Here is a 60,948-nt window from a genome sequence, read left to right on the forward strand (position 1 = left end):
TAAAGAGAACACTGAACTCTATTGCTTGAATGGAGAGAGTTATTATTAAACATGAGAAAATGGCCTTTATACTCATAAGCCTTTTTCCACTAGGCCACTCACGAGTAAGTGACTCGAGGCACCCATGACTAAATATAAGGTTTTTACAAGTGGCCTTTCACATGTTATGAGCTTAATGTACAAGGCATGAGAGCATCTTAAAAGCGTTAACAATGTCAAATGAAGGGATTTATAACATCAAATGACCAAGGATTTCACTAACGTGATTACATAAAAGTTAACATGTTATTGTTTATTATTAACCTTCTCCAAACCCGTTGTTAGGATTAATTCATGTTAATATTAATATTATTGATTTTTCACCAGTTTAAATCTTGCACTAGGCTCACCCATCATGCTTTGGTTCTTACTATTGGATCATATGCACTCCCATCAAGGTGCTTGTTGACATTGAATTTGTGATATTAGACAATGTGCTATAAGAAAAAATGTTTACTACGTTAATATAGCATGTTCACATTGTGGTTACGTTAACATGTTATTAACATTTGTTAATAACATAAAATTTTGTGTGATCACATACAAATATTAAATCCCATCAAATGACAAGAATCGTAATATAAGCAAAAAAATGCTTTATTGTGCAAACATACTAGAGAATTTAATTGTAATTTTTTTCCTTGAAAAATAGAGAAGAAGGACTACCTTCATGAACACCATGAGAAATCAGTAACATCTCAAAGAGATTCTATATAAATGAAATAAAACTTTACTATAAGATAGACATACTAGAGAGGATGTTTATTGTATTTTTTTCTAAAAAAACAAAGCAAGGAAGCATGAAATATGATGAGATTGAATTTCACTAAGGAAAAAAGAAGGGGAAGTGAAAAAGGAGAGAAAATCAAAGCATGAAAAGAGAAACAGGAAAAGAAATTTATGATTGAGAATGAATATTCACTATTCTAACACTATAATATTTTATTGTGAGGACCACATGTACATATGACATTTCTCAAGTTCCTTAATATTTGTTTCCAACATAATATTCCACTGGCTTGACCTTGTAAGATTTGGTTCAAAAGATCCATGTTACATGGATCTCAAAGCTTGGCTCTCTCATGATCTAGCCTATTCTTTTTTTAGTATTTCCTGAGAGGAACCCTTTTTGAGTCCACATTTATCCTAATGATGGGATTTACAAAACGACAAATGATGGGAATCATAGTATAAGTAAGAAACACTTTGTGCAAGCATTTTCTATGAAGAACCATGTTAACCAAAAGTGGTAAATACCTACTTCTTGGCATGGTGTCCAGTCTTCAAAAGTCGTCTCTTAACCATCTTTTCATATATAGTTAATATCTATTGTCTAAATTAGAAACTATAGAGTGCTCAATTGCTCGATATAATGGCTATTTCTTATATAGTGATCCTTACAAAATAAAGCAACCCGTCACTTACACATTGATGATGAGGATGGAGCATTGATTTCTACCAACACCTCACTTCACTTTTTGGACTATATCTTTGGTCCAATTGATGAAGATGTTTCTCTATATAAGATCTCTCCCAAGAACCTTAGAGGGGTGTTGTTTAAACAATACACCAAAATACCATGTGACATTGGGGATACGGGCATCCGGTCATTAGGTTTATAGCCAACTTGGTGTGAACACTCTAGGTGTGAATAACCTTTTATTTAGAGTCAAAAGATAGGGTTTGATGCCTATAAAAGGGTATAATACTTGGTGGTTCATTCATCTCATCTCATTCATTCATAGTACAATCACCTTGTGTTGTTCCCAACTTGCTCTCTCTTTTCACTCTTCTTCTTTCTCCTCAACCATGGAGAGATTTCATCCTCCATAGCTCATGGTTGAACCTGTGATTGCCAACATGGTATGAGAGCCATGCGTCTTAGTGATTCATGTTTAATCTCTTCTCAATCATCAACCATTGCTCAAGCTACAACCTCATGCCTCTCCTTAGCTCTTAGGTGCACCCTCCAACCATGTCAATCGAGCACAATCGACAAGAGAATACGATGTAAAAAAACACAATTTTTGGGCAAAAATGTTGCAGTGCTTTAACGCAGCACAATTGGAGAGATTCCCAACTCACCCGGGAGTTTTTGAGGGTGGGGATTCTGCCTACAGCAGCATTAGAATCACGAATTAATGCCTGTAGTAGCAGCCTCAAATCTATGTGCTTCAACAGAAGACAGTTTGGCAAAGTTGACATTAATGCATGATTAAAAGTGTTAAACTCGTGTTTATAGACTTAAAACTCAAGTAGACATATTGCTATGAGTGCCCCTTGAAGCTTTTTTGAAGAAGATTTGTGAAAGGACTTCAATTGAAAGCTCCAAGTTGCCCCTTCTTTTGTACTACAAAGAGTCATTTACCTCTACTAATCAGTTCATTAATCGACATTAATCCTTGTGTTATTAGACCATAGAGGGTTTACTCATACCATTGGGTACTTGCTATTACTTGCCAAAGCTTCATATTGAGAAAGTCTTTTGATTTTTCCCTCTTCGACAATGCTCTCCAAATCAATGTATCTTCTGCTGAGTTAATAAAAAATTATATTCACTAATATCTTGATTAGTGCTAATCATCTAAGGTTTTTAGGGCTACTAATGGTTCATATCTCACATTCAAATGTTGTTAAACCTCTATAAATCATCAAAACAAGTTTTTCGCTTGATTTGAGCGGTCAATTTGTTAATCCAAAATCAGGGTATAAATCTATATTAGCATTGTTTGGGACAATGGGATTTCTGAGCTTATATGCTTCATGTACCTCTTCTTTCATGCTCATAAATCAATTGTACAAGTGCAAGACACTAGCCATTGATAAGGCTAAGACCCCCTTAAGTAGATTCAATGCATTATCTTCTAGAAGGATATGCATCATCACCATGCCAAGCTTCATGAACACATTGAGAATATGATCCGTCTTTGCCTACATGAATTTCATTACACATGAAATCAAGAATAAAGAAGACCAAGGGCTATATAAACATCAAGATCTACATTGATACAAAGAATATCAAGAGCGACATCGATATTACAAGCTATATCAAGAATTTCTTCATCAGTATATTGGTTGTCCAAGAAGGGAGACTCTCCCTTTATTTCTAATTCCTTTTTTTTCTATTTTATGTTGAGTCAAGGGTTCTCTTCCCCATTCGTCCCCCAAAATATAAATCCTTTGGACTTTTTGGGTTTGTTATATAGCCTTGATGTTATAAAAGGCATAGGTGGCTTCCTAAACCAGCCAATGCACCTAGGTCACCCCTCTATCCTAAGTGTATTTTAATCATAACTAGACGTCTAGCACCTGTCATCATATTGGCATTGTAAACCTAATTGGAGTAAGACTTATGGACACCAACATGGTCATCATAACCAACATTGTAAACAGTAACTAGAGATAGCATAGGCATCATAGTAGCCATGGATATTTTGTTAAGGGAGGGTGTTGAAATAATACACCAAAATAGCATATGACATTGGGGATACGGTCATTAGGTTTAAAGCCAACTTGGTGTGAACACTCTAGGTGTGAACAACCTCTTAGTAGTTAAGAGTCAGAAGATAGGATTTGATGCCTATAAAAAGAGTATTGTACTTGGTGGTTCATTTATCTCATCTCATCTCATTCATTCATAATACAATCACCTTGTGATATGCCCAACGTTTCTCTCTTCTTCCTCCTCCTCAATCACGGAGAGATTTCATCCTCCACAGCTCCATGGTTGAACCTATGATTGCCAACATGCACTAAAGAAAACAATCGAGTTATAATGTGTCTAGACTAGATTTTCGTGTTATTGCCTCTTATCTGCTAGCTTCGTCGAAGGCAAGACATGTGCCACAAAGAGAGATTACAAAATGGAACAACTTTAGCTCTATTTCCACGTCACACAATGGACAAAGCTTACTTCCAGCAAGCTGCAGAGCTTGGCTGCTCTGCCATCTAGCAACCAGTTTAGTGAGGATGCGATTTTCCACTATAATACATCAGGAACATAGCAACATTTTTAAGTTGCATTTCAGCAATGTTTTTGGAAGAGAAATGTCAGGGCATTTAATGCTCTGCTGACCCAACGATAAAACGTTGCTTAGTATTTTTCGCCAAACGCTGCTAAGCAGTGAAAAAACACTACTGGGCAGCAGCAGTGCTTTTTCGTTGCTCAGAAACGTTTTTAAACGAAAAACCGCTACTATACTGAAAAAAAAACATTGCTCAAAAGCATGGCTAAAAAAAGTACTCCCACTTCTTTTGTTGCTACCACACCGATTTTATCGTTTGAATATCCTAAACTTGATACCTTAGGTTTTTTTACATGTTTATGGCTATCACTTCTACCTCTCCTACCCTATCATCCTCAAGCTCAAGCAAGGTATGTCTTCTCTTTTCCTTCATCTCCTATGCAAACAAGCTTTCCATGAAAGCTTTCTTGTGAGTTTCCCTTCTCGTTCCTCTCTTTTAAGTTTTTCTTAGAGAGCTTTGATGGAGAGCTTCCCATCAAAGCTCTCTATTAGGGTTCCTATTTAGAAGCTAGGCTTAGGATTAAGCTTCAATAAGAAGGAAAAAAAAGATTCAATAAGTTTTCTATGTTATGCAAAAACTTTCATTAAGATTAGAGTTTTGTATATACTTTCTATTAGGGTTACTAATATTTTTTTTCTTTATTTGGTTTGATTTTATAGATTATCCACACATACAAACCTCATAAGGTAAGATATGCATGAGACTAATGCAAAGCTTATGCATTAGCCATATGCATAAGGCTAGTGCATAAGCCTCATGCATCAGACTTATGCATTAGCCATGTGCATAAGTCTCATGCATGAGACTTATACATAAGGTTTATGCTTGAGGCTTCTCAATAAGCCACATGCATAAGACTTGTGCATAAAGCCTCATGTATAAAGCTTATGCATTAGGTATAAGCCTCTATGCATAGCTATAAAGATTATGCATTAGCCATATGAATAAGCCTCATGCATTAGATTAGTGCATAAGCATTAGGCCTCTACATTAGCCGTATACATAAGCTTCATGTATGTAGCTTATGCATGAGGATTATGCATAAAGTTTATGCATGAGACTTATGCATTAGCCATATGCAGAAGCCCCATATATAACGCCATATGCAGAAGTCTTATATATAAATCTATATGCATATGTTTCATGCATAAATCTTATACATAAGCCTCATGCATAAATCCATAAACATAAGCCTTATACATAAGCCACATACATGAGGCTTATGTATATGCTCATGCATAAACCTTATGCATAAGCCACATACATGAAGCTTATGTATTAGGCTTATGCATATGGCTAATACATAAGCCTCATGTATGTGGCGGCTTATGCATAAGATTTATGCATGAGGCTTATGCAACCTATGAATGCATAGCCTTGTGTGTAGCCCCATGCAAGCTATGAATGTTATACATAAGCCTTATGTATAGTAGTAAGACCACTCCATCTCTTCCATGATTTTCATACTTATGGCTCACCCTCTATGAACTAGCCTGCCAAGGAGTCCACGTTTAGTAAAATGGGGCTCTTCTGTCCGTCGTATGGCAATAGGGTTTTGCACAGGGATAGAAAGTCACATGGAATACATGCATATCAAAGGTCTAGTTCTTTCGAGTACAAATGCTATGTTTTCTAATTTCTCCAACTAACTAGTCATTTTTTGTAGTAAGCAATACACAATCATTCCCTTGCAACAATTTTCTTGTGAGCTCTTCTTCTTCCCTCTTCTTACCTTGTTTACATACTATTGAATTTTGCTTGCTTAATGGATATATGCTAGATAGGAAGCACAACCTCTTGAAATCCCCCCTAAAATGCTACCTATTTGTTACAACACAATTATTGCTGGCTAGTCAATACTTTTAAATCATATGGTAAGGATGACATGCAGTATTGTACAAAACTTCAATGCATTGTTGCAATATATAACATGCCCACCAGCTACGTATGTCTTGTGTAGAACCAAGCATGGTACACCTGATCAGAAGCATTACAAAAATGTAGGAGCCTCATCTATGGTGGAGAAGCACAAACAAGGAGCTGCTTAGGGAAAGAAATATGTTATCAAGGCCCACACACTAGCGCACTCCTCTGTTTAATGTCATGACCTACTTACTTTTGACCTTATGATTGGGATAACACACTTGGAGATTATGATGATGGCAGATTCAGTCCAGCATGAGGAAAGCAACATCTAGGAGTGAGCACTCGAATTAGAAGGTGAGGAATTAAAAGTATCCAAAATAGGCAAGATAAGTTATCAACAAAAAACAGCCAGCCCTTCACTGAAAATGACGTTAGTCCTAACATGAAAACTACTACAAACATCAGGTTACCCATGCAATTCTTCACAAATTCTGTTGAAGTCAATCAGCTATGATGAGGTCACATACTTGATTTTTCTGTAACACACCTATTACCGAAGTACAAGAGTAGCTTCGGAGTATCATCAAAGAACACAGATAGTAGCTTCTCCCTCACCCCAAGTGCTATAACACTCACAATTCTCAACCCGGGGATATGTTTTAAACACCATAATTGAGGCTTATCATCAAAAGCAGAATTGGTTGATTACGTCGCTTTAATAAATGTAAAACGACCAGTGCAGCAGCTTCAAAAGCTTCATTAGCATCCAGAGTCTTGACATCAAATGCAACACTACACTGTCAATAAATCATTATAAGATGGGAGCCTGTCGGCATACGACAAAAAAGTCATTGACTTTTAAGAATACAGATTTTATTTTACTTCAACAGCAGAAAGTTCTTCTTTGTTTAGGGAGTTTCAAGTTCCTTTGTAGACCTGCATGTTTGATTCAATTTCTATTGCATCAAACCACCCATTTCTGTGCACCAAACTTGCGTGCATGAAGTGATTGACAAAATGTCACATTCTAGATATGAAGATTTTGACCCCCAGAAGTATGCAGCAAAGCATTGTGATAATGGCAAGACCCTAACAAAGTAAATTTGTTGTCAGCAAAAACAACAGAAACAATCCCATACACAAGCCAACTTTGGTTGAGTTGATCTTACATATGAATCGTAAGTTTGAACATAAACATGACCCTGGATAGTAGGAAACCAGACACCCCCCCCCCCCCCCACACACCCCCCCCCCCCCCCCCCCCCCCCCCCCCCCTGGATGGGGCAGGCATGCATAGCTCCACCTAAAAAAGCACTTCATGAACAACAGCCACTTTTCTGTGAAATGGGTTGCCCCTGCATCTGGACAAGTTTTGGCTTGCCGCTATTCATTGTCGGTTGACTTGCCATTCTGAAAAGGGCAAACAAAAACCAGATACTTAGTGATGAAAAATGCACACAAGTGTGATTCAAAAGACAGAAATCATACATACCTGTTTTTAATCTCTGCAGCCATTGTCATGAAGGCTTGCTCCACATTGGCTGCATTTTTTGCACTTGTTTCCAAGAAAGGAATCCCAATTTCATCGGCAAATGCCTGTGCACCACAAGCATGGATGCAATATACATTATGCACTTTCATCATGAAGAGACCATAAAAGTTGCAAACAACACACACACACACACCCACCTTGGCAGTCTGATAGTCTACAACTTTCTTTGCCGTCAGGTCAGATTTATTCCCCACAAGAAGCTTGTTCACATTTTCGCTTGCATATCGATCAATTTCATTCAACCACTGCTTCACATTGTTGAAGCTCTCTTGATCTGTGACATCATACACAATCTGGCCAAAACCCAAGTATTACACTCAAAAATTCATCACAAAAACTCTGGACTGGACTGGACAACTACGACAATAGCATACGTACAATTATTCCATGAGCTCCTCGGTAGTAACTGCTTGTTATTGTTCTGAATCGCTCTTGTCCAGCAGTATCCCACTGTACAGTCCAAAACACAACAGATTCATTACCTTAGAAACAGGGGCCACTTTCCATGATGAGATTCCATGGACACATTGTATACCTTTTGTCTCATAGACCCATTGGGTCTTTTGCAAGACATTAATTTATCTTATTCGCCATACCCCCCTTGGCAATTGATGCCCTCGTCCAGACAGTGGCCTTCATATACCGCATCTACATCTTGGCCAGAGACAGCCTCCCTCGGCTTGCACTGGAGTCGTCTAGGCGACTAGCCAAGACGGGACAGGTTAGAGTATGGTATATCAGGGTTACACAGTGGTCTGCCCCCATTCCATGACAGTTTGGATGCACCGCTATTACCTCTCACCCGCCAGGACATTAACTGACTTATCCAAGCCAACCTCTTCAGACTGTAGACCCTTGTCACATGGCTGGATCCACTGCAGCTTCCTACAAAGATACATTTTTATCGGGACCACTTTATGACGCTTACAGAGGATGGCTTCATTTAAAATCCTAACTATCTTCAGAGACACATGTCACATTTCTTGAGGATTGCGATCAGCCAGATCAAAGTCTCATGACTTCACCTGACGGTGGAGACTAGGTGAGCAGCAGAAGGCAATGCCAGAGAGCATGCCAATTCTGTTCACTAGAGGTCGACAGAGCAGCACTATCGTACTATGAGAAACGAAGGAGGTTGCATTGCCTCTTCAGGGGAGGATTTGGGCCACTGTCTTCTCGGGTCATTGATTTCTGAGGCCAGCAATGCTTGGGCCTCTAGTTGTACAGGTCATAATACCTCAGTTAGCCACTACTTACTTGAATGCAGCTGATGATGGTGTTAGATTTAGGTTCTTTCTCATTTATGTTATTTACCACGATCATTGTAGCCCATTTATACTTTGTAAGATAATTTTTGGTCTCATAGACCCTAGTGGTCTTTCGAAGACGTTAATATAATTTTCTTTCTTTATTTATTTCCACAAAGATCAGCTATGCAGAGAGGCACAGAGGCAGACTCCAGATACCTCACAGTCTAGCATCAGGTTTCTTTCATCTGACCTAGTATGGAGGCCCTTGCGGATGACCATGAGATAGCCCTGACCCGGATGTGACGAACCAGGCAGCACACACTGACAACAACGCATGTGCCACAGGCGTCACCCTGCCTCCCGGGCATTTCCCTAGACAGGTGCAACGAGTTAGGCGCCTGAGACCCACTCGTCTAAGGAGATGCTCCACCCAACAGCTTCCGATCTTGAGAGATCCTCCAAAGACAAAGGAGTGCCCCTCCAAGCTTGGAAGATGGGGAGTTACCCTCTATACGGAAGGAACAGGAGGCACAGACACAGACACAGGCACAGGCACAGTTATGGGATCGTATTAATGCCCGCGTCCGTTCTTTCATCTTCCTAAATTGCACACCACAGGTGATCAATCATATAAAGCATATGACGATTGCTAGAGGGATTTGGCAGCATTTGGCTTCTCTGTACAATACGGTATCACCCATGAAGAGGATCTCCTTGTAAGTTCAGATGTGGGTGATGAATCCTGCAAAATCGTCGACGATGCGGGAGCACATCAACAAGTTGCAAGCTCTTCAGCAAGAGGCTCTCTAGGCCGGGAAAGAGATATCGTCAGAGGATATGGCCATCACGTTGTTGTCCCATTTGCCCTCTCAATACTCAACATTTTACTCCTCTTTGATCACCAATGGCAAGCTCAGCACCATCACATGGGGGGAGCTTGTGCTTAGACCAGGAAGAGCGATTTGCGAACCCTCCACAGAGCGGAGGTTCTGAGGCCTTGACTGGCCAGCAGTCCAAAGGCCGTAACAACAACAACGAGGGCAAAGGGAAGTCTTCATCGGAGAAGTCTTCTGAGAAGAAACTCGATTCAGACCATGAGAAACTGAAGGCCAAGAGGACCTGTAATGATTGTGGCGAGAAAGGCCACTATTGAAGGAAGTGTCCCAAGCGAATTCGGAAGAGTGTTGATTCTTTAGCTTCAGCTGCAAAGACTCCAGCCTTTGTGCACTTGGAGATGTTGGACACCGATGCTTCATCTTCTTCGAGCGAGGAGGCAGTTGGCTTCACCGCCAAGGATACTTGGGAATGGATTCTTGATAGTGGTGCTTCCAGGCACATGACTCCTTCCCGTGACTTCTTTCAGGATCTTAAACGGCAGTCAGGTCGCATTTTCATTGGCGACGATTCCACCATACCGATTCACAGTGAGGGCCGGATGGAGATCATTCTCGATGGCAGAGGGGGGAAGCATTCCTCTCGTCCCTGCACTTGGTTTTCATCTTTGTCAGTGCATGAGGTTTGCAAGACTGGCTTTCGGATGGAGTTTGAGAAGCATTTTGTTGCTCTATAGGACCGAGAGACTGGCCTGGTTGTTTGGGAAGGTAGAGTGGAGAATGGTATATACAAACTCTCAGCACTCTCCTCATTGATAGGCTCTTAGATTGGTGACTTGTGGCACTTTCGGTTTGGCCACTTGAATGTGGATGCGCTGCAGCGAGCTTTCTGGGACCAGATGGTGGTTGGCTTGCCAAATGTTGGCAGCAGGTAGGGACGCTGTAGTTCTTGCATTCGTGGTAAGCAGCACAAGGAATCTTTTCCGAAGCAGGCTTCCAAGCGGGCTTCAAAACCTTTGGAGTTGGTACACACTGACTTGTGTGGACCTATGCAGATGCCATCCTTGGGAGGTTCTTTGTATTTCATACTGCTTGTTGATGATTGTAGCAGATTCACTTGGGTTTATTTTCTTTCACAAAAGGACCAAGCTTTTGCTCGGTTCAAGGAGTGGCATGTGATGGTGGAGAAAGAGTCTGGCTTGCAGATAAAGACTCTTAGGATTAACAAAGGAGGAGAGTTTTCTTCCAATGCATTCGTGCGGTTTTGTGCAGAACATGGCATCAAGCGGGGGCTGGCCAATACAAGTTCGCCTTCAGAGAATGGAGTAGCTGAGCATAAGAACAGGACTGGTGGAGATGGCGAGGACGATGCTGGAGCATCGTGATCTTCCTCGTCCACTTTGGGGAGAGGCTGTGGCTACGGCTGTCCATATCCTCAACCGTTCTCCAATGACTTCAGTACCGAACATGACTCCCTTTGAGGCGTATTTTGGCAGGAAACCCGATGTCTCCCATTTCCGTGCATTTGGGAGTGATGCATATGTTCACATTCCAAAAAAGCAAACGAAGCTTGCCTCAAAGTCTTTCCAAGGGATACAGGTTGTATGATCTAGAGAGGAACGAGGTCATCGTCAACAGAGATGTGGTTTTTGATGAGCCGCCACTTCTTGGAGACCCAGATGATTCTGATGATGATTCCCAGTCGATTGTTCGAGCTAGACAGTCTCAATCAGTTGAGGAGGTTGAGCCCGCAGCTGAAGATGAGCCCCTGCACAACAACAGGAGGCTCCGCGTTCTGTTTGAGTACCCAGGTGGTTGGTAGACACCCTTCGGGAGTCAGGTGTTACGGAGCTTCCCTCCGAATGGACCACATAGGACAAACCTTGAAGATCGCATAGAGTTCGTGACAAAATTCATTCAACGGAGGTTTTATGGGTAAACTATGCTTTGATGTCTCGTATCATGTGTCACATGCACTCTGCACTGTAGTGACAAACTGGCTCATTATCATCAATGCAACATTGTAACAATATTAGTACCATTCAGGATGATATTTGTCGTACGCCGTCACCCCATTGTAATCCTCAGTCCAAGATAAGTCAGGCACGAGCTACGTAGGGCCTTGTCAACCATAGCAAGTTAGTCAATCATTCTAGCACATCATTCATACATAGCATCTAGACCATTGCAAGAACCCCAGATATCATCCAATATTTATCAGGATATTTACTAGGATTTTTTTGGTGTTTTTTCCATCATTTTCAGCATTTTGTACACATTTATGCATTTATTATTGGACATGAGCAGTCGACCAGCTCAGTAGCCAGCCGACTAGTTCCATGAGTCCATATAAATAGAATCCTTGTATCATCATTCATTCATTCAATCATATTCAGCATAAGAGCAATAAAGTGCTTGGCATCTTCAGCACAAGGAGCAAAGCGATTGCAGTTTCAGCCACCAGCCCTCAGCGTTTGTCTCCTACAGCCCTAGGCGCCTCAAACGCATGAGCATTCAGCACTTCTTCATCAGCAAAACGCATCAGCAGCATTTACCCAACAGTTCATCTAGCGTTTTCTGCATCCATACATTTTTCAGCATTCATCTACTCATCGTTTTGCTCCAACCACTTGGTGAAGGTAAAACGCAGCATTCATAAGCATTTACAACATTCATACTCAGTCTAGAACAGTCCCAAACAGCCCCTCTCTCAGCCTCAGCTTTGCATCCCCTTCTCATTCCATTGGGAAGAGTGCATAGGCTCGAGATTGGACATCTTTGGTGCTTCTACAGTAGTGTACAGTTCAGCCCAACACTTGGTCTTCAGAGGTCTTGCGTTTGGCTTATCGTCAGTCACACCGTCAGTCTCTTTAAAGATAATAAAGCAAAAATACTATCTTGGTAATGGGATAGGGGACCCTTCAGTGGGTAATTCGGGACCCCATACGGTGTACAGTTCTCATCTCTCTCTCTCATATCTCCTTAAAGTTTGAAGTCTTAGAGTGGATTGCTAAACTCGCAAAACTCAGGATACAAAAGACGGTGTGAGCATTTGTGTGACAGGATCCTCCAATATGAATACTTCCGCTGCATGTTACATTGGTATCAGATTCAGCTTGTCCACACACACCATATCCTAGCGTGAGGACATCCTTGGATGGTCAAATTGCGTTCCGACACAACCACCGACTTCAACATCATGTGTATAGAGGAGAGTACCCGTCAGCCGGAAGAAGTCTCCCCCAAAGGAGACCTTGCTCTTCCGACTACAGCACACACCATAGCTCTTCTTAGAGCTCAGAACCAGCTCCTCATGGAGCGTCTCCAGCTCTTGGAGGCAGCAACAGCACGTCCTCCTCTGCCTCTAGAGGCACCCGACTACATCTACCTCTTCTTTCAATTAGAACAACAAAGAAGAGAAGACATGGTCCCAAGGAGAGAAGAAAAAGCAAAAGCAGAGCAAGAAAACAACAAGAAAAAGCAGAAAGACGGGACTATCAAAAAGCCCAACGCAAGATCGACGAAGACTGGTGTCAGGCTAAACTCGCCACTCGGGAGCACCAACGAGAGCTCGATCGAGAACGTATGTTACTCGAGCACCAAGGGGAAAAGGAGGCCATTCATCTTAGATACCAACACCTCTCTTCAGCATCCCCCGCCTCAGGTGCCACCAGCCAGCAGTCCACAGCATTAGCTACTGTCATTCGTAGTCAACCAAATTTCAGTAAGTATGATGGTAAGTGTGACCATTTAGCAATTAATCAATTTATTCATCAATTTACTGCTCATTTTCCATTATCGAGGATCACAGATCCTCAGGATAGAGTCCACGTAGCGGCTCCCCATCTCACTGGTGAGGCAGTCACTTGGTGGCAGCATTGGTCTAATCTTTATATAGACCAAGCCACAGCTGTTTCACAGCTTTTAGCTGGGATACCTTTGTCCATGACCTGAAGACCAAATTCCTCCTGCCCCAGTACATGACCGGTCTGGCAGATGAGTTCTATGGACTCAGACATAACGGATCCCCAGTGCTTCAGTTTTCTGGCAAGGTTATTACTTTAGCACAGCAATTAGGGCTTTTAGCACATTTCTCAGAAGGCACAACAATTTGCCCTTGACGTTCAGAAGGCCTCATTCCAACGAGATTTCATTGTCTCGCCTTTGTTGGGGTGTGACATGATCTTAGGAATTCAATGGTTCCGTCAGTATGAGTCTATTCCCGATTGGGGACAGGACACTTTTACTATTTGTAAAGGTTTGCCTGAGCCTGTCATGATTCGTGGGGATAGAAGCATTCTTGGTATCCTATTGATTTCGCATCTCCAAGCCCGACGAGCTATCCGCAAGGGAGCAGAAGGAGCACTACTTAATGTTCGTACTCAAATAGCCTCTACCTCATCAGTAGCATCCATCTCATCTTCAGTCCCTCAGTTAGCAAACCTCATGTCCAGACATCAGGACATTATGCTCAGGGACGATCTCCCGCCCAGTATCCCACCCTCTCGCCCTGAGAACCATCATATTGAGTTGGTCCCTGCATCGGATCGTCCTAGCAGGTTTCCCTATCGTCTTTCCAAGACTTTAGAGAGCGAGTTAGAACAACAGTTATCTGAGCTCCTCCGAGCCGGATTCATTCGGCCTTCTTCCTCACCATTTGCTGCACCCATCCTATTTGTCCAAAAGAAGGACAAGTCTGCACGCCTTTGTGTAGACTACATGGCATTAAATAAACTCACCATTAAGAATAAGTTTCCTATGCCAAGGATAGAGTACATTTTGGAGCGTTTAGATGGTGCTAAATTTTTCACTAAGAACGACCTCAAGAGTGGTTACCATCAGGTCCGCATTTTTTAAGCTGACATTCCAAAGACAGCTTTCCGGACAAAGCGTGGTCACTACGAGTTCGTAGTCATGCCTTTTGGGCTTACAAATGCAACCGCAACCTTCAATAAGATGATGTCTAGACTTTTCGCAATCCACATTGGGAAGTGTGTTTTCATATTCCTTGATGACATACTAGTCTTCTCAGCCACTGCGGAGAAGCATGAGAAAGATGTGGAGAAAGTCTTGCAACTTTTGCGAGATAATGAGCTCTACATAAACGCCAAAAAGTCTGTCTTTGGTGTTAAGTTCAATATTTGGGCTATTCATCAGTTCCAATGGGATTAGACTGGATCCATCATGTTGGGGTAAAGGCATTATGCCCACCCTTATAGTGTGTACAAGCCCGTAAGTTTTATAGTACATAGTACACTTAGTACTTTTAATGTACTAAGTGCACTATGTGCACTAGAGCAAATATACATGTGTGATAGGGGAGTCACACACTCATACTTTGTGAGTTGACTTATCCCCACATGTCTCTCTCTCTCTCTCTCTCTCTCCCTTCTTCTGTGTGTGAGGTGTTTCATGTTTCATGTGGGAGACACACACAGAGAAGAAGGGAGAGAGAGAGAGAGAGAGAGAGAGAGAGAGAGAGAGACATGTGGGGATAAGTCAACTCACAAAGTATGAGTGTGTGACTCCCCTATCACACATGAATATTTGCTCGCGTGCACATAGTGCACTTAGTACATTAAAAGTACTAAGTGTACTATGTACTATAAAACTTACGGGCTTGTACACACTATAAGGGTGGGCATAATGCCTTTACCCCAACAACCTCCCACTTAAAGGCAATGTGCCCTTAAGTGAAGGGAAAGAAAAAAATCAGCATGTACATGATTATATACAAGGCCATATCAAGGCTGAAACTGGCCTCATCCAATGCCCATCAAGTGTCTGCAATGAGCTAACCGCTCTGGAGGCAAACTCTTTGTCAACAGATCAGCCGGGTTGTCATCCGTATGAATCTTGACAAGCTGAATCAGCTTGTTCTCTATCACCTCTCTGATGAAGTGATACTTCACATCCACATGCTTCGTCTTTGCATGAAAGACAGGGTTCTTTGCCAACTGGATGGCACTCTGACTGTCACAATGCAACAATGGAATATCCCCTGTATAACCCAAATCAACCACTAACCGAGATAGCCATAATGCCTCCTTGCAAGCCTCTGTGGCTGCAATATACTCGGCCTCTGTAGTAGATAAGGCTGTGCACTTCTGCATCCTGGTTATCCATGACACAGCACCTCCTGTTAATGTAAACACATAACCGGTAGTAGACTTCAGGTTATCTGGATGACCGGCATAATCCAAATCCGTGTAACCATGCACTAATGCATCCTGTTTGCCAAAGCAGATGCACATATCCTGTGTGCCTTTCAGGTATCTCATGACACCTTTCACTGCTTCCCAATGCTTCTTGCCAGGGTTGGCCATGTATCTAGTAACCACTCCCACTGCAAGTGCAATGTCCGGCCTGGTAGCAACCATGGCATACATGAGACTGCCACAAGCTGAAGCATACGGAATCTTGGCCATATCAGCCCTGTCACTATCCGACTATAGGCTGTCCATAGCACTCAGTTTCACATATGGAGGCAAAGGAGTACTAGTCTTCTTCCCCCCCTCCATATTGAACCTCTGCAAAACTTTGCCAATGTATTCCTTCTGAGACAAATACAACACATGCTGATTTTTGTCCCGAAGTATCCGCATACCCAAAATGTGATTTGCATCACCCAAATCCTTCATATCAAAGGTCTGATGCAGTCTCATCTTCAAGGCATTTATCTCTTTACGAGATTTCCCGGCAATCAACATATCATCAACATACAAGATGAGGATCAATAGACTGTCATCCAAAGCTTTCTTGGTGTATAAGCAGTGATCTATGTCACTCCTCCTGAAATCCTGGGATTTCATGAATGTATCAAATTTATGATACCATTCCCTTGGTGCCTGTTTGAGCCCATAAAGACTCTTTTTCAGCTTGCATACAAGCTTCTCCTTTCCATTCACTGCATAACCCTCTGGTTGTTGCATATATATCTCCTCATGGAGATCACCGTGAAGAAAAGCAGTCTTCACATCCACCTGAATCAAATCCAGATCATCATGAGCAACCAAAGCTAATACAGCTCTAAGTGTGGTCATTTTGACCACTGGAGAGAAGATCTCATCAAAGTCCACACCATATTCCTGCTTGAAGCCCTTAGCCACTAACTTGGCTTTGTATCTTGGCTTTGCATCAGGTGCAACTTTAAGCCTATAAACCTGTGTGGGAGAGAGAAGAATTAGGGTTAGGTTAGAGTATTCATGTGGGAGACATACACAGAGAGAACAAGGGAGAGAGAGAGAGAGAGAGTTGTGGGGATAAGTCAACTCATCAAGTAATGAGTGTGTGTGACTCCTCTATCACACATGTATATTGCACTAGTACACATAGTGCACTTGGTACATTAAAAGTACTAAGTGTACTATGTACTATAACTTATGGGCTTGTACACACTATAAGGGTGGGCATTATGCCTTTACCCCAACAACCTCCCACTTAAAGGCAAAGTGCCCTTAAATGAAAGAAAAAACAAATCAGCATGTACATGATAATATACAAGGCCATATCAAGGCTGAAACTAGCCTCATCCAATGCCCATCAAGTGTCTGCAATGAGCAAACCGCTCCGGAGGCAAACTCTTTGTCAACAGATCAGCCGGGTTGTCATCCGTGTGAATCTTAACAAGCTGAATTTGCTTGTTCTCTATCACCTCTCTGATGAAGTGATACTTCACATCCACATGCTTCGTCTTTGCATGAAAGACAGGGTTCTTTGCCAACTGGATGGCACTCTGACTGTCACAATGCAACAATGGAATATTCCCTGTATAACCCAAATCAACCACTAACCGAGATAGCCATAATGCCTCCTTGCAAGCCTCTGTGGCTGCAATATACTCGGCCTCTGTAGTAGATAAGGCTGTGCACTTCTGCATCCTGGATATCCATGACACAGCACCTCCTGTTAATGTAAACACATAACCGGTAGTAGACTTCCGGTTATCTGGATGACCGGCATAATCCAAATCCGTGTAACCATGCACTAATGCATCCTGTTTGCCAAAGCAAATGCACATATCCTGTGTGCCTTTCAGGTATCTCATGACACCTTTCACTGCTTCCCAATGCTTCTTGCCAGGGTTGGCCATGTATCTAGTAACCACTCCCACTGCAAGTGCAATGTCCGGCCTGGTAGCAACCATGGCATACATGAGACTGCCACAAGCTGAAGCATACGGAATCTTGGCCATATCAGCCCTGTCACTATCCGACTATGGGCTGTCCATAGCACTGAGTTTCACATATGGAGGCAAAGGAGTACTAGTCTTCTTCCCCCCCTCCATATTGAACCTCTGCAAAACTTTGCCAATGTATTCCTTCTGAGACAAATACAACACATGCTGATTTTTGTCCCGAAGTATCCGCATACCCAAAATGTGATTTGCATCACCCGAATCCTTCATATCAAAGGTCTGATGCAGTCTCATCTTCAAGGCATTTATCTCTTTACGAGATTTCCCGGCAATCAACATATCATCAACATACAAGATGAGGATCAATAGACTGTCATCCAAAGCTTTCTTGGTGTATAAGCAGTGATCTATGTCACTCCTCCTGAAATCCTGGGATTTCATGAATGTATCAAATTTATGATACCATTCCCTTGGTGCCTGTTTGAGCCCATAAAGACTCTTTTTCAGCTTGCATACAAGCTTCTCCTTTCCATTCACTGCATAACCCTCTGGCTATTGCATATATATCTCCTCATGGAGATCACCGTGAAGAAAAGCAGTCTTCACATCCACCTGAATCAAATCCAGATCATCATGAGCAACCAAAGCTAATACAGCTCTAAGTGTGGTCATTTTGACCACTGGAGAGAAGATCTCATCAAAGTCCACACCATATTCCTGCTTGAAGCCCTTAGCCACTAACTTGGCTTTGTATCTTGGCTTTGCATCAGGTGCAACTTTAAGCCTATAAACCTGTGTGGGAGAGAGAAGAATTAGGGTTAGGTTAGAGTATTCATGTGGGAGACATACACAGAGAGAACAAGGGAGAGAGAGAGAGAGAGAGTTGTGGGGATAAGTCAACTCATCAAGTAATGAGTGTGTGTGACTCCTCTATCACACATGTATATTGCACTAGTACACATAGTGCACTTGGTACATTAAAAGTACTAAGTGTACTATGTACTATAACTTATGGGCTTGTACACACTATAAGGGTGGGCATTATGCCTTTACCCCAACAACCTCCCACTTAAAGGCAAAGTGCCCTTAAATGAAAGAAAAAACAAATCAGCATGTACATGATAATATACAAGGCCATATCAAGACTGAAACTGGCCTCATCCAATGCCCATCAAGTGTCTGCAATGAGCAAACCGCTCCGGAGGCAAACTCTTTGTCAACGGATCAGCCGGGTTGTCATCCGTGTGAATCTTAACAAGCTGAATTTGCTTGTTCTCTATCACCTCTCTGATGAAGTGATACTTCACATCCACATGCTTCGTCTTTGCATGAAAGACAGGGTTCTTTGCCAACTGGATGGCACTCTGACTGTCACAATGCAACAATGGAATATTCCCTGTATAACCCAAATCAACCACTAACCGAGATAGCCATAATGCCTCCTTGCAAGCCTCTGTGGCTGCAATATACTCGGCCTCTGTAGTAGATAAGGCTGTGCACTTCTGCATCCTGGATATCCATGACACAGCACCTCCTGTTAATGTAAACACATAACCGGTAGTAGACTTCCGGTTATCTGGATGACCGGCATAATCCGAATCCGTGTAACCATGCACTAATGCATCCTGTTTGCCAAAGCAAATGCACATATCCTGTGTGCCTTTCAGGTATCTCATGACACCTTTCACTGCTTCCCAATGCTTCTTGCCAGGGTTGGCCATGTATCTAGAAACCACTCCCACTGCAAATGCAATGTCCGGCCTAGTAACAACCATGGCATACATGAGACTGCCACAAGCTGAAGCATACGGAACCTTGGCCATATCAGCCCTGTCTCTATCCGACTGTGGGCTGTCCATAGCACTGAGTTTCACATATGGAGGCAAAGGAGTACTAGTCTTCTTCCCCCCGTCCATATTGAACCTCTGCAAAACTTTGCCAATGTATTCCTTCTGAGACAAATACAACACATGCTGATTTCTGTCCCGAAGTATCCGCATACCCAAGATGTGATTTGCATCACCCAAATCCTTCATATCAAAGGTTTGATGCAGCCTCTGCTTCAAGGTATCCATCTCCTTACGAGATTTCCCGGCAATCAACATATCATCAACATACAAGATGAGGATGAATAGACTGCCATCCAAAGCTTTCTTGGTGTACAAGCAGTGATCTATGTCACTTCTCCTGAATTTCTGGGATTTCATGAATGTATCAAATTTATGATACCATTCCCTTGGTGCATGTTTGAGCCCATAAAGACTCTTTTTCAGCTTGCATACAAGCTTCTCCTTTCCACTTACTGCATAACCCTCTGGCTGTTGCATATATATCTCCTCATGGAGATCACCGTGAAGAAAAGCAGTCTTCACATCCATCTGAATCAAGTCCAGATCATCATGTGCAACCAAAGCTAACACAGCTCTAAGTGTGGTCATTTTGACCACTGAGAGAAGATCTCCTCAAAGTCCACACCATATTCCTGCTTGAAGCCCTTAGCCACTAACCTGGCTTTGTATCTTGGCTTTACATCAGGTGCAACTTTGAGCCTGTATACCCATTTGCATGGCAAAACCTTCTTGCTTGCAGGCAAATGCACCAACTTCCAAGTTCCATTTTTATGCAGAGAATCCATCTCTGACTTCATGGCACGCTCCCAAAGAGCCTTGTCTGCCCTCTGTAAAGCCTCCTTATAACATGAGGGCTCCCCACAGTCAGTAAGCATCAAATAGTCAACCCCTGGAACAAACCTGTCAGGGGCTCTGGAGGGTCTTGTGGACCTCCGTACCCAATGACCATCATTTGCGGGTTGCTGTCCAGCCTACATATCACCCATTGGTGGCTCCTGTTCCATGCCATAAGGCTGAAAAATCATGCCCGGTATCTCCTCCAACTGTGGCATATCCATAGGGATATCTTCTGCCATCTCTGGCTGTCCATTTGGACCATTTTCAGCACCATTTAAGGGCTGGTTTTCCTGCTGTAATGGCTGATTTACAACCCTTGGTTGTTGTCCATGATGTCCATCATCATCAAAGATGACTCTGCCAGGCTCCTGTTGCCTTGCAGGCTCCTTATACATGCATGTTTCATCAAAAATGACATCATTGCTGCGTATAATCTTTCTATTCACGGGATCCCAAAGTCTATACCCCATTTCACCTCTGTCACCATATCCTAGGAATATGCTTTTGTGAGACTTAGGATCAAGTTTGGTGCGCATTTCCCTGCGTATGTGCACATACGCAACGCAACCAAACACTCTCAAGTGCTTGTATGACGGAGGCTTCCCTGTCCATACTTCCTCTGGCACTTTCCCACCAAGCCTCGTGTTAGGTGACCTGTTTATAAGGTGAACGGCTGTCATAACAGCTTCAGCCCAAAAACCATGAGGTAACGCAGCATGTGACAACATAGAACGGACCTTCTCCTGAATGGTTCTGTTCATCCTCTCTACTGTCCCGTTTTGTGGAGGATCATAAGGAGTAGAGAGCTCCCTCTTGATGCCTTTAGCATCACAAAAGTCCTGAAACTGTTTGGACATGTACTCTCCACCATTGTCGGAACGCAAAGCTTTCAGTGTTTTGCCAGTTTGATTCTCAACAAGAGCAACAAACTTCTCAAACACTGAGAATGTATCACTCTTCAAACGAAGAGGATAAACCCACACCTTGCGTGTGGCATCATCTATAAAAGACACAAAGTATTTTGCCCCTCCCAAAGAAAGCTGAGGCATCTCACATACATCTATATGCACAAGCTCTAACTGAGCATCTTTCTGTCCAAGAGCTTTCTTGTGGGGGTATATACAATGCTCACAAAACTGAAAACTTGAAAACTTTAGAGAAGGCAAGTAACCCAAACGAGACAATTTCTCCATTCCTTTGACACTCATGTGTCCCAACCGGCTATGCCACATAGAGATTTCCGACAGCTCGGTTGCATTTACATTAGCATGGTGACAAACACCTGCATGCATGAAATAAAGAGTGTCCACCTTAGAGCCTCTGGCAACAACCAGTGAGCCCTTACTAATCTTCCACTTTCCACGACCAAATGTGGTAACATAATCAACATCATCAAGCTGTCCAGTAGAAAGCAGGTTCTTCTTGATCTCAGGCACATGCCTGACATCATGGAGCATAAGCTGTGAGCCATCTGAAAACACAAGCCTCACATCACCTCTGCCAAGAATCTTGCATGCATGGTTATCACCCAAATAAACCACTCCTTCATTGCCAGCAGTATACCTGACAAACAAGTCTGTATACCTGACAAACAAGTCTCTGCAACCTGTGACATGAAAGGAGGCACCTGAATCAATGATCCATGAGTGCATACCATGACCACCTGTAAGAAGTGAATGGGCATCAAGTGAAGACGTAAATAGGACCTCATCCTCACTGCCACCTGCATGTGACACATTGATTTCTTCAATCTTGACTCCACTTTTGCCCTTTGGCTTTACATCTTTGGCTTCATCTTTCTCTTTGTCTTTGCCTTTTCCCTTTTCCTTTTGATCATTTTTCCATTTGTAGCATTGCTTTTTAATGTGTCCCTTCTTGCCACAATAATGGCATTCCAAATCCTTTTTGGAGCGAGACTTGCTCCTTCCCCGTTCTTGGCTTTTTCCCCTTTGCTGGGATCTCCCACGTGCATTCATTGCATTGTACTTTCCAACAGAGTTGTTTTTCCTGTTCATCTCTTCTTGAAGAAGAGCACCCTCAACATCTGCATATGACAGCATAGCATGCGAATTGCTAGTGGCTGTCCTGAATGTGTCCCAACTCTCTGGCAAAGTGCATAAGAGAAAAGTGGCTTTGAACTCATCGTCCATTGCCAACTTTTGATTAATGCCCTGGCTGACAATACCATTAAACTCATTTAGATGGGCTGTCATAGACGCCCCTTCCTTCATCTGAAGACCTATGAGTTTCTTCAACCAATACACTTTGCTTGAGGCACTTTGTTGGGCATACAAGTCCTGCAATCTCTGCCACATTCCCCAAGCTGTCTTCTCTTCACGAATGCTGAAAAGTAATGAGTCTGACACAGACAACATGATAGTAGATCTTGCCAGCTCATCCATATCTTCCCACTCTTCAGCAGTAAGAGAAGCGGGCATTACACCCCTTTCTTTGATAGGCTTGTGCTGCTTTTTCTGGAGCAACACATTGTAGCACTGGGTTTGCCAAATATCATAATTATGCGAGCCTTCAAGCTTCTTGATATGAAGCAATGAAGAGCTCTCACCTGTGGTTGCCATAGCAATATGCAACCTGTCAATGCCTGACTCCCTGCAAAATGTGCAAACACTGCACCAAAAGCACACAAAGTGCTCACAGTTGTTCTCCCAAGCTTTATCTCCCACTGCGGAAGCACAAATGCAACTTTTCTCCCACTTTATGTGATGAAATCATCAAAATCTGGTTGCTGCAGATTTTGGACAGCACCTTAAATGTGCTCTATTGCCCTTCCAAAGTACTGTACAGCAGTACTAAGTGCTCACCTGTGATGTACCAAACCTGTACCGGCAAGTACAGCAGCTGAAATTGAACCTTTTCCTTACTCAAATCAGTGTACAGCCATGCCAAAACTTGCACAAAGCTGTGCCAAATCTGTACCAACAGGTACAGTAGCAATAAATGCTCTCCTGGCTGTCCAAATGAGTGAAAATCAGACTTTTACAGTCCCGAACACTGCATACAACAGTCCCGAACAGAAATTGGGCAAAAACCCCTTGACTGCAAGCTGATTTCTGAGGATTCAAGACATAAATGTCTTGCCTCCTGCTTTGCCGAGCTTAACAAGCAGAAAATCTTGAAAAGCCCCTTGATTTAAGATCAATTGCTGATCATACATGGTACATTGACGCACATGAAGGCATCCAGAGTCTTTGCGATGCTTCCCCCTGGCCACATATACATCAAATACATGAAAGCCCCTTGATTTACAGGCACATTGAGTGCTTGTAAGGCATCAACACGTTGCCCAAAGCATCAAACGCGATTGCCTGCATGCAAATCAATCCAATCGGCACAAAAGCCCCTTGATTTGCACTGCAATTTGCTGCAAATTTTGCCCAAATGTGCGATTTCTCACATCATACAGCATGTATGAGTGCTTAATTGCACAATTACATCAAAAGCCCCAAATTTCAACATCCAATTTCTTGCAAATTGATCCTGATTGTGACCAATGTCACCCAATTTTGCCAATTTTGCTCAAAAATTGAGCAATTCGACACCTGTATCTGCTCAATTGTTGATTGTACTTGCTCAATTGCAAATCCCCAAAAAAAAAATTGAGGAAAATACCTTGTAATTTTTGATTTTTCTTCAATTTGCAGGCTGAATTTTGTTGTTGCAGGAAAAGGGGGGTTGATGATTTTTGCTGTTGCAGAAGGGGGGTGATGAAGCTGCTGATGTACAGAGGATCAAGACAGCAACCTATGCTCTCAGCTCCGCACTGTGGTATGCTTACTGCTGGTGGCCACAAAGCACAGGAGTTGGGGACGCTTGAAGTGCATTTGGGCGATCCTGACGGAGATGTTGGGGGTATTCTCAGAGACCACGTGGTAGTTGGCGAGCACCAGGTCCTTGGCGCTGAGCTCCTCAGAGAAGCATTTGGTCTCGATTGCCTCCATGTCGAACCGCATAGCGTGGGTGACCAAAACGCAGGTGTGGAATAGCATCGACACCACAGACAGAGGCCTTTTGCTCACGGACAAGTCGATGAAGCCAACGAACCTGCATAGGCTGTAACTTGGTTGAACACAATGCTAATCAATACACTTAAATACACTAAGATTTGAAGGACACTTGCTCAAATACAAGAAGTAAATTGCTGAATTGACAAGAGACACACAATGAGCCGGAACGGCCGACCCCTCCCTTGAGTAAATTGTATTACTATTGGAGAAATTCAATACATAGCTTCACGGGCATCCATTGCCAAATCCTCCATGCCAATGCATATGAAATTCAGCATTTAGAAAACAATGGTATGTCGATGTAGATCACCAAGGAGCTGCCTTGATGCCCGGCCCGACTTCAGTGCCCATATTCTCTACCATTGGCTCTATGTTCTACCAAGCAAGGTAGCAACATCTTCAAGAGCACATAGGACAAGAGAAATACTACACAGGGCGGCTAAACAAGGAGTCCTGCCCTTCTACTGAGTAAGTAATGACAATACATTGTCCAATTAGCTTACCAGTCTTCATAGAAGTTGTTGCAAGCGGAAGCCTTCGCGTTGGAAGCTTTAGAAGTGTTGATATCTTCGATGTGCCGCAATCCTTCGCGACAAAAGTCTTCAAGAGGATGAAGGGAACCTTGGGAAAGCTTCCCCTATGGTTCAACTTGAGAAAGGAAGGCTGAAATTAGGGTTTTCAGCAAAAAGACCAGAAATTACAGCAAAAATGAGAGCTGTTTTGCTGAATTTCAGTCATTGGGAGTGAGTAGGAGAGTGATTAGCACTTGGAAACACTCTTGGAAGCTTGGAAAACACCCTAGCAAGTTGGGTATGGCTATGGAGAGCTTGGAAATGGAGAGAAATGGTGGAAAAACAGAGTTTTCAGCCTCCAAAAATCCTCATGAAGAGAAAACACGAATTTCTCTTAATAAGTAAGTGAATTGGGGTCCATTCAGGTGAAGGGACATGGGGAGATGCCCATTTATGAGTAAAAAGGGAGGATCAGGTCCTGGACATTGAGTCTTGTCCGCCTCGGGACTTCAGTGAGTGTGAACTTGGAAGCGGTCATAATTTATAAGTGACTTTTGGGCGCCCAACCTTTAATGAAATGGGAACGCACTCACTTATAAATATTGGTTAAGTCCTAAGGGCTATTTGAGCCTAGATTGGGTAATACTTACCACCTGTTCACATGCCACACAACCATGTCAGCAGACAGTTTCACACGCACGGTTCACGGGCGGGCGTCCCCTTACCCGGAACTACACATAGGTCATGCAGGCATGAAAACACCATGCAATTTCATTTGCAGGCAAGCACATAAAGATGCTATGCAATGCAGCATTGGCATGAGCAATTTCCGTTCACGAAACAATATAAGACCAGGCGTTTCCAGGCAAGTATACGCAATACCAGACCCAGTGGAAAGCCAATCCTCCAGGCGTTTCCGGGCATGTACACAAAGGCACAAGTCCCAGCGGAAAGCCAAGTCCTCCAGATATTCCGGGCATGATAACATCAAGTCCCAGCGGAATATCATATCCAACTATACAGCATGACACGTGTCAATCATCGGCATAGGCATATTCCATAAGCCATGGACACCAATCCAATATGTACATAGTGTGAAAGCAAGAGTGAACCATTTGGGTGGCCAAATGGTGACATAGGCTACCACCAGGTATGCGCCTGGTTCTGGTTCGCAGCCAGTTACGCCTGGTACGCCTGGTTCTGGTTCGCAGCCAGTTACGTGTCCACGCCTGCGTAGCCTTCGCTTCACGCCCAGCAGCCAGTCGACGCCAAAGACTAGTGATTACGCCTTGCCTCTATTCAGCTATGGTCATCGCTTCTACCATGCCGTGCGCTACTACTGTAGGCGCCTGGTTGCAGGTACAGTAGCGCTGGCCTCCTCGCTACCCCAGCTTCTTGATGCCACCGACTGGACCTCCTCCGGCCTCACTCACTCACTGCACGCCTCACAGAAATCTGATAGAGCCGTCCAGCAGTGAACTAATGGAGGGGGTGCCTAAAATGATGGCAAATCTACCGAGGCCGTTGTCCATCTCCGATTTGTCGCCGTCCCCAATGCATGGCTCTGATACCAGTTGTGTGGGAGAGAGAAGAATTAGGGTTAGGTTAGAGTATTCATGTGGGAGACATACACAGACAGAACAAGGGAAAGAGAGAGAGAGAGAGTTGTGGGGATAAGTCAACTCATCAAGTAATGAGTGTGTGTGACTCCCCTATCACACATGTATATTGCACTAGTACACATAGTGCACTTAGTACATTAAAAGTACTAAGTGTACTATGTACTATAACTTATGGGCTTGTACACACTATAAGGGTGGGCATTATGCCTTTACCCCAACAAAACCCACTTGCATGGCAAAACCTTCTTGCCAGTAGGCAAATGCACCAACTTCCATGTTCCATTTTTGTGCAGAGAATCCATCTCTGACTTCATAGCACGCTCCCAAAGAGCCTTGTCTGCCCTCTGTAAAGCCTCCTTATAACAAGAGGGCTCCCCACAGTCAGTGAGCATCAAGTAGTCAACCCCTGGAACAAACCTGTCAGGGGGTCTGGAGGGTCCTTGGTTGTTGTCCATGATGTCCATCATCATCAAAGATGACTCTGCCACGCTCCTGTTGCCTTGCAGGCTCCTTATACATGCATGTTTCATCAAAAAAGACATCATTGCTGCGTATAATCTTTCTATTCACTGGATCCCAAAGTCTATACCCCATTTCACCTCTGTCACCATATCCTAGGAATATGCATTTGTGAGACTTAGGATCAAGTTTGGTGCGTATTTCCCTACCTATGTGCACATACGCAACGCAACCAAACACTCTCAAGTGCTTGTAGGACGGAGGCTTCCCTGTCCATACTTCCTCTGGCACTTTCCCACCAAGCCTCGTGTTAGGTGACCTATTTATAAGATGAACGGCTGTCATAACAGCTTCAGCCCAAAAACCATGAGGTAACGCAGCATGTGACAACATAGAACGGACCTTCTCCTGAATGGTCCTGTTCATCCTCTCTGCTGTCCCGTTTTGTGGAGGATCATAAGGAGCAGAGAGCTCCCTCTTGATGCCTTTAGCATCACAAAAGTCCTGAAACTGTTTGGACATATACTCTCCACCATTGTCGGAACACAAAGCCTTCAGTGTTTTGCCAGTTTGATTCTCAACATGAGGAACAAACTTCTCAAACACTGAGAATGTATCACTCTTCAAACGAAGAGGATAAGCTTACACCTTGCGTGTGCCATCATCAATAAAAGACACAAAATATTTTGCCCCTCCCAAAGAAAGCTGAGGCATCTCACATACATCTGTATGCACAAGCTCTAACTGAGCATCTTTCTGTCCAAGAGCTTTCTTGTGGGGGCACTGGAGTTGCCTGCCATATATACAATGCTCACAAAACTGAAAACTTGAGAACTTTAGAGAAGGCAAGTAACCAAAACGAGACAATTGCTCCATTCCTTTGACACTCATGTGTCCCAACCGGCTATGCCACATAGAGATTTCCGGCAGCTCGGTTGCATTTACATTAGCATGGTGACAAACACCAGCATGCATGAAGTAAAGAGTGTCCACCTTAGAGCCTCTAGCAACAACCAGTGAGCCCTTACTAATCTTCCATTTCCACTACCAAATGTGGTAACATAACCAGCATCATCAAGCTGTCCAGTAGAAAATAGGTTCTTCTTGATCTCAGGCACATGCCTGACATCATGGAGCATAAGCTGTGAGCCATCTAAAAACACAAGCCTCACATCACCTCTGCCAAGAATATGGCATGCATGGTTGTCACCCAAATAAACTACTCCTTCATTGCCAACAGTATACCTGACAAACAAATCTCTGCAACCTGTGACATGAAAGGAGGCACCTGAATCAATGATCCATGAGTGCATACCATGACCATCTCCTGCATGGAGTGAATGGGCATCAAGTGAAGACATGAATAGGACTTCATCCTCACTGTCACCTGCATGTGACACATTGACTTCTTCAATCTTGACTCCACTTTTGCCCTTTGGCTTTGGATCTTTGGCTTCATCTTTGTCTTTGTCTTTTCCTTTGCCCTTTTCCTTTTGATCATTCTTCCATTTGTAGCATTGCTTTTTAAAATGTCCCTTCTTGCCACAATAATGGCATTCCAAGTCCTTTTTGGAGCGGGACTTGCTCCTTCCCCGTTCTTGGCTTTTACCCCTTTGCTGGGATCTCCCACTGCGGAAGCACGAATGCAATTCTCCTCCCACTGAATGTGATAAAATCACCAAAATCTGGTTGCTGCAGATTTATGACAGCACCTTAGATGTGCTCTGTTCCCCTTCCAAAATACTGTACAACAGTACTAAGTGCTCACCAATGATGTACCAAATCTGTACCGGCAAGTACAACAGCTGAAAATGAGCCTTTTCCTCACTCAAATCAATGTACAGTATGCCAAAACTTGTACAAAGTTGTACCAAATCTGTACCAACAAGTACAGTAGCAATAAATGCTCTCCTGGCTGTCCAAATGAGTGAAAATCAGACCTTGACAGTCCCCACCACTGTATACAACAGTCCCGGACAGAAATTGGGCAAAAGCCCCTTGACTGCAAGTGGATTTCTGAGGGTTCAAGGCATAAAAGTCTTCCCTGCTGCTTTGCCAAGCTCAACAAGCACAAAATCTTGAAAGGCCCCTTGATTCAAGATCAATTTCTGATCATGAATGGTACATTAATGCTCATGAAGGCATCCAGAGTTACATCCAATACATAAAAGCCCCTTGATTTACTAGCACATTGAGTGCTTGACAGGCATCAACACATTGCCCAAAGCATCAAATGCCAGTGCCTACATGCAAATCAAAAAAGCCCTTTGATTTGCACTCCAATTTCCTGCAATTTAGCCCCGAATGTGAGATTGCTCACATCATACAGCATGTATGAATGCCCAATGGCACAATTACATCAAAAGCCCCAAATGTTAACACCCAATTTCCTCTGAAATTTCTGATTTCTGTTGCAGAAAAGGGGGGGCGTCGTATTTGCTGACTCGTGATGCTGCTGCTGCTACTGCTGTGCAGGTACGGATGCTGCTCTTGTGCTGTACGGCTGTTGAAGGGAGCTGCTGCTGGACTTGCTCGCTTCTCAGCGTACAGTATATTCGTGCAGGTGGGCGGTAGCGGAGGAGCTCTACAGCGATCACGCCATGGCGGCCTCATCAGCGGCGTCAGGTTTCTTGCAGGGCTCATGCGTGCTCCAGGTGGAGCGCGGGTGGGCGCGGGTGACCTGCCGCAAGGAGGGCATCCACCCCAAGTTCTACGGGCAGGCGGAGGTTTTCTGTAACGGGGAGCTGGTGATGACAACGGGCGGGACGCAGCCCAAGTACGTGGTGGATGTGTGGTCGGGCAACCACCCCTTCTACCTGGGCAAGGAGACCGCCTTCCTTCAGGATGCCGATCGCGTGGACAGGTTCAACAAGCGCTACGGTGGTGATTCCTTTTTCTCCGTCGTCCCCATCCTCACCCAGGGCGAGATCATCTTCGAGAAGAAGAAGAAGCCCGGCAAAGGGCAAGGGCAAGCCCATAAGTTTTATAGTACATAGTACACTTAGTACTTTTAATGTACTAAGTGCACTATGTGCACTAGAGCAAATATACATGTGTGATAGGGGAGTCACACACTCATACTTTGTGAGTTGACTTATCCCCACATGTCTCTCTCTCTCTCTCTCTCTCTCTCTCTCTCTCTCTCTCTCTCCCTTCTTCTCTGTGTGTGTCTCCCACATGAAACCCTAACTGTTTCAGCTGAGCTTCTTTAGCTCCTTCATATCAAAGGTTCAATAAAATCTTAGACTGGGACATTCCTAAGACCGCCCAAGAAATCCGCTCATTCGTAGGTCTTTGTCAGGCCTATAGTAACCATGTCCATCAGGTTTCCAACCTTGCAACACCTCTTACCGACTTGCTCTCAAGGGGGTGAAGACTCGCAAGCAAAAAGTCTCAGTTACAAGCAAGGCACTTGATGCATTCCGTGCACTTTAGAAAGCCACCTCAGAAGCGCCTGTATTAAAGTTAGTATCTTGGGATGAACCTTTCAAGGTCATTACCGATGCAAGGTACAGCTCTCCAGCAGGACAATAGACCCATGGCATACTACAGTATAGAAAGTTGGATGTCTACGAAAAGAATTCTTCGGTATATGACAAAGAGCTTTTGGGTGTGATCACAACACTCAAACATTGGAAGCCTTTTCTTTATGGACAAGTTTTCACAATAAAAACAGACCACCAAGCACTTAAGTGGCTTCAAACTATGCCAAGTGCCTAGTGGAGTGATCAACAGGCCAAGTGGAGTCAACTCTTCCGACAGTTTGGAGGAATGATTGAATACATCCCTGGTAAGCATAACCCAGTAGCAGATGCTCTTAGTTGAAAGGCCAGCATCCAGGCAGTCCAAGAATCTACCATTCTCGAAATCACGGGGAAGGACTTCGATAGCATGCAAGACCAATATGTCGACTCCCCTGAGTTTGGTACTCAGTATAATTTGGCCCTCAATTCTAAGCCTTGCCATTATTCAGTCTAGAACGGTTGGTTGTTCTTCAAGAACCGCCTCTGTGTCATTCAGGAAAAGCATTCCGCTCTTCTCCATGATGTCCATGACTCCTTAGTTGGAGGACATAGGGGTATCAACAGTACCCTCAAGAAATTAGAACGGTCCTTTTATTGGCCAAAGATGAGGCGTGATGTATATTCACATGTTCAAGCCTAAAAGATTAGTCAAAAAGTAAAGGTTCCACATACAAAGAAGGCTGGTTTACTTCAATCTTTGCCTATCCCCGACGGACCTTTCATCGACATATCCATGGACTTTGTAGGGCTTCTACTAGCATCCAACAAATCCCATAACACTCGGTGTTTCACCATTGTGAATCGCTTCAGTAAATGCTGCATGCTCATCCCATGCAAGCATACGGCCACAGCCGAGGACGTAGCTTGTCTGTTTCTCAAGCATTGGGACCCAATTTGTGGTTTACTTAGCACCATTACATCAAATAGAGATTCCAAGTTTACCTCACATTTCTGGAGAGCATTATTTGAAAACTTCGAAACTAAGTTGCACTTGTCTAGTGCATTCCATCCGCAGACAGACGAACAAACAGAAATTTATAACCAGTTGGCCTTTGATGTTCTCAAGTCATATTGTCATGACCAGTAGTCCAAATGGGAACATTATCTTCCATTGGTCCAGACGACACTCATTCATCCAGTGTCAGACGAACTCCGTATGAAGCAACCTTTGGTCGTCGTTTCTCTTCTCTTTTGACGAGATTGGTGTCTCCATCTCTAGAGGCTAATAAAACTACAAAAGCATTTTCCAAGATCATTGAGTCAGTCAAGGACCGCTTGACCAAAGCACAGGAAGCATATAGCAGACAAGCGAATAAATCTAGACGAGATGTCCACTTCAAGGAAGGGAATTAGGTCTTTTTGCGTATCATGAAACAAAGATTGAAACAAGTGGGCAAACGTTGTTCCAAGCTTTCATTCCGTAGTTTTGGCCCTTTTCCAATAGTTAAGAAGTTAAGTGATGTCTCCATGAAGTTAAAGTTGCCTACCAGTTGGACAATGCATGATGTTTTCCATGTTTCTTGGCTAAAACCATATATTGGACGACCAGAAGTGTTTGATGTTTCATATGAACAGCAGCCAGACGTGGTAGACGAAGCAGAAGTCATCGAGCCTGAGCAGATCCTTCTTCATCGTTGGAAGCATGATTCCGGTCGACGGATACGTCAGTTCTATACGAAATTCTGAGATCGAGGTACCCACGAAGCCGTATGGCTAGACAAGGAATTCTTTCAAGAGTACCCCCAGTTGTTAGCGGACTACTTGGAAGCCATGAACCTGCCGCCAAGCTAAGCAGAAGGGAATGTCACATGCACTCTGCACTGTTGTCACGTGCATCCCGCACTTGGATGCCACGTAGACATATCTGTACAGAAGGTGCAGGACCTGGGATGGTGAACTGGTCCCATGTGAGCCCAGTCTGGGACGAGTCAGCCAGGGATCCATCTCACTTGTCCGAGGTCAGGTGTGCATTGTCCTGCACAAGAGTCTAAGGTCACGTGTGCACTGTCCTGCACATGAAATAGTGCCAGTCCGCGCTATGAGTCTCCCTCTAGAATGATGTCAGTGATTCTGTGTATCTGGTATGGTACCGGATGCCAGATCGCTAAGTAGTTAGTTAGGGTTTGCTTTTAGAACAAGGAGCCAGCCCATAGGGCTACCCCGGGTCTTTGTGTGGGCATGGGGATAGTGTGAAACCACCCCCATGAGGGCCACGAAGGCCCTGGCTGAACCCACCAGCCATGGAGGGGCTGTAGGACAGCCCTAGGGGCAGGCTAAAGACAGACATGCACGAGATGCAGCCTTTGTATGGCTGTAGGGCAGGTATGGGGCAGCCCATACAGGCTGCACAGCCCTCAAATTGTTTGCAAATGCATTGTCCAGCCCATCCAGAATCAGGCGCATGATGCCCAGCCATTTAGGGAAAAATGCGCAACAATTTATGTGATTTTTTCAGCATTAAATGCTGAAATACTCAGTCGTGGGACATTTAATAATGGCCGCCTGGAATTCAGCTGGCCGACTGCTTTTGCTGGAGTAGTATAAATAGGAGAGTCCATAATCCCATTAGTTCATCTCATTTCTCACCAAGAGCTCAAGCATAAAAGGGACTAGACAAGCCAAGAAGGTGCTCAGCAAAGGGGTGAAGGATTGCAAGTCAAGGGCAGGGATTTTCTCAGCCAAGAAAGGTCAAGATTTGAGTATTTTCTTTTCAGATTTACATCATTCTAATAAAGCAAATACACCATCCGTGGTGGGAGCCCCACAAAGGGTATTTGGGACCCAATATTGTGTCCTCTCTCTCTCTCTCTCTCTCTCTCTCTCTCTCTCTCTCTCTCCGAGCAACTATAGGACGGTTATGGTTGGCCACGTGCTGGCCAAACTCTATGGTGCAGTGCTGGAGCAAGAGCTTAGCTTATATGCTGAGCGAGCAGGTTTACGCTCATTAGGGCAGGCAGGCTTCAGGAGAGCTTTCTCTACCACTGACCATGTATTCACTTTGAGATGTATGATTGATCAGGCCAGAGTGAGGAAGAGAAAGCTCTATTGCTGCTTTGTGGATTTCCGCAAGGCATTTGACATAGTACCACGAGAGAGGCTCTTTCAGCGCCTGCAGTCTCTTGGCATACCAGCAAATATGACATGGGGCATCTATGCATTATATGAGCAGGTTTTTGGGCGAGTCAGATGTCCAGGAGGTATGTCCGAGACTATTGCTAGCACCATTGGTGTGAAGCAAGGATGCCCACTTTCCCCCACGCCATTTGGGTTATACATTGATGAGGTGGCTGACTTCATTACACGGGGAGGCGGAGATGGAGTTGATTTAGCAAGTACCTCAGTACATATTATGCTCTATGCTGATGATATTGTATTAGTGTCTGAGTCCCCAGGTGGTCTATAGCAGCATCTACATGCACTCGATGATTTCTGCACACAGAGGGGTCTTACTGTGAACCTTGGGAAAACCAAGGTTATGGTCTTTCATACATCGAGACAGGGCAGGAGTCAGCTGACATTCACTCTCGCAGGATGCCAGGTGGAGGTGGTGACATCATACGTGTACCTAGGGGTTACCTTCTCTGCAGCAGCCACACGCTTTACCATGGGTTCAACAGCCAGAGCTAGATTGACACGGGGATATGCAGCATTGGCTATGCTAGAGAGACAGTGCCACCAGGCGCATTTTCAGGAGCCCCGGACGAAGGGGTGGCTATTTGACACATTAGTCACACCGGCATTGATGTATGGAGCAGCAGTATGGGCGCCAGGCCTTGCTACCCATTGGTGGACACAGATAGAGAGACCACAGGCCCTCATGATGGCACGCATGATACGCAGCAAACCGTCAGTACCTCATGACATTATCCGAGCAGAGTTTGTTGCGCCTCCTATGATGGTAGAGGCCATATTTCAGACTATATGCCTGCTAGACAGATTCAGAGAGATGCCACAGGACAGATTATCATACAGAGCTTTTCAGGCATCTAGACAGTTGGCTGAGGCAGGAGACAGAGGATCATGGTATGCACAGGTCACACATTGGTTCTCACAGCATGGCCTAGACATGGATCATCTACCACCACTGTTTCTCTCTCTCATAGTGCGAGAAACAGAGTATTGAGACAAGATCTATGGCAGCTCTATACACGAGAGACATGGATATCGCCTACACAGCCTCTTCCACCGAAGATGCTATACTACAGAGATCACTTCATGAGTATCACTGATGATGGATTTATAGAGAGGCCTAGATACATGGAGGGCTTTTTACCACACGGCTCCCGAGTGGCTATTGGTCAGCTCAGAGTTTCATCACACCGATTGGAGATTGAGACTGGCAGAGCAGCACCCAGCCCCTACACGGCAGGGAATTACTCTCCAGAGAGCAGAGACACTTAGAGCCCGCAGGAGACAGAGGACACCTGGCTTTCGGACACCACGCCTATACCAGAGAGAGATGACAGAGATCAGAGCTCAGTTTCACAGAGAGGGTGCGGAGCGACTGGCTCGCTTCAGAGCACACCCAGGCATGTTCTTCAGGGAGCTGTGGACACCCCCTTCACTGATGTATACCATTTTATACCCCCAGTATGGTACAGGATGGAGCTAGCTAGGTTGCATATCATGATTGTATACTCCATGCATATAGCTTTGCATTCTCCTAGTAATAGAGCTCCATCCCCTGCACATCCAGATTCAGCTTTTTTATTTAGTACTTTTTCATTTTGTTGGGATGACAGAGGATACCCCATACAGGTACTCCGATTTGTCTCATAGGCCGAGTTCGGTCTTTTGGAAGACGTTAATAAAATCTCTCTCTCTCTCTCTCTCTCTCTCTCTCTCTCTCTCTCTCTCTCTCTCTCTCTCTCTCTCTCTCTCTCTCTCTCCATTTTCTGCACATCTTCATTCAGTTTGTGCGTTAATTCCGTCGCGAAAAGAGTGCTGATTTCTGATCATTGAAGTTACCGATTCTTCCCCGAAGCTTCCGCATGTTACAACTGTAGTGCATGGTGACAAACTGGCTCATCATCATCATCAGTGCAACATTGTAACAATATTAGTACCATTCAGGATGATATTTGTCGTACGCCATGACCCCATTGTAATCCTCAGTCCAGGATAAGTCAGGCACGAGCTACATAGGTCATTCTCAGCCATAGCAAGTCAATCAATCAATCTAAGTCGATTAACCCACTTAAAGAGACGCATTCATGCATATACAGTCAGTAGAAACCTTAGGGTTTGCATCAGAAAGCATCCTGCATATTGCACATCATTCATGCATAGCATCTAGACCATTGCATGTCACGTGCATCCCGCACTTGGATGCCACGTAGACATTTCTGTACAGAAGGTGCAGGACCTGGGATGGTGAACTAGTCCCATGTGAGCCCAGTCCGGGACGAGTCAGCCAGGGATCCATCTCAATCGTCCGAGGTCGGGTGTGCATTGTCCTGTACATGAGTCCAAGGTCAGGTGTGCACTGTCCTGCACATGAAACAGTGCCAATCCGCGCTGTGAGTCTCCCTCTGGAATGATGTCAGATGTTCTGTGTATCTAGTTTGCAACTGGATGCCAGACCTCTGTGGGCATGTAGGTTTGCATGTAGAGATGGGGCCAGCCCATAGGGCTACCCCAGTGCGAAGAGTTGCACCCTTAGTGTGGGCATGGGGGAGGTGTAGAACCACCCCCAAGGGGCCAGGAGGGCCCAAGCTGTGCCCACCAGCCATGGCATGGGCTGGAAGGGCTGTCGGCCAGCTTTAATGCTGCTGGACAGGCAGCCGACAGGGTTAGAAACCTACCTAGCAGGTCGGCCAGGTGTAGGGGGCAGTCCCACACCTATGCGCAGAGCGCCCAGCAGCCTGGTGCTGTCCCAGAAGGCATGCGCAGAATGGCCAGCATATAATATAGTGTGAAAACATTTTGGTGAAAAGGACCTAGTCGTGGAGCTTTATGAAGCTGGCCGACTGGATGAAAGGAGGAGTATAAATACTCCAGCCAAGAATCATTGAAACCATCTCATAATTCACCAAGTGCATCAAGCAAACAAGGGCCAGGACAGCCAAGAAGGTGCTAACGCAAAGAGGTGGAGGACTGAAGGTCAAGGGCAGGATTTTCCAGCCAAGAAAAGGTCAAGTTTCTGTATTTGTTTTCAGATTTACATCATTCTAATAAAGCAAATACACCATCCGTGGTGGGGGCCCTACAGAGGGTAATTGGGACCCAATATGTGTCCTCTCCATCTCCCCTTTCTCTCTCTATTTTCTGCACCTCTCCTTTCAATTTGTGCGTTAATTCCGTCGCGAAAAGAGTGCTGTTTTCTGAGTTTTGAAGTACCGATCCTTCTCCGAAGCTTCCGCATATTACAGTGGTATCAGAGCTCACTTCAAGGACAAAGATTCAGCAAAGAAAAGTAGAAAATTTTTTCGCTCGTGTGGTTGGTTTTTAGACGCCGGTGGACTACCCCTTTCGGAGTGACTCCTGTCCCTCGAAGGACGGTTGGTTTTTAGCCTCCGGAAGCCTCCGGAAGTCTCCCACACAGATAGTGGATGGTCAGATTGCCTTCCGGAAAGGAATTGTATTTTCCCACTATGGCGAGGTTTGGCGACGAGAGAGAACCAGAACCATGGGACCAGAGTGCACCAGGCAGCCCAGCAAGGGCACCCGGCTTGAGTGTCACAGACATGTTCCAACAGATGATGCGAGCAATCGCAGACCAGACAACCAAGTTGGATGAGCAGAAGGCGCGGATTTTGGCTCTGGAGGAGCGTTCTCGCTCTCCAGCGTCGCGTTTTCCATCTCCTCCTCCCTCTCCTTCCGTATCCCAGATACCAGATCCTCATCACAGGGACCCTCTCGCGGGGTCACAGCCGCAGCCAAGCTCCTTGCTTGAGATGCAAATGCGTGCATTGGAGATTCGAAAACGAGAAGACGACGCCATGCGACGAGTGGAACACGAGCGTTACCTCAGAGCTTTGGACGCCAGATTGACACCGGCGGCGCCCTCGAATCATTTTCCCGAGAAAATGAATTTCAGTAAGTATAATGGTAAACTCGATCCCACTACTCTTTATTCATGGTTACATCAATTTGAAGCTTACTTTGCCGCAGTTAGGAAAACAGATACTGACAAAGTGATGTTAGCTAGTTGGTACTTGGAAGGTGAGGCCATTCCTTGGTGGACTCAGTGGGCTCATGCCCACACCAGAGCAGGTATGGCAGCTTATGTGTGGGACGAGTTCGTCCGCGACCTTAAGCGGCGGTTTCTACCGCCCCACTACCTTGAGCGACTCGAAGACGAGTTCAGGGGAGCGCGTCAGAACGCGCAACCAGTCCTTCAGTTTGCCAATAAAATTTCGACCTTGTGTCTGCAATTAGGCTTATCTGATACGGACAAGAAAGGGCAGTTTTTGTATGGCCTGGACACGCAAATCCAATGGGAGATGCGTATGTTTAGGCCAGCCACCTTTGAGGACGCACTCTCGCTTGCGCAGAGTGCAGAAATGAAACACAATGGTGGCAAGCCCAAGACTTCCTAGCCGGCTTCTCTCAAGGCTAACGCCTCGGGGGACAAAAGCCAAAACCAGACGAGGTCTTCCCCAGGACAGAGCCCGGGAGCCTCTGGCTCCAAGAACTCGAACAATGCGTCTAAGCTTACTCCAGACCAGAAAGCAGAGGCAGGCAAGACAGGTGGCAGTGCTGAGGAGCTTTCTCAGTACAAGAAGGAGGGTAAATGTTTCTTTTGTCACACAAAAGGACATACTTCTCGGGATTGTCCGAAGAAGCCTCCAAAGGCCGCCGCCGCCTCCACAGCTTCCGTGGTGAGCACAGCTCCCACACAGACCCCAACGGCTACCCCTAGTTCTTCAACCCCCGGTGCTTCAGTTGGAGCAATTATTAGCCGGGAGCTCGAAGATAAGCAAAAGGGCGCCCATGACCAGGAGTATGAGCGCAACGAATTGCTCAAGTCCTTTGGCTACATAGGTGGCCAGAGAGTCGTTGTCTTGTTTGACAGCGGCAGCACGGAGGATGTGATCACGGAACAGGCCGCTAGGCGTGCCCGTTTCGAGCTGACTCCGGTGGACAAACAAGTTGAGGGTTTTAGCACAGGTATGACAACGAGCGTCAAGTATGAAGCTCTAGGTGCTAAGTTAGTGATTCAGGGCATAGAGTTTGTGCGTGACTTTATGGTTGCCCCTCTTGTAGGAGCAGACATAATTTTGGGTATCCAGTGGTTTCACAAGTTTCTTCCTGATGTCAAGTGGGACAAGCACACGTTCCAGATCGATCGGAATGTGTCAAACACCCCGGTGACCATTAAGTGTGAGCCAGGTATTCCAAACTTTCCACTCATAAGCCACTTGCAGGCTAAGCGAGCAGTCAGGAAAGGCGCACAATGTGCGATGATTTACATCCAGACAGCCCAGACGGTGGCCAGTGCTTCCGAGAAGTACTCGGTTCTCCATGAAAAGTTCCAGAAGATTTTTCTTCGGGACAGTCTCCCTCCCCAGCTTCCCCCGTCCAGACCGGAGGATCACAAGAATGACCTCCTCCCAGGCTCGGAACCCCCGAGCAAGTTTTCGTATCGCCTTTCTAAGGCAATGGAATCGGAGTTGGACCGCCAACTCCAAGAATTGTTGCAAGCTGGCTTCATCCGCCCCAGCGTGTCGCCATTTGCAGCACCGATCTTGTTTGTCAAGAAGAAAGATGGGTCTTCTCGGTTGTGTGTCGATTATCGTGCACTCAACAAGCTGACTATAAAGAGCAGATTCTCGATGCCTCGAATTGACTATATTCTCGAGAGGCTGAATGGAGCTAAGGTGTTCTCTAAATTGGATTTAAAGAGTGGGTACCACCAGGTACAGATTGTAGAGGGGGACATCCCCAAGACAGCCTTCCCTACAGAACGGGCCCACTATGAATTTGTGGTTATGCCATTTGGTTTGACGAACGCCCCGGCTACATTTAACCACATGATGATGCGTATTTTCCGGGAGTTGATTGGAGAGTGTGTGTTCATATTTCTGGACGACATACTCATATTTTCAGCTACAGTTGAGCAGCATGACATTGATGTGGAGAAAGTCCTTAAGTTGCTGGAAAGCAACGAGCTCTATGTCAATGAAAAGAAGTCAGAATTTTATCTGTTCCAAGTACATTACTTGGGATACATAATTAGTGCTGAAGGCATTCGACTTGATCCGGCTAAAGTGGCCGAGATTGTTCACTGGAAAGTACCTCAGACCGCTTATGACATTAGATCATTTGTGGGTATATGCCAGGCATATTCCACCCACATTGACAAGTTTTCTGATCTCTCGGTAGACCTCACCGATCTGCTAAAGGGAGTGAAAACAAGAAGGCAAAAGATTCGAATGACTACACGAGCGTTGGAGGCATTCCAGAACCTCAAGGTGGCTTTATCAGAAGCGCCTTGTTTAGCCCTTGCCTCGTGGGACGAACCATTTCAAGTGATCACCGATGCGAGTAACATCGCAATTGGAGGTGTATTGCAACAGAATGGTCATCCGGTAGCTTACATTTCTCGTAAGTTACTGCCCGCCGAAAAGAACTACTCAGTCTATGATCGTGAACTCCTAGCAGTTATACAGGTCTTGAAACATTGGAAACATTTCCTGTATGGCCGTGACTTCGAGGTTCGCACTGACCATCAGGCATTGCGCTGGATTCAGACGATGCCAAGTGCACAGTGGAGTGATCGACAACACCGCTGGAGTCAGATATTCCAGCAGTTCGGTGGTATGATTGAGTACCTTCCAGGAAAGGCCAATCCAGTGGCCGATGCTTTGAGCAGGAAGGGACAAGTATCTGCGATTCAAACCACTAGACTTGACCTTGTTGGTACAGGACTAGAAGACATGAAGCACACGTACGCGGATTCCGAGGAAGTCGGTACACAGTGGGAACAGGCATTGGATGCCACAGGACCATGCCATTTTCTGATACGCGATGATTGGCTTTAGTTCAAGCTATTTTGAATGACTCTTTTTCTTCAGCTATTGGCAAGACTCCATATGAGGCAGCGTTTGGAAGGCCTTTCCAGTCGTTGTTAACCAGGACTTCGTCTTCAGTACCGAAGGCGAACAGAGTGACGGAGTCTTACCAGGAGATCCTAGAGTCTGTTAAAGACAGATTGGCTAAAGCGCAAGAGGCCTACACTCGACAGGCCAATAAAGACCGAAGGGACATGAAGTTTTCGGAAGGGGATTGGGTGTATCTTCGGATTATGAAGCAAAGATTGAAGCAGGTGGGCAAGCGATGCCCAAAGTTGTCTTTCAGGAGCTTCGGACCATTTCCCATCCGGAAAAAGATTAATGAGGTGTCTATGCAGTTAAAGCTACCTCCGAGTTGGACTATGCACGATGTATTTCATGTCAGTTGGTTAAAGCCATATGCAGGTCCACCCCCTTCAGAGGTCAAAGACGAAGCGGAACCAGACATTATTGATGAAGCAGAAGTAATGGTTCCAGAACAGATCCTTCTGCACCGTTTCAAGCATGGCTCAGGCCGAAGACTACGACAGTTTCTCACGAAGTTTCAGGACCGATGAAACCGGCCTCTGATAGAAAACCAGAGTGCGGTAGGAGCAATCACCCGTCCACTTGTAGTCTAGATGAGAAACAAAACACAGATTGGAGCTAGAGTGCCCAAATCTGAAAACACAGCGACACCTATTGGCCCCAAAGCTTGGCGCCCCTTGCGGTATTTCTTTATTCAATTAAAATAATATGTATGGCTGAGTACAACACAAAGACCAGCCAAGAGTTTACACCTGTAAGTCCAATCTGACGGCCCACAAATCCTTCTCAGCACAGAGGATCTATGCACACAGATCTGTGTCCTCAAGCAACACACTGTGCCTCCCTCTGATCAGCCAAGATCACAAAGCAGGCCAGCCATGTCTGGCATAACTCAAGTGCATGATACATCTTCTCAGCTCAAACATACATGTGCTGTCCAATCTCTGTCTTAATCCCTTGTCAATCTGCCATACCCCTCCTCTCACAAGGGGCCAGATAACACATATCTGCAACAGACATCAAGCAGTAGAAAGAGAGATAGATGAACAGAAACAGAGCTTACCAAGTTCAGCTCGTGAAACAACACTGGAGGAAGCAACAGCACCAATCTGTGCTTGAACTTGCCTGTATCCTCTTCCTGATGTCCACTCTTATGCTGTCCTTGAAAAATACAGATCTGAAAATCAGCACAGTACCCGTCTGTACCGCCTCGGGATACGTGCCAGGAGTTGTACTTGCACAAACAGCCGGCTGTCCACTCTTGTACCTGCCTGAATCAGAGTAAACAGTCTGTCCAGCACCTGTTTGCACCACCTGCAGCAGCCTGCAGCAACTGTACTTGCTGTACCTGGCTGTCCGTACACTGTACGGCAGCCGTACAGTGTTGTACTGGCTGTTGTACCTGCTGGTACAGTCTGTCCAGACCCTGTGCGCAGAGAATCCAGCAGAGAGAAGAAGACCCGCCGCCTGTACTAGAGAGAGAAAGAGAGTGCTTACACAGATCTGGCCGTACAGTGCTGTACGGCTGATCTACACTCAGAAAATCAGCAACAGCACACAGAAAAACAGCCGCCTTTCTCCTCTTGAGCTTTTCCATGCTTCTTGTCATGCGCATGAAGGAAACTCCTCTTTTACTCCACGACTCCCAAAAAGGGAAGAGAGAGAGAGAAGAGAGAGAAAACTCCTCCCCAAATTAATCCCTAGGGCCCCAAACTTTAATAAGTTCCTAGGGCCACTAAGGCCTAGGGGCAAACTCCAATAAACATTAAAACTTAATGTTTCTAGTTCCCCCCTTCACACCTAGGGATGTCCACACATCTTAAACACTGTCCGGGCACCCCCCCATGTGAATCATAAAATATTCAGACTCTGCAACCACCATGCCCACACTTGTCCTGCTCCATTTTCACAGGGCCATGACAACCGAGGAACTCATGAAGCGGTATGGCTATACAAAGAATTTTTCGAAGACTATCCGGCATTATTGACGGATTATTTGGAGGCTATGCAGCTTCCGTCAAGTGAAGCAGAAGGGGATGTCACGTGCATCCCGCACTTGGATGCCACGTAGACATTTCTGTGCAGAAGGTGCAGGACCTGGGATGGTGAACTGGTCCCATGTGAGCCCAGTCCGGGACGAGTCAGCCAGGAATCCATCTCAGTCGTCCGAGGTCGGGTGTGCATTGTCCTGCACATGAGTCCAAGGTCGGGTGTGCACTGTCCTGCACATGAAACAGTGCCAGTCCGCGCTGTGAGTCTCCCTCTGGAATGATGTCAGATGTTCTGTGTATCTAGTTTGCAACTGGATGCCAGACCTCTGTGGGCATGTAGGTTTGCATGTAGAGATGGGGCCAGCCCATAGGGCTACCCCAGTGCGAAGAGTTGCACCCTTAGTGTGGGCATGGGGGAGGTGTAGAACCACCCCCAAGGGGCCAGGAGGGCCCAAGCTGTGCCCACCAGCCATGGCATGGGCTGGAAGGGCTGTCGGCCAGCTTTAATGCTGCTGGACATGCAGCCGACAGGGTTAGAAACCCTACCCAGCAGGTCGGCCAGGTGTAGGGGGCAATCCCACACCTATGCGCAGAGCGCCCAGCAGCCTGGTGCTGTCCCAGAAGGCATGCGCAAAATGGCCAGCATATAATATAGTGTGAAAACATTTTGGTGAAAAGGACCTAGTCGTGGAGCTTTATGAAGCTGGCCGACTGGATGAAAGGAGGAGTATAAATACTCCAGCCAAGAATCATTGAAACCATCTCATAATTCACCAAGTGCATCAAGCAAACAAGGGCCAGGACAGCCAAGAAGGTGCTAACGCAAAGAGGTGAAGGACTGAAGGTCCAGGGCAGGATTTTCCAGCCAAGAAAAGGTCAAGTTTCTGTATTTGTTTTCAGATTTACATCATTCTAATAAAGCAAATACACCATCCGTGGTGGGGGCCCTACAGAGGGTAATGCTGCTGGACAGGCAGCCGACAGGGTTAGAAACCCTACCCAGCAAGTCGGCCAGGTGTAGGGGGCAGTCCCACACCTATGCGCAGAGCGCCCAGCAGCCTGGTGCTGTCCCAGAAGGCATGCGCAGAATGGCCAGCATATAATATAGTGTGAAAACATTTTGGTGAAAAGGACCTAGTCGTGGAGCTTTATGAAGCTGGCCGACTGGATGAAAGGAGGAGTATAAATACTCCAGCCAAGAATCATTGAAACCATCTCATAATTCACCAAGTGCATCAAGCAAACAAGGGCCAGGACAGCCAAGAAGGTGCTAACGCAAAGAGGTGGAGGACTGAAGGTCAAGGGCAGGATTTTCCAGCCAAGAAAAGGTCAAGTTTCTGTATTTGTTTTCAGATTTACATCATTCTAATAAAGCAAATACACCATCCGTGGTGGGGGCCCTACAGAGGGTAATTGGGACCCAATACTGTGCCCTCTCCATCTCCCCTTTCTCTCTCTATTTTCTGCACCTCTCCTTTCAGTTTGTGCGTTAATTCCGTAGCGAAGAGTGCTGTTTTCTGAGTTTTGAAGTACCGATCCTTCTCCGAAGCTTCCGCATATTACATTGCAGGAACCCCAAATATCATCCAGTAGGTATCAAGATATTTACTAGGATTTTTATGGTATTTTTTCCATCATTTTCAGCATTTCATACACATTTATGCATTTTGTAACGCGCGGAAGCTCTGGGTAGTCTTCTTTCAGCCCTAAACACTCTTGAAGACCTTCTGATGCAAAAACGCACCATGATGCAAAAACGCAGGTAGAGAGAGAGTAGAGAGAGAGAGTGAGAAGTGCTGGAATTTCAGTATATACTATGTACAAAAAAGGTACAGATCTTTGCAGCCATGGGCTGCCTTCATAAAAAGGTTCCTAACCCTAAATTCTGTCCCCTATGGGACCTCCTATTGATCCAATCCCCTAGTGGGATGAATGAGTAAAACATGGAGCACTTGGTGCCTTTTATAGCACTCTTGGACAAGGTAGGAGCTGGCCGACTGCTGGTCGGCCAGTTTTAATTCATTAAATCCCTTTAATTCAGCCGACTGGTCCTGGTTCTGGCGCCTGCCTGCTGCCCTTATCTGCTGGCTCAGCCGACCACTCCAGTATGCTGCCGACAGCTCTTTGACCATGCTGATGTCAGCCGACAGCATCCCTTTGGTTCTTTCTCCAAGCCTTGCTTCAGTCTGCACTGCAGAGGTGCTCTGAGTTCTGTGCTCCATCATCCTGGTTCTTTTCCTGGGTTCATACTCTTTATCTGGTTGCCTCTTCTGGATCTAGCTCTCAGAATGTCCATGGCATTACTGATGCACATGACATCCCCCTCTGCTAAACTTGATGACGGGAATCCAACCTGCTCTTGGATGACTGTCATCATCCCAATCCTGTTCCGAAGTCCCTCTGTCATCATCCATCCCTGGCAAACTTTTTTTCTCTGAAAATCCGTTCTGTTCTCCAAACCACGCTGTCTCTGATGAAGATCTATGCATCTGGTCTTCCTCTAGTCCACAATCCACTCCTGCCCTGACTCTGAACACCGTCTTGGTCTTCGTTCCTGGAGCTGAGTCTGGCACTCTCACATCACCCTTGGAGGATCAACCTCCCTTGGGACCGTTCCCTTAGAACCTATCTGGCTCACGGAACTGCCATCCCTATCTGGCACTGTGGAACACCACCAACAAACCTCCTGGGAGTTCTTCCCGCTTCTGTGTTCCCGCCTTGGGCTTCGAATCCGTGTACTTTCCTGTACCTTGGACCTGTACACCATCATCTGGGACTGAATCAGTGTTTAGCTTTGCTGAGCCTAATGCTCTGATACCAATGTAACGCGCGGAAGCTCTGGGTAGTCTTCTTTCAGCCCTAAACACTCTTGAAGACCTTCTGATGCAAAAACGCACCATGATGCAAAAACGCAGGTAGAGAGAGAGTAGAGAGAGAGAGTGAGAAGTGCTGGAATTTCAGTATATACTATGTACAAAAAAGGTACAGATCTTTGCAGCCATGGGCTGCCTTCATAAAAAGGTTCCTAACCCTAAATTCTGTCCCCTATGGGACCTCCTATTGATCCAATCCCCTAGTGGGATGAATGAGTAAAACATGGAGCACTTGGTGCCTTTTATAGCACTCTTGGACAAGGTAGGAGCTGGCCGACTGCTGGTCGGCCAGTTTTAATTCATTAAATCCCTTTAATTCAGCCGACTGGTCCTGGTTCTGGCGCCTGCCTGCTGCCCTTATCTGCTGGCTCAGCCGACCACTCCAGTATGCTGCCGACAGCTCTTTGACCATGCTGATGTCAGCCGACAGCATCCCTTTGGTTCTTTCTCCAAGCCTTGCTTCAGTCTGCACTGCAGAGGTGCTCTGAGTTCTGTGCTCCATCATCCTGGTTCTTCTCCTGGGTTCATACTCTTTATCTGGTTGCCTCTTCTGGATCTAGCTCTCAGAATGTCCATGGCATTACTGATGCACATGACATCCCCCTCTGCTAAACTTGATGACGGGAATCCAACCTGCTCTTGGATGACTATCATCATCCCAATCCTGTTCCGAAGTCCCTCTGTCTCGGCCAGTTTTAATTCATTAAATCCCTTTAATTCAGCCGACTGGTCCTGGTTCTGGCGCCTGCCTGCTGCCCTTATCTGCTGGCTCAGCCGACCACTCCAGTATGCTGCCGACAGCTCTTTGACCATGCTGATGTCAGCCGACAGCATCCCTTTGGTTCTTTCTCCAAGCCTTGCTTCAGTCTGCACTGCAGAGGTGCTCTGAGTTCTGTGCTCCATCATCCTGGTTCTTCTCCAAGGTTCATACTCTTTATCTGGTTGCCTCTTCTGGATCTAGCTCTCAGAATGTCCATGGCATTACTGATGCACATGACACATTTATTATTGGACATGAGCAGTCGGCCAGCTCAGTAGCCGGCCGACAACAGTTCATCTAGCGTTTTCTGCATCCATCAAGTTTTCAGCATTCATCTACTCATCGTTTTGCTCCAACCACTTGGTGAAGGAAAAACGCAGCATTCAAGTCATTCTCAGCCATAGCAAGTCAGTCAGTCAGTCTAAGTCCCTTAACCCACTTAGAGAGACGCATTCATGCATATACAGTCAATAGAAACCTTAGGGTTTGCATCAGAAAGCATCCTGCACATTGCACATCATTCATACATAGCATCTAGACCATTGCATGAACCCCAGATATCATCCAGTATTTATCAGGATATTTACTAGGATTTTTCTGGTATTTTTTCCATCATTTTCAGCATTTTATACACATTTATGCATTTATTATTGACATGAGCAATCGGCCAGCTCAATAGCCAGCCGACTTGTCAAATCCCCACGGATCCCCTCGTGATCGATCTTGGTTCGAAACTCGAATCCTGCAAACAAACGAACAAACAAACAAGCAAGGGGGTGGAGGCCTAACTCACCTCCCAACCATGACAGCCGTGGGCGAGCCCACAGTCTTGGCTGTCCCCACCAAGCCACGAGCTGAGCTAACTAGGATGACGTACCGACCAATCTCCTCCTCGCGACATCCCATACCGCCACGAAGCTGCCCTCGCGGGCCTCGAGATTGCTGCCGGCCTCGGCTGCGTAAAGCAGGTGCACGTCTGCACTAGATCCAGGCTCCAAGACCATAGAGCTCTCACAAACTCGCGACTCCAAGACCATAGAGCTCTCACAAACTCGCGAGACTCTCTATATCCCAATAACTAACCTTGGGCACCCTTTTATAGGCTCTTGGTCGGTCATCGGGCGTCCACACTTGGACGCCCGCCCGTCCATACTTGGGTGCCCGCCCGTTAGTATTTCCCTAACTCAGCTCGTCAATCAGCCTGCCTAGTTCCAAGCTTCCCCAAGCCTCGAAACTAGTCTTGCGTGCGTGTAGCACACGGTAGATACACACTGGGATCTCCTCAAGCTCATCAACTTCTGGCGGATCTTCTGTGATAGGCTCCTCTGGATCTGGTCCCACATACTTCCGCAAAAGACTCACATGAAAAGCATTGTGAATCTTCCAATGGCTAGGTAAAGCAAGCCTGAAGGACACTTCATTGATCTTGTCAATCACTTGGAAGGGTCCATAATATCAAGTAGAAAGCTTTGGATATGATCCCTCTCGTCCTGGCCTCTTCCGAAGCCTAGCTTTCTCAAATTTTAGCAATACCCAATCACCTTCCTTGACTTGCATGTCTCTCCTATGCTTGTCAGCAGCCCTTTTATACTTATCTTGTGACCTTGCAATGGCTGTCCGCACCTGAGCAAAGGCTACATCCAAGTCACGCACATACTCATCAGCTGCAAAAATCTCATCCTTTGGACGAAGGATGGGTGGCAAGACCACTCTGCCATAAATAATCTCAAACGGAGCCTTTTCCGTGGAGGCATGAACTGTGTTCTTGTAGGCAAACTCTACAAGTGGAAGATACTTCTCCCATGCAGTCTTTTGATCTGCCACATAACACTTCAACAAATCCAACACGGCTGAATTTACAGCTTCACTTTGGCCATCCGTTTGGGGATGATAAGCTGATGAAAACTGAAGTTTAGTGCCCATGTTATCAAATAAAGCCCTCCAAAAGAGGCTCGTAGTCCTGGGATCTCTATCCCCAACAATGGACTTAGGCATACCATGATGCTTGAAGATGTTAGCAAGAAAAAGCTTCACCATATGATCAACTTTAATGGTTTTCTTGACGGACAAGAATTGAGCTTTCTTGCTAAACCTGTCCACAATGGTCCAAATAGCATCATTCCCATGCTGGGATCTAGGCAAGTACATAGTAATACTTTCCCATGGCTGCGAGGGAATACGCAATGGCTGAAGCAAACCTGGAGGCTTTTGCCTGTCAAATTTCACCTTTTGGCAAGTAAGACATGCACGTACATATGCCTCAATGTCTTTACGCATGCTTGGCCAAAAGAAATCTCTCAATCATGCGTGTAGTAGGCATGATACCTCTATGACCAACATAAGGTGGAGCGTGAGGATAACCTTTGGACGCATATCCTTCACCACACATAAGCAGTTATCCTTCATAAGATAACCCTCTTTGATCACATAAGAGGCATGTGAGTGACCAGCCATCAAATCAGTCCATATATAGCAAAAATGAGCATCCAAATGATACAAATGTCGCATGGCAGATAAGTCCCCATAAGAGACCACTGAAACTGCAGCCACATAATGCCTCCTGGACATTGCATCTACCACCACATTTTTCTTTCCCGGAGTATGTACAATCTGAAAATGAAACATGGAAAGAAAGTTTGCCATTCTCATCTGCTTCTCCGAAAGCTTTGTTTGAGATAGAAAGTATCTCAAGCTTTGATAATCTGTCTACTACAAATTCAGCCCCAAGAAGATAATGTTTCCATATCTTTAAGGCATGAATTACAGCCAAGAGCTCTTTCTCATAGATATCCATATGAAGCTCGGCATCATGCAATCGACGGCTCTCATATGCAACTGCATGACCACCTTGATTTGGGACAGCCCCTATACAATCGCCATAAGCATCACATTCCACTATAAATGACCTTTGCAAGTCGGGAACAATCAATATGAGTCCACATATGATAGCATTCTTGATTCTTCCTCTCTGCAACTCCATTCTGTGATGGAGTATATGTTGTAGTAAGCTGTCTCCGAATGCCATGGGTCCTGCAATATTGTTGAAACTCCTGGGATGTAAACTCACCTCCTCCGTCGGTCCTGAAAGCCTTGACTGAGGAACCGGTCTCTTTTTCCACCTCAACTCTCCAATCACAAAAGTGCTGAAAAGCCTCATCCTTGGTCTTCAAAAAGAAAACCTAAGTATATCTGGAGAAGTCATCCACCATCACGCGCATGTACAACGCCTTACTCAAAGACGCGGTACTCATAGGACCACATAAGTCTGCATGAACAAGAGCAAGTGATGTCGAAGATCTGTGTGTCGCCTCCTTTGGAAAGGAAGCTCGATGTTGCTTCCCTTGTAAACAAGAGGAACACGCAGAAGACGACCCTTCTTGCCACAATAATGACATTCGATGTCCTTGTTTTTAGAAGATTTGCTTTTGTCTTTATCCTTGGAGTTCTTGTCAGAATCCCCTTTCCCTTTCTTCTGTTGATTCTTCCCTTTATCTCGCGCAGCCAAAGCTCCATCAGAACCACCAGAGATGCCAGTCCGCTCCTCAAAGCGAGACTCAATCTGCATAATGGAGGGGAGAACTTCCTCCCAAGTGATTGGAACAAGACGAGGAGAAGAAACAAGAGACTGAAAATAAGCATCAAACCTCTTTGGGAGCTTGAAGAGAAGCCGAATAGCCATATCGTCTGTAGAGATATCCTTGCCACAAACAGCAAGCTCATCCCAGAGATCTTTCATCTTCGAGATAAAAGCAAAGGCTAAAATTGATAAGTTCATAAGCTGCTTTTCCAACGCCAAAATCCGACTCGGAGACTTAATCTCGTAGAGATCTGCAAATGCCTTCCAAACTTCATGTGCAACATCTGCTGTACGCATATGAGAGAGAACAAAATCCTAACAGTTCAACATCAGAAAGGAGAAAACACGACGATCATTCGCCTGCCATATATCAATCTGTGCCTGAGTCACACCACCGGAAGCAAGGGTGGGAGGGGTGGCATTGACAGGTGTAGCAAGCCAATCCCACAGATCCACGCCACGCAAGGCTGATTTCACCTTCACTTTCCACAAAGTGTAGTTGGGGTACCAAGGGTGCCACCAAAGCCCGAACCACCACAATAGCCCCTCTGCAAAAGGGAATGTCCACTGGAGAGGAAAACGCAGCAAAAGAGGGACTGCTGTCCTAAAAAAACAGGCCGTCTAATTCCAAACTCCAAGTAGAAGAAAACACTGATGAGAAATTACCTTTAGGCTGTAAGCGATGAAGCCAAAGTGAAGGGAAAGCAATCAAACGCCGCTGTCCAGAAAACGCAGCAACCAGAGGGCTGCAAATCTGAGAAAAACGCAGAGGTAAAGGGGCTGTAGATAGGGCTGAATCTGGGGCAACAAAGGGAATCGCTGAACCAGGAGCGATGATACCATGAAAGAGTGCACAGAGCGGAAGCAAATAAGCACTAGAGTGTGTTGAGTAGAGAGTGCAAGAGAGAGAGAGAGATATGGAGCAACTATGCTGAATATACTGAAGTGCTACAATCCCAAGCAAGAGACAGAAATAGTCTCATAAGTGAGGGAGCAAAAGAAAGACTAGGCATGATGGAAAAGCGAGAGGCCAGCCCACCTATTTATAGGTAGGAAGGGCTGGCAGACTGGACATGCTACTACTGGCCGACTGGACATGATAAAGCTGGCCGACTAGGAAAATACATCCAGGCTGGGACAAATCCCAAAAAAAATATATAAATAAGGGGTGGCCAGCCCACAACCAAGGGCCATGAAAAAGGGACCAAAAGGGACACCAAACATGGGCAAAAACTAGGGATGAATGTGCTAACAGGTTCCACATCCAAGAGCTGAGAGAAGGTGTTAGCAGTCATCTCCTGTCTATACATTACACCAGGGCCTCAATTGTGGGTGTGCCCGCCCAGTTTTGGTGTTTCCCCATTTTTCCTCACTCTCCATGTATTTTTTCCCATTTTTTTGGGTGTGGGAGAGCTGTCGGCTGATTCAGTTGTTCGCCGACTGGTTTGTTGCTACCTAACTTGTCCTGATGACCTGGCCGACTGCTGGTCACCTGGCCAACTATGCATTTTTGCTGGTCGTGAGCATATATGCTGCTGTCACCCTGTTTTGGACTGGCCGACCAGCAGCCTAGGGCCATATAAAATGGCCCCTTGCCCCCCACACTTGCCATTGTACATTGTAGGATCTTCTAGTGTGTATATAGCAGAGTTATACAGCTTCTCTCTCCCTCTCTCATCTGCGTTTTTCTCTCTAGAGCAGTTGTCTTCATTTCCGCTGTGCATTCTGACATCACAGATGTCCTATGATATGTGGATAACTTTTGGGACTTTGTACATGTAAACTAGATGGATAACCTTGCCTATTCCATGTGTGGGAACAAGAGAGGCCCCCAAGGCTTGTAACCAACAAATACTCCTTGGTAATATGACATAAATTCCAAGGGAGGGGCGGCCCATTCCGATCCCAGTGTGGTGTCCATTTAAGTGTACCTGTGGTTAGTAAGTCAAGAAATTGTGCGCCTTTGAAAGGCTTGAATCGTTCCAATATGAAGGACACCTTGCCTTATTTCAAACCTGAAACTTGCTTATCAAATTAACCCTTATATTTGCACCCAAGCTAGCACTTACAATTTGAAGCTTGATGGTTTTGCTGTCAAGTTCTACAGTGCGTATTTTCTGCAAGCACATAGAAGGCACCTTATGATTTCTTCCTTTACTAGGATTGGCAGAAAACTGACAGTCACTATCTGTTCAACATGATGAAATTACTCATGCAATTTTACTCACAAAATCAACACCAATAGTACTGATGTAGCTCTCCAAATAAGAATCGTCCTGAGAAGAAAGAAGAGTAGATTCATATGCAATACTATCAATCTAGGAGAGACAAAAATATCGAATCAAGGTGAAAATCATACCGCAAACCGAAGTAAAAGGCATGACTTTCCAACTCCAGAATCACCTATCAACAATAGCTTGAACAGATAGTCACTACAAACCAGCATATAAAAGTTCCATCAGCTCAACACTCTAGAGCACATGTTATCAAATGCCAAGCACGTTTATTCTCTAGCTTTTCTTAACCGTCTTGTATTGTACCCAATTGTAAGTAGCGCTATTCATGGCTGAATGACACGAACTTCTCGATCTAGAAACTCCCCTGACGTATCAAAAAGAGGCCAACATCATGTATATTTCGTTTCCTGATTGGGATGTTGTACTAGGAAACTTCTCTGGAAGACTTGCTTTCTCTGAATGAGCCCTGGAGCTGGATAAAGGGGTGGTAGGTAGACTCGATACTATCCTGAAGTGAGAAGAGCGAGCGGGAAGCCGAGCGGCACCTCGGCCTCGCCAAAAGATCCCACGTATCGGCAATAATCGAGATCCGAAGGGGGGTAGCGTTCCGCGAGACAATAAAAGCCGCAGCAACGTCTAGAAACCCTAGACTCTGACGAATCCTAATTCCCCACCTCAGAAGACAAAGCGAGGAAAGGAGTGCTTACTACTCGGGATTCATCTTCGAGCAGGGTAGAAGTGTCGGGGGCGCCTGCCTTATGCCACTCACTGGCTGGCCACGCCGCCGCTCGCGCCCGCTCTCTCTGCACACAAGAAATTTGAGAACACAAAAGCGTCGCGATGAACGAAAAATTAAAGGTTCAGTTTCCAACATTCCCTTTTGGTTCGTAGACAAAGGGGAGGGCAAGCAAAGGTGTTTCCATTTTTTGCAAATAAATATTCTACATGACACATTTCGTAAATTTCGCATGAAAAAAAAAAAGGAAAAAAGAAAACACGACGTTCTATTTAAGGTGAAACACAACGGCAAAGCTGATGCATAAGGTCAAGAGGATGATCATAGAGTAGGTGACTTTTTTTAAGAAAAGTAGGGACTGTTAGAAAAAGCCCGTAATCTCTTTGTTATGTGTGATGTAAGGTTGCACTTGCTAGGAGATTTGTTCTGTCGCTCGAGCTTCTACAAACTTGCCAAAGTCAATGGGCCCTATCCATGCTATAGTTGCCTCCACACCAGGGATGGCCAGATAGATCTTGCACGTGACAAGACATGGATCGAGAGCCCACAAGCAGTCGTCGTCCACACTTCCTTGAACTACACCGACATCACATTTGCTCCACCATGTTGCCCCTATTGGAAGCTTATGTGGCAACTCTACACAATCAACCTCTTCAACAACAAGCATATCAAGAGCTTCATGCCCATCCTGGCAGAGGAGGTGGGTGCCCTTCTTAGATCTGTGCTACACAACAACCAAGTGGGAAAGCGCATGGAAATACGCCTCAAGCTCTTCACACCACAATTTTCAATATCATCTCCAAGATAACCTTGGGCAATGACTCTCCCAGCCATCTCTGCCTTGTGCAAATGACAATGGAGGCATCATCAATGAGGCTATGCACCTTGCAGGCATGTTGTTCTACGGGAGCGACTACATCCCATTTTTGAAATGGATGGATCTCCAAGGCTACCTTCCAAGTGTGAAGCTTGTTCACAAAAGGATGAGGACAACATGTGTTGTAGGCTGCATGAGGAGAGAAAAGTCAATTAACCCCAGTGACATGCTAGATGTGATGTTATTTATGTGCCTAGATAGCAAACCACTTGCTAATGACAACATCAAGGTCATGATCATGAGGTTAGCCTTGATTCTATAAGGTTTTATCATCATCACATCAAAATAGCTATAGCTTTGTGTCCCTTTTGTGAGCATTGTTGGTTTTCTTGGACCTCTTTGCCTCGAAAAAGGGGCTTTTTAGGGCTGCAACTTGCTGACTATACTTTGCTTTGTTGCTAGTGCACATGTTTATAGAACTTTGGCAATGGCAATAGTGAAGGCTTAGAAAAGGTAATTTATAGAGAATGACTCCAATCTTTTACCTTTTCTTAGTGCCTCCTCACATGAGAAACTTGTGTGTAATAAGCCTTTATGGGATAGATATTCTAAATATTAGATTTTTTTTACTCAAAGTTCGAAGCCACTCAAAGGGGTATAGCATCCAAAACATCTCACTAAAACCAATGCTCAAAATTTGTGGTAAGTGTTCCACCTTTTGTGATCTTTTCCAAATCGTTTTTTTCGACCCTTAAGTTCATGTCTCTTCCTTATGGCACAACGTTTTACTTAAGAAAATGATGTTGGGTATCCAAAAATAGGGTTCTCAAACAGTTACCCACTAATACCAATAGATATGATCGAGCTACAGTAAAGAGCTATTTATTATGCCATTCAAACTAGTGAAAATCTAGAGAAGTAAATGGCAAATAGTGAGTACAACCTAGAGGAGCTAATGGTGATCACATTGGTCTTATGCTCTAACATAGGTCAACATGGTTTTTTTTCGGCCAAGCACTAGTGGCACCTCTTGACATTTATCTCAATTCATAAACTCAAGCCCCATTTCCACTTTTGTGGCCATTGTTTATGCTTCTTATGATTAGTCTTTGTTAGACCTCTTGGCCAACAAAATAAATGGCATATTAAAGTCCCCCATCATGCATCTTGCAATATTAAAAAGATGCCTATTTTTCCTTTTAGTATAAACAAAGCAATTATGACTCAACGAGCTCATTACAAAAAAAAGGATGTTACGCTCGGTCAGATGGTTTAGGTTTTGTCCCCACCATTACTAAGAGATAGGGTCGAGTCTCGATTAGCAAATTAAATGCATGAGCCTTTGTGTGGCATTTGTAGAATAAACATTGCTATCCACTACAATGCCCCAAGGAGTTCATCTACTCAATTAATAAAAGAGAGAGAGAGAGAGAGAGAGAGAGAGAGAGAGAGAGATATATATATATATATATATATATATATATATATATATATATATATATATATATGTATGTATGTATGTATGTATGTATGTATGTATGTATGTATGTATATAGCATCTACTAAAGACCCAGTGGGCCTATGAGACCAAAGTGATACAATAATGTGCATGGCATATCTCATCATGGAACATAAAATAAAATAGAAACAAAACAAAGCTCTCACTAGGGTGATACAAAATTGTCCATGGAATCTCATCATGGAATACTAGGAACATTGAACATGAGAGATGGTATACCACTCTCCAAAATATTAAGCATAAAAAGATGCCTATTTTTCCTTTTAGTACAAAAAAATCAATTATGACTCAACGAGCTCATTACAAAAAAAGGATGTTACGTTGGGTCAGATGGTTTAGGTTTTGTCCACCATTACTAAGAGATAGAGTCGAGTCTCCATTAGCAAATTAAATGCATGAGCCTTTGTGTGGCATTTGTAAAATAAACATTGATATCCACAACAATGCCCAAAGGAGTTCATCTACTCAATTAATAGGAGAGAGAGAGAGAGAGAGAGAGAGAGAGAGAGAGAGAGAGAGAGAGAGAGAGAGAGAATATATATATATATATATATATATATACACTAAAGACCCAGTGGGCCTATGAGACCAAAGTGATACAATAATGTCCATGGCATATCTCATCATGGAACAGAAAATAAAATAAAAACAAAACAAAGCTATCTCACTAGGGTGATACAAAATTGTCCATGGAATCTCATCATGGAATACTAGGAACGTCGCTCTACTTATCTCTACTCGGAGGTAGTGGGATGAAACCTGTATCTGGCCAATCACAATCCGCATGGTATGGGACATGTGAACACTCAAGTAGCCCGACTACTACTGGATGAATCCATCCTCAATGAATGTGAGGAAGTTATCTTTGTAGAAGTGCATCTTCGTTTGGGAGCTACGAAGGTGTGATCCATGTGCAGTGGGTGCAAAATGCTAAGAAGATCTAACTGGATAACCCAGTTGATGTCTTCATGAGAGAGCTAGAGAAAATGGGATTCCAAAGTGTACTGAAGGGGTGGGAGGCCGGTCCATGTGGAGCCCATATACTAAGAACCGGAAAGAGAAAGAGAGAGTTATATTAAACATTTTTAAAAGACCCAGTGGGTCTATGGGACCAAAAGTGATACAATAGTGTCCATGTAATCTCATCATGGTACAAAAGAAAACAAAGACTAGAGCTATGAGTTGGGAATGTCAAATCTGAGCCATATGATACAAAGTGGGACCATCATCATCATACAAACTATGGAGCTAACCCCTCATTAGGGGGAAGGGGGCCATCAAGGATATCGAGCATGGGGTTAGCTAGTAAAAGGCTTTGTAGATCCCCTCGAGCACGGGAAGGTGGCTCTATGCCTCTCCAAGCTCTCCTTAAGCTGAGGTTGATGTTTGTGTTATTGGTGGCAAGGCCTAGGGAGTCTGAGACGTCAAGCTCACTGTAGTGTTATGGGCCGGTCTAAAGTCATACCAGTTGGGGGGTCTGGCACTCCAGAATGTGTGCCTCGATGAGGGTATGGAAATGTCATCCCCATGGCTGGTGTGTCATCTTCTCGTGGTGGTTAGAAGAACTGAGTGACGGTAGCCTGAGGTCGGGGTGGATGGCTCTCATGGGGTCTAGACTCCCTAATCAGCGAGTCTCTATGGTGATAAAGCTCTAGTAGGAAGATGCCTAGGCACCATTAATATGGGTAATCTAATCCTGGTGGATAATCAGTGAGTCTATGTGCTGGGGCTAGGGTGGATGTCTCCCACAGGGTCTCGACTCCCTAATCAATGAGTCTCTGTGGCGATGAAGGTCTATCTAGTAGGAAGGAGCCTAGGCACCACTGATCTCGGTAATCCATGATCCTAGATAACCCCTCTTTGAAGAGATAGTGGAACCTCCCTCGAATCTCATAATATACGGTGCACATGCATATGAAGTGTTCCTCTTACTCGACCTTCTGCACATAGTGCATATCCTCTCCTCATCATGAGGTATCTACATGGCTCTCCATGTCTCTAAACTTAAGCAGTGCAATGACACCCGTAAACTGGCTCATTGCAATCCACATGGCATACATGGCATGTGACATATATATGTCAAGATATATGGCCCTCAGTATGAAAACATCCTTTGTAAGCCTCATGAAAGTATCCATGTAGAATTGTTGTTTGTTGTGTGAGACTCATAAGCTATGATCCAGGTATCCTATATATATAGTCCCAATAGATCATGTTTGATCACCTGATTCCTATCATCCTAGGAGAGGCCAATGAATGGGGGGTCTAGGTCATACTGGAGTGGCTCACATGTTGTGATCCAGGTATCATGTGTATATAGTCCCAATAGATCATATCTAATCACACGGTTCCTATTATCCTTAGAGAGCTTGATTTCGGATCATACAGGAGTTGGGGGGGGATCCATCCTAAGTCCTTGCCTCTTGAACCAGGTGCATATTCGGCTATACCATGACTTGTGCCCTTTTGTTGTTGCCAGTTGCTAGGACAATTGTAGTTCAAGCCTCGAGAGTCTCGAGGGGGAAATGGTATTGACCCTATAAATGTATGTGATTGTTTGGAAGAGTGCATATAGTTCCATAGGTGCTATAAAGTAAACTCTACCATGGTGATATTAAGTAGGACTAATGGTTATTGCTTATCATACATGAGAGCACCATGACCTGAGGCCTCTCTACCTTTGACCATTTGGCCGTTGTAAGATCAGGTGCCCAAAAGGGTGCTCCATACATTAATGCTAGAGTGACCAAGGTGTCAAATAGCCACATCTTAGTCCTTGGCTCCTAGAAATGGGCATGGAAGCCCTGACTCTCCATGAGAGTGAGAGAAGCATACCCTTGCATTAGTTTAGCCTTTGCAGCATGGCTCATTGAGAGGATCGATCTAGTAAAAGTGACTCCCAAGTACACATATGAGTGTGCAATCTCCACTAGGCTGCCCATGTAGGTGAAACTTAGTTGAGATGTGAAAAGAGGGGAGAAGACTATAACCTTGGTTTTCCCAAGGTTTAGTGTGAGATCCTACTATGCACAAAAGTCTTGTAATGTGTCAAGATGCCTCTAGAGATTTTGCAATAAGCATAATGTCATCAGCATAAAATAGTATGGAAACATGGATGTTTGCTAGTGATATGCCTCCTCCCCCTCCTCTATTAATGAAGGCTGAAATCTCGATGTAGACGCCAAAGAGAGTGGGAGAGAGTGTGGACATCCTTGCTTCACTCCAATGGTATTGGAGATCTCCTCTGATGATTCTCCTAGGCATCTCACCCACCCTATGACCAACTCATATAATGCTATGATCCCCCAGATCATGTCTAATGGTACCCCCAAATCCCGGAGTCTCTGCAGTAGCCTGGCTCGAGGCACCAATCAAATGCATTGTGGAAATCCACAAAGCAGTAGTAAACCCATTGGTGTCATGCTTTGGCCTCTTCTATGATGGCTCGGAGGGTGAAGATGTGAGCCTACCTGCCCTAATGCTCTACGCCCATGTCTCTCTGCTTGGTGCTAGTGTGTTAAGCTCCATTTTAAGTACTGGCCCATAAAATTTAGGTAGTGTGTGGCCAACCATAATAGTTGTGTAATTGTTAGGGTCTATAGGATCTCTGGCTTTATGGATGGGTGTGATGATATGGGTTGTCCACATGGGTTGCAAGCCTTCCAAAATAGTCTCGTTGAACATATGAGCTAGGAGGGATGCTAGAGTCTCCCTACATGGGAGGTGCTATACTACCAAGAGGTCCTCATGGTCTTGTGATCTAACATTTTTTAGTCTCCGAATGGCTTGGGCTACCAGGGCATGTGTGTGTGTGTGTGTGTGTGTGTGTGTGTGTGTGTGTGTGTGTGTGAGAGAGAGAGAGAGAGAGAGAGAGAGAGAGAGAGAGGGAGAGGGGAGCCCTTGCGTCATAGAAAGAATAGAGAGAATAATCCAATGTTGTGGGGCTTTACCCAACCACACTCGAGAGCATAAACAACTCAACCAAGAAACCAAATTACCATGTCCTAGCATACAAGTGCATAGTCGGGATGTGTTAACTTGTGAAAGCTTGTTGCCTAGGATTCTCGCAAGAGACGTGTTGCCATGCAGCCGCACCCGAAAGCTCCACTTCGTTTGCCACCATCGTCTCGCCACACTCCAAAAGAAGCTCGATCCTCCTCACAGCTTAATCTCTCACACTCACTCAAGCTTGACCCTCTTCACACAACTTAATCTCTCACACTCACTCTCTCACAGGCAAGCAAGCAAGCACACATAAGAGCTCAAACAAGTAAGCAAGTAATAGCATAGCATAGTAGGTAGAGAAGAAGAGCACTCTATTAAAGTAGCATAAAAGAATGAGTTGTGAGAGTTACATTTTGCCTCTTATGTATGGCTATTAGGCTTTACACTCTTAGGCAACCAAAGTTAAAAATTAGGTCCTAGGTCTCATTTAACCACTTTAGCTTGTGTAACACCTACTCCACAAATAGTACTCTCTACCTAAAATCTCGTGGTGCACCTTTAATAAAGAAGCGGCAAGCACACACGTAAAATATACAATACATGGTTTTCAAGTGAATTATGGCCATTCCGGTCCAAGTGGCCCAAAGGTGGTAAAAATGATATGGTAGTCGGGGATTGACACCATAGAGGTCTTTGGTAAGGGTTAACATACTCCCCTTCCTGATGTAGATTCCGTCCTCGGAATATGTTGATGGAGATGCGTCGAAGCTATATGCTGGATGCATGTTGGCATTGGAAATGTCGGAGGTCTTATAAGGTCTACAGGTAACATGGTATAGCCAGTAAAGTGTTCTTTTGGAAAATAATTAAAATCGAAGCCCATTTCAAATGCCTAATCAAGAAGTGAGGAAATATTATTGTGACTAGCCAAATTTTTATAGTTAAGACAAGGGTAATATTAAGGTTGGTCCAAATTCAATCTACACTAAGATGGAGCAAAGAGCATGCCTTGGGTTATGACCCTAGTCTCTACACACTATCACTTTGGTGAAACCATCTGTAGCTATTATCTAGTCTCATAAATGAAACTGCCAACAAGTGATTATTACAAAATTTCATCTTTGATTTTTTAAAAATTTATTTGTTAATTCAATAAGAAGATAAGAATATAAAAGTAGGGCACCACCTTACAGAGACCCAAGCAATGGCCCAGAGACCTCATACAAGAGTATCTAAGAACGGCTTTAAGTCTTTTATTGGTAGGTTTTTAGCCATAAGAGTATCTAAGAACCGCTAAGTACCTCTATAGTGATGGTTGTTTTTTTAAAAGTCTTTTATTGGTAGGTTTTTAGCCACAAGGCCCCATCCCATGGAGATCAAGGCTATGGTCCCAAGGCTTCATCTCTAAGCCAAAAGTCATACCCAGATTGCACATGGCAATGGTTATCTTCTTAGGTCTTTTTTTGGGTTTGTTTTTTGTTTTTTTTAAACTACTTTCACTCTCATAATTTACCTAAAAGACTCTATTCTAACTACAGAGGGCACACTAAGAAAGGTTGAGTACTTGGCATACTCCTTTAGTATACTTTAAAGTTGATCTCAGTAAGGATTGAACTAGGACTAAATCGTGAATGGTTATCCAAGTAATAACTAGAAAAGTGATAGACCAATCACAAAACAATGCAAGGAAGCACTCAAACAAACATTAAATGGAGAATTATAAAAAAGATTGAAATTAAAAACAATAGTATTAGTTGAGGACGAGTTTAGAATACACTCGATTAGTTGTATGGTTGGGAAGTCGGTCTTGTCGAATTGTACTTGTAATGTTCAGAACTTCCCTTTTGCTTCCTGTGAATCTTTAAAAATCTTCAAAAATCAACGTAACATCGCTCATAGCTAAGATATGGCGCAAGGG

The 60,948-nt window shown here is 44.8% G+C and overlaps 1 protein-coding gene across 1 annotated transcript; it reads right to left on the minus strand.

Annotated features, from left to right (window-relative positions):
* Positions 1 to 6,705: 6,705 nt before the first annotated feature.
* LOC147626750 (ras-related protein RIC1-like) lies at positions 6,706 to 52,903 on the minus strand. The gene is made up of 8 exons (XM_086816770.1): positions 52,721 to 52,903; positions 52,136 to 52,208; positions 52,005 to 52,052; positions 51,846 to 51,893; positions 7,862 to 7,933; positions 7,621 to 7,776; positions 7,424 to 7,527; positions 6,706 to 7,341 (listed from the first exon to the last, which is right to left on the minus strand). Exons 1-8 carry the CDS (start codon positions 52,885 to 52,887, stop codon positions 7,248 to 7,250), a joined length of 762 nt encoding a protein of 253 aa, XP_086672896.1. The 5' UTR covers positions 52,888 to 52,903; the 3' UTR covers positions 6,706 to 7,247.
* Positions 52,904 to 60,948: the final 8,045 nt, after the last annotated feature.

Source organism: Cibotium barometz, chromosome 22 (genome assembly GCF_041138505.1).
Source record: "Cibotium barometz isolate CiBa-2024 chromosome 22, ASM4113850v1, whole genome shotgun sequence".
Classification (NCBI taxonomy): domain Eukaryota; kingdom Viridiplantae; phylum Streptophyta; class Polypodiopsida; order Cyatheales; family Cibotiaceae; genus Cibotium; species Cibotium barometz.

Coding starts and splice junctions, on each gene's coding strand:
- LOC147626750 (XM_086816770.1), bottom strand. CDS start 52,887: ATGTTGGAAACTGAACCTTTAATTTTTCGTTCATCGCGACGCTTTTGT. Junction 52,209..52,720: donor TCGAAGATGAATCCCGAGTA/GTAAGCACTCCT, acceptor GCTGGTTTGTAG/TGACTATCTGTTCAAGCTAT. Junction 7,342..7,423: donor GCTGCAGAGATTAAAAACAG/GTATGTATGATT, acceptor TGCCCTTTTCAG/AATGGCAAGTCAACCGACAA.